At 45.4% G+C, this 72,089-nt stretch overlaps 1 protein-coding gene across 1 annotated transcript; it reads left to right on the top strand.

The window, feature by feature from the left end:
• Positions 1-28,455: 28,455 nt before the first annotated feature.
• Positions 28,456-64,255, top strand: LOC138647793 (WW domain-binding protein 2-like). Its single transcript, XM_069737053.1, has 8 exons — positions 28,456-28,591; positions 39,946-40,054; positions 44,618-44,753; positions 48,594-48,686; positions 49,169-49,372; positions 51,883-52,011; positions 57,313-57,389; positions 63,091-64,255. Exons 1-8 carry the CDS (start codon positions 28,533-28,535, stop codon positions 63,136-63,138), a joined length of 855 nt encoding a protein of 284 aa, XP_069593154.1. The 5' UTR covers positions 28,456-28,532; the 3' UTR covers positions 63,139-64,255.
• The last annotated feature ends 7,834 nt before the right edge of the window (positions 64,256-72,089 follow it).

Here is a 72,089-nt window from a genome sequence, read left to right as displayed (position 1 = left end):
ATAGACCTGACCGTTGCCCAGCGGAGAAACTGTTTGTCCCTGATAAATGGACGAGTAGAGTTATCTCTGAGGTTCATTGCTCGGTGTTGGCTGGTCATCCTGGAATCTTTGGTACCAGAGATTTGGTGGCTAGATCCTTTTGGTGGCCGTCTCTGTCACGGGATGTGCGTTCGTTTGTGCAGTCCTGTGGGATTTGTGCTCGGGCTAAGCCCTGCTGTTCTCGTGCCAGTGGGTTGCTTTTGCCCTTGCCAGTCCCGAAGAGGCCATGGACACATATCTCTATGGATTTTATTTCGGATCTCCCCGTCTCTCAAAAAATGTCGGTAATTTGGGTTGTTTGTGATCACTTCTCTAAGATGGTCCATTTGGTACCCTTGTCTAAATTGCCTTCCTCCTCTGATTTGGTGCCATTGTTCTTCCAGCATGTGGTTCGTTTACATGGCATTCCGGAGAACTTCGTTTCTGACAGAGGTTCCCAGTTTGTTTCGAGGTTTTGGCGAGCCTTTTGTGCTAGGATGGGCATTGATTTGTCTTTTTCCTCGGCTTTCCATTGTCAGACAAATGGCCAGACTGAACGAACCAATCAGACCTTGGAAACATATCTGAGATGTTTTGTTTCTGCCGATCAGGATGATTGGGTGTCCTTTTTGCCTTTGGCTGAGTTCGCCCTTAATAATCGGGCCAGCTCGGCTACTTTGGTTTCGCCGTTTTTCTGCAATTCTGGTTTCCATCCTCGTTTCTCTTCAGGGCAGGTTGAGTCTTCTGACTGTCCTGGTGTGGATACTGTGGTGGATAGGTTGCAGCAGATTTGGACTCATGTGGTGGACAATTTGACATTGTCTCAGGAGAAGGCTCAACGTTTCGCTAACCGCAGGCGCTGTGTGGGTCCCCGACTTCGTGTTGGGGATTTGGTTTGGTTGTCATCTCGTTATATTCCTATGAAAGTTTCCTCTCCTAAGTTTAAGCCTCGTTTCATTGGTCCGTATAGGATTTCTGAGGTTCTTAATCCTGTGTCTTTTCGTTTGACCCTTCCAGCTTCTTTTTCCATCCATAACGTATTCCATAGGTCATTGTTGCGGAGATACGCGGCACCTGTGGTTCCATCCGTTGATCCTCCTGCCCCGGTTTTGGTTGAGGGGGAGTTGGAGTATATAGTGGAGAAGATTTTGGATTCTCGTATTTCGAGACGGAAACTCCAGTACCTGGTTAAGTGGAAGGGTTATGGTCAGGAAGATAATTCCTGGGTCTTTGCCTCTGATGTTCATGCTTCCGATCTGGTTCGTGCCTTTCATTTGGCTCATCCTGGTCAGCCTGGGGGCTCTGGTGAGGGTTTGGTGACCCCTCCTCAAGGGGGGGGTACTGTTGTGAATTCTGTGGTCAAGCTCCCTCCTGTGGTCATGAGTGGTACTTCGGCTGGTTCTGTCTATGAGCTTCTTCTGGTGGATGTGAGTGGGGCTGCGGCTTCTGAGTTTCCTTCCTCAGGTGACGAGGTTAAGTCGTTAGGTGCTGCTCTATATAACTCCACCTAGTTCTTTGTTCCTGGCCTCCAGTCAATGTTCCAGTATTGGTCTTGCTCTCTCCTGGATCGTTCTTGTGGCCTGTCTGCCCTGCATAAGCTAAGTTTTGCTTGTGTTACTTTTGTTTGCTATATTTTCTGTCCAGCTTGCTATATTGGTTTTTCTTGCTTGCTGGAAGCTCTTAGACGCAGAGGGAGCACCTCCGTACCGTTAGTCGGTGCGGAGGCTCTTTTTGCCCCCTCTGCGTGGTTGTTTGTAGGCTTTTGTGCTGACCGCAAAGCTATCTTTCCTATCCTCGGTCTATTCAGTAAGTCGGGCCTCACTTTGCTAAAATCTATTTCATCTCTGTGTTTGTATTTTCATCTTAACTCACAGTCATTATATGTGGGGGGCTGCCTTTTCCTTTGGGAAATTTCTCTGAGGCAAGGTAGGCTTATTTTTCTATCTTCAGGTCTAGCTAGTTTCTCAGGCTGTGCCGAGTTGCATAGGGAGCGTTAGGCGCAATCCACGGCTACCTCTAATGTGGTATGATAGGATTAGGGATTGCGGTCAGCAGAGTTCCCACGTCTCAGAGCTCGTCCTATGTTAGTAACTATCAGGTCACTTTCTGTGCTCTTAACCACTAGGTCCATTGTGGTTCTGAATCACCTGTTCATAACAGTACTGGAGGCCCAAAGTACTAATGCTTCTCAATAGAGGGAAAAGAGAAGTTCTGAGACCATTTTTTTTTCTCTGTACTGTGTTTTGTCTTTCTTTTCCCCTAGACATTTGGGTGGTTCAGGACACAGGTGTAGTGATGGACATTAAAGATCTGTCTTCTTGTGTGGATCATCTCACTGCAAGAGTACAAAATATTCAAGACTTTGTGGTTCAGAATTCTATGTTAGAACCAAGAATTCCTATTCCTGATTTGTTTTCTGGAGATAGAGCTAAGTTTCTGAGCTTTAAGAATAATTGTAAACTGTTTCTGGCTTTGAAACCCCGCTCCTCTGGTGACCCAGTTCAACAAGTTAAGATTATTATTTCTTTATTACGTGGCGACCCTCAAGACTGGGCATTTTCCCTTGCGCCAGGAGATCCTGCATTATGTAATATTGATGCGTTTTTTCTGGCGCTCGGATTGCTGTATGATGAACCTAATTCAGTGGATCAGGCAGAGAAAAATTTGCTGGCTCTGTGTCAGGGTCAGGATGAGGTAGAGATATATTGTCAGAAGTTTAGGAAGTGGTCTGTGCTCACTCAATGGAATGAATGTGCGCCGGCAGCAATTTTCAGAAAAGGTCTCTCTGAAGCCCTTAAGGATGTCATGGTGGGATTTCCAATGCCTGCTGGTCTGAATGAGTCTATGTCTTTGGCCATTCAGATCGGTCGACGCTTGCGTGAGCGTAAAACTGTGCACCATTTGGCGGTATTATCTGAGCATGGACTTGAGCCTATGCAGTGCGATAGGACTTTGACCAGAGCTGAACGGCAAGAACACAGACGTCAGAATGGGCTGTGTTTTTACTGTGGTGATTCCACTCATGCTATGTCCGATTGTCCTAAGCGCACTAAGCGGTTCGCTAGGTCTGCCACCATTGGTACGGTACAGTCGAAATTTCTTTTGTCCGTTACTTTGATCTGCTCTTTGTCATCCTATTCTGTCATGGCGTTTGTGGATTCAGGCGCTGCCCTGAATTTGATGGACTTGGAGTATGCGAGGCGCTGTGGGTTTTTCTTGGAGCCCTTGCAGTATCCTATTCCATTGAGAGGAATTGATGCTACGCCTTTGGCCAGGAATAAGCCTCAGTACTGGACCCAGCTGACCATGTGCATGGCTCCTGCGCATCAGGAGGATATTCGCTTTTTGGTGTTGCATAATCTGCATGATGTGGTCGTGTTGGGGTTGCCATGGCTACAAGTCCATAACCCAGTATTGGATTGGAAATCAATGTCTGTGTCCAGCTGGGGTTGTCAGGGGGTACATGGTGATGTTCCATTTCTGTCTATTTCATCATCCACCCCTTCTGAGGTCCCAGAGTTCTTGTCGGATTACCGGGATGTATTTGATGAGCCCAAGTCCAGTGCCCTACCTCCGCATAGGGATTGTGATTGTGCTATCGATTTGATTCCTGGTAGAAAGTTTCCTAAAGGTCGACTGTTTAATTTGTCTGTGCCTGAGCACGCCGCTATGCGGAGTTACGTAAAGGAATCCTTGGAGAAGGGTCATATTCGCCCGTCGTCGTCGCCATTGGGAGCAGGGTTCTTTTTTGTGGCCAAGAAGGATGGTTCGCTGAGACCTTGTATTGATTTTTATTGATTGGAAATCAATGTCTGTGTCCAGCTGGGGTTGTCAGGGGGTACATGGTGATGTTCCATTTCTGTCTATTTCATCATCCACCCCTTCTGAGGTCCCAGAGTTCTTGTCGGATTACCGGGATGTATTTGATGAGCCCAAGTCCAGTGCCCTACCTCCGCATAGGGATTGTGATTGTGCTATCGATTTGATTCCTGGTAGAAAGTTTCCTAAAGGTCGACTGTTTAATTTGTCTGTGCCTGAGCACGCCGCTATGCGGAGTTACGTAAAGGAATCCTTGGAGAAGGGTCATATTCGCCCGTCGTCGTCGCCATTGGGAGCAGGGTTCTTTTTTGTGGCCAAGAAGGATGGTTCGCTGAGACCTTGTATTGATTACCGCCTTCTAAATAAAATCACGGTCAAATTTCAGTACCCCTTGCCGCTGCTGTCTGATTTGTTTGCTCGGATTAAGGGGGCTAGTTGGTTCACCAAGATAGATCTTCGTGGTGCGTATAATCTTGTGCGTATTAAACAGGGCGATGAATGGAAAATAGCATTTAATACGCCCGAGGGCCATTTTGAGTACCTGGTTATGCCATTCGGGCTTTCTAATGCTCCATCAGTGTTTCAGTCCTTTATGCATGACATCTTCCGAGAGTACCTGGATAAATTCCTGATTGTATACTTGGATGATATTTTGGTCTTCTCGGATGATTGGGAGTCTCACGTGAAGCAGGTCAGAATGGTGTTCCAGGTTCTGCGTGCGAATTCTTTGTTTGTGAAGGGGTCAAAGTGTCTCTTTGGTGTTCAGAAGGTTTCATTTTTGGGTTTCATTTTTTTCCCCTTCTACTATCGAGATGGACCCTGTTAAAGTTCAGGCCATTTATGATTGGACTCAGCCGACATCTCTGAAGAGTCTGCAAAAGTTCTTGGGCTTTGCTAATTTTTATCGTCGCTTCATCAATAATTTTTCTAGTATTGCTAAACCGTTGACTGATTTAACCAAGAAGGGTGCTGATGTGGTCAATTGGTCTTCTGCTGCTGTGGAAGCTTTTCAAGAGTTGAAGCGTCGTTTTTCTTCTGCCCCTGTGTTGTGCCAACCAGATGTTTCGCTCCCGTTCCAGGTCGAGGTTGATGCTTCTGAGATTGGAGCAGGGGCTGTTTTGTCGCAAAGAAGTTCTGATGGCTCGGTGATGAAACCATGCGCCTTCTTTTCCAGGAAGTTTTCGCCTGCTGAGCGTAATTATGATGTTGGCAATCGAGAGTTGCTGGCCATGAAGTGGGCATTCGAGGAGTGGCGTCATTGGCTTGAGGGAGCTAAGCATCGCGTGGTGGTCTTGACTGATCACAAGAACTTGACTTATCTTGAGTCTGCCAAACGGTTGAATCCTAGACAGGCTCGTTGGTCGCTGTTTTTCTCCCGTTTTGACTTTGTGGTTTCGTACCTTCTGGGCTCTAAAAATGTGAAGGCGGATGCTCTGTCTAGGAGTTTTGTGCCCGACTCTCCGGGTTTGTCTGAGCCGGCGGGTATTCTCAAAGAGGGGGTAATTTTGTCTGCCATCTTCCCTGATTTGCGGCGGGTGCTGCAAACATTTCAGGCTAATAGACCTGACTGTTGCCCAGCGGAGAAACTGTTTGTCCCTGATAAATGGACGAGTAGAGTTATCTCTGAGGTTCATTGCTCGGTGTTGGCTGGTCATCCTGGAATCTTTGGTACCAGAGATTTGGTTGCTAGACCCTTTTGGTGGCCGTCTCTGTCACGGGATGTGCGTTCGTTTGTGCAGTCCTGTGGGATTTGTGCTCGGGCTAAGCCCTGCTGTTCTCGTGCCAGTGGGTTGCTTTTGCCCTTGCCAGTCCCGAAGAGGCCATGGACACATATCTCTATGGATTTTATTTCGGATCTCCCCGTCTCTCAAAAAATGTCGGTAATTTGGGTTGTTTGTGATCACTTCTCTAAGATGGTCCATTTGGTACCCTTGTCTAAATTGCCTTCCTCCTCTGATTTGGTGCCATTGTTCTTCCAGCATGTGGTTCGTTTACATGGCATTCCGGAGAACTTCGTTTCTGACAGAGGTTCCCAGTTTGTTTCGAGGTTTTGGCGAGCCTTTTGTGCTAGGATGGGCATTGATTTGTCTTTTTCCTCGGCTTTCCATTGTCAGACAAATGGCCAGACTGAACGAACCAATCAGACATTGGAAACATATCTGAGATGTTTTGTTTCTGCCGATCAGGATGATTGGGTGTCCTTTTTGCCTTTGGCTGAGTTCGCCCTTAATAATCGGGCCAGCTCGGCTACTTTGGTTTCGCCGTTTTTCTGTAATTCTGGTTTCCATCCTCGTTTCTCTTCAGGGCAGGTTGAGTCTTCTGACTGTCCTGGTGTGGATACTGTGGTGGATAGGTTGCAGCAGATTTGGACTCATGTGGTGGACAATTTGACATTGTCTCAGGAGAAGGCTCAACGTTTCGCTAACCGCAGGCGCTGTGTGGGTCCCCGACTTCGTGTTGGGGATTTGGTTTGGTTGTCATCTCGTTATATTCCTATGAAAGTTTCCTCTCCTAAGTTTAAGCCTCGTTTCATTGGTCCGTATAGGATTTCTGAGGTTCTTAATCCTGTGTCTTTTCGTTTGACCCTTCCAGCTTCTTTTTCCATCCATAACGTATTCCATAGGTCATTGTTGCGGAGATACGCGGCACCTGTGGTTCCATCCGTTGATCCTCCTGCCCCGGTTTTGGTTGAGGGGGAGTTGGAGTATATAGTGGAGAAGATTTTGGATTCTCGTATTTCGAGACGGAAACTCCAGTACCTGGTTAAGTGGAAGGGTTATGGTCAGGAAGATAATTCCTGGGTCTTTGCCTCTGATGTTCATGCTTCCGATCTGGTTCGTGCCTTTCATTTGACTCATCCTGGTCAGCCTGGGGGCTCTGGTGAGGGTTTGGTGACCCCTCCTCAAGGGGGGGGGTACTGTTGTGAATTCTGTGGTCAAGCTCCCTCCTGTGGTCATGAGTGGTACTTCGGCTGGTTCTGTCTATGAGCTTCTTCTGGTGGATGTGAGTGGGGCTGCGGCTTCTGAGTTTCCTTCCTCAGGTGACGAGGTTAAGTCGTTAGGTGCTGCTCTATATAACTCCACCTAGTTCTTTGTTCCTGGCCTCCAGTCAATGTTCCAGTATTGGTCTTGCTCTCTCCTGGATCGTTCTTGTGGCCTGTCTGCCCTGCATAAGCTAAGTTTTGCTTGTGTTACTTTTGTTTGCTATATTTTCTGTCCAGCTTGCTATATTGGTTTTTCTTGCTTGCTGGAAGCTCTTAGACGCAGAGGGAGCACCTCCGTACCGTTAGTCGGTGCGGAGGCTCTTTTTGCCCCCTCTGCGTGGTTGTTTGTAGGCTTTTGTGCTGACCGCAAAGCTATCTTTCCTATCCTCGGTCTATTCAGTAAGTCGGGCCTCACTTTGCTAAAATCTATTTCATCTCTGTGTTTGTATTTTCATCTTAACTCACAGTCATTATATGTGGGGGGCTGCCTTTTCCTTTGGGAAATTTCTCTGAGGCAAGGTAGGCTTATTTTTCTATCTTCAGGTCTAGCTAGTTTCTCAGGCTGTGCCGAGTTGCATAGGGAGCGTTAGGCGCAATCCACGGCTACCTCTAATGTGGTATGATAGGATTAGGGATTGCGGTCAGCAGAGTTCCCACGTCTCAGAGCTCGTCCTATGTTAGTAACTATCAGGTCACTTTCTGTGCTCTTAACCACTAGGTCCATTGTGGTTCTGAATCACCTGTTCATAACAGTACTGGAGGCCCAAAGTACTAATGCTTCTCAATAGAGGGAAAAGAGAAGTTCTGAGACCATTTTTTTTTCTCTGTACTGTGTTTTGTCTTTCTTTTCCCCTAGACATTTGGGTGGTTCAGGACACAGGTGTAGTGATGGACATTAAAGATCTGTCTTCTTGTGTGGATCATCTCACTGCAAGAGTACAAAATATTCAAGACTTTGTGGTTCAGAATTCTATGTTAGAACCAAGAATTCCTATTCCTGATTTGTTTTCTGGAGATAGAGCTAAGTTTCTGAGCTTTAAGAATAATTGTAAACTGTTTCTGGCTTTGAAACCCCGCTCCTCTGGTGACCCAGTTCAACAAGTTAAGATTATTATTTCTTTATTACGTGGCGACCCTCAAGACTGGGCATTTTCCCTTGCGCCAGGAGATCCTGCATTATGTAATATTGATGCGTTTTTTCTGGCGCTCGGATTGCTGTATGATGAACCTAATTCAGTGGATCAGGCAGAGAAAAATTTGCTGGCTCTGTGTCAGGGTCAGGATGAGGTAGAGATATATTGTCAGAAGTTTAGGAAGTGGTCTGTGCTCACTCAATGGAATGAATGTGCGCCGGCAGCAATTTTCAGAAAAGGTCTCTCTGAAGCCCTTAAGGATGTCATGGTGGGATTTCCTATGCCTGCTGGTCTGAATGAGTCTATGTCTTTGGCCATTCAGATCGGTCGACGCTTGCGTGAGCGTAAAACTGTGCACCATTTGGCGGTATTATCTGAGCATGGACTTGAGCCTATGCAGTGCGATAGGACTTTGACCAGAGCTGAACGGCAAGAACACAGACGTCAGAATGGGCTGTGTTTTTACTGTGGTGATTCCACTCATGCTATCTCCGATTGTCCTAAGCGCACTAAGCGGTTCGCTAGGTCTGCCACCATTGGTACGGTACAGTCGAAATTTCTTTTGTCCGTTACTTTGATCTGCTCTTTGTCATCCTATTCTGTCATGGCGTTTGTGGATTCAGGCGCTGCCCTGAATTTGATGGACTTGGAGTATGCGAGGCGCTGTGGGTTTTTCTTGGAGCCCTTGCAGTATCCTATTCCATTGAGAGGAATTGATGCTACGCCTTTGGCCAGGAATAAGCCTCAGTACTGGACCCAGCTGACCATGTGCATGGCTCCTGCGCATCAGGAGGATATTCGCTTTTTGGTGTTGCATAATCTGCATGATGTGGTCGTGTTGGGGTTGCCATGGCTACAAGTCCATAACCCAGTATTGGATTGGAAATCAATGTCTGTGTCCAGCTGGGGTTGTCAGGGGGTACATGGTGATGTTCCATTTCTGTCTATTTCATCATCCACCCCTTCTGAGGTCCCAGAGTTCTTGTCGGATTACCGGGATGTATTTGATGAGCCCAAGTCCAGTGCCCTACCTCCGCATAGGGATTGTGATTGTGCTATCGATTTGATTCCTGGTAGAAAGTTTCCTAAAGGTCGACTGTTTAATTTGTCTGTGCCTGAGCACGCCGCTATGCGGAGTTACGTAAAGGAATCCTTGGAGAAGGGTCATATTCGCCCGTCGTCGTCGCCATTGGGAGCAGGGTTCTTTTTTGTGGCCAAGAAGGATGGTTCGCTGAGACCTTGTATTGATTACCGCCTTCTAAATAAAATCACGGTCAAATTTCAGTACCCCTTGCCGCTGCTGTCTGATTTGTTTGCTCGGATTAAGGGGGCTAGTTGGTTCACCAAGATAGATCTTCGTGGTGCGTATAATCTTGTGCGTATTAAACAGGGCGATGAATGGAAAATAGCATTTAATACGCCCGAGGGCCATTTTGAGTACCTGGTTATGCCATTCGGGCTTTCTAATGCTCCATCAGTGTTTCAGTCCTTTATGCATGACATCTTCCGAGAGTACCTGGATAAATTCCTGATTGTATACTTGGATGATATTTTGGTCTTCTCGGATGATTGGGAGTCTCACGTGAAGCAGGTCAGAATGGTGTTCCAGGTTCTGCGTGTGAATTCTTTGTTTGTGAAGGGGTCAAAGTGTCTCTTTGGTGTTCAGAAGGTTTCATTTTTGGGTTTCATTTTTTCCCCTTCTACTATCGAGATGGACCCTGTTAAAGTTCAGGCCATTTATGATTGGACTCAGCCGACATCTCTGAAGAGTCTGCAAAAGTTCTTGGGCTTTGCTAATTTTTATCGTCGCTTCATCAATAATTTTTCTAGTATTGCTAAACCGTTGACTGATTTAACCAAGAAGGGTGCTGATGTGGTCAATTGGTCTTCTGCTGCTGTGGAAGCTTTTCAAGAGTTGAAGCGTCGTTTTTCTTCTGCCCCTGTGTTGTGCCAACCAGATGTTTCGCTCCCGTTCCAGGTCGAGGTTGATGCTTCTGAGATTGGAGCAGGGGCTGTTTTGTCACAAAGAAGTTCTGATGGCTCGGTGATGAAACCATGCGCCTTCTTTTCCAGGAAGTTTTCGCCTGCTGAGCGTAATTATGATGTTGGCAATCGAGAGTTGCTGGCCATGAAGTGGGCATTCGAGGAGTGGCGTCATTGGCTTGAGGGAGCTAAGCATCGCGTGGTGGTCTTGACTGATCACAAGAACTTGACTTATCTCGAGTCTGCCAAACGGTTGAATCCTAGACAGGCTCGTTGGTCGCTGTTTTTCTCCCGTTTTGACTTTGTGGTTTCGTACCTTCTGGGCTCTAAAAATGTGAAGGCGGATGCTCTGTCTAGGAGTTTTGTGCCCGACTCTCCGGGTTTGTCTGAGCCGGCGGGTATTCTCAAAGAGGGGGTAATTTTGTCTGCCATCTCCCCTGATTTGCGGCGGGTGCTGCAAAAATTTCAGGCTAATAGACCTGACCGTTGCCCAGCGGAGAAACTGTTTGTCCCTGATAAATGGACGAGTAGAGTTATCTCTGAGGTTCATTGCTCGGTGTTGGCTGGTCATCCTGGAATCTTTGGTACCAGAGATTTGGTGGCTAGATCCTTTTGGTGGCCGTCTCTGTCACGGGATGTGCGTTCGTTTGTGCAGTCCTGTGGGATTTGTGCTCGGGCTAAGCCCTGCTGTTCTCGTGCCAGTGGGTTGCTTTTGCCCTTGCCAGTCCCGAAGAGGCCATGGACACATATCTCTATGGATTTTATTTCGGATCTCCCCGTCTCTCAAAAAATGTCGGTAATTTGGGTTGTTTGTGATCACTTCTCTAAGATGGTCCATTTGGTACCCTTGTCTAAATTGCCTTCCTCCTCTGATTTGGTGCCATTGTTCTTCCAGCATGTGGTTCATTTACATGGCATTCCGGAGAACTTCGTTTCTGACAGAGGTTCCCAGTTTGTTTCGAGGTTTTGGCGAGCCTTTTGTGCTAGGATGGGCATTGATTTGTCTTTTTCCTCGGCTTTCCATTGTCAGACAAATGGCCAGACTGAACGAACCAATCAGACCTTGGAAACATATCTGAGATGTTTTGTTTCTGCCGATCAGGATGATTGGGTGTCCTTTTTGCCTTTGGCTGAGTTCGCCCTTAATAATCGGGCCAGCTCGGCTACTTTGGTTTCGCCGTTTTTCTGCAATTCTGGTTTCCATCCTCGTTTCTCTTCAGGGCAGGTTGAGTCTTCTGACTGTCCTGGTGTGGATACTGTGGTGGATAGGTTGCAGCAGATTTGGACTCATGTGGTGGACAATTTGACATTGTCTCAGGAGAAGGCTCAACGTTTCGCTAACCGCAGGCGCTGTGTGGGTCCCCGACTTCGTGTTGGGGATTTGGTTTGGTTGTCATCTCGTTATATTCCTATGAAAGTTTCCTCTCCTAAGTTTAAGCCTCGTTTCATTGGTCCGTATAGGATTTCTGAGGTTCTTAATCCTGTGTCTTTTCGTTTGACCCTTCCAGCTTCTTTTTCCATCCATAACGTATTCCATAGGTCATTGTTGCGGAGATACGCGGCACCTGTGGTTCCATCCGTTGATCCTCCTGCCCCGGTTTTGGTTGAGGGGGAGTTGGAGTATATAGTGGAGAAGATTTTGGATTCTCGTATTTCGAGACGGAAACTCCAGTACCTGGTTAAGTGGAAGGGTTATGGTCAGGAAGATAATTCCTGGGTCTTTGCCTCTGATGTTCATGCTTCCGATCTGGTTCGTGCCTTTCATTTGGCTCATCCTGGTCAGCCTGGGGGCTCTGGTGAGGGTTTGGTGACCCCTCCTCAAGGGGGGGGTACTGTTGTGAATTCTGTGGTCAAGCTCCCTCCTGTGGTCATGAGTGGTACTTCGGCTGGTTCTGTCTATGAGCTTCTTCTGGTGGATGTGAGTGGGGCTGCGGCTTCTGAGTTTCCTTCCTCAGGTGACGAGGTTAAGTCGTTAGGTGCTGCTCTATATAACTCCACCTAGTTCTTTGTTCCTGGCCTCCAGTCAATGTTCCAGTATTGGTCTTGCTCTCTCCTGGATCGTTCTTGTGGCCTGTCTGCCCTGCATAAGCTAAGTTTTGCTTGTGTTACTTTTGTTTGCTATATTTTCTGTCCAGCTTGCTATATTGGTTTTTCTTGCTTGCTGGAAGCTCTTAGACGCAGAGGGAGCACCTCCGTACCGTTAGTCGGTGCGGAGGCTCTTTTTGCCCCCTCTGCGTGGTTGTTTGTAGGCTTTTGTGCTGACCGCAAAGCTATCTTTCCTATCCTCGGTCTATTCAGTAAGTCGGGCCTCACTTTGCTAAAATCTATTTCATCTCTGTGTTTGTATTTTCATCTTAACTCACAGTCATTATATGTGGGGGGCTGCCTTTTCCTTTGGGAAATTTCTCTGAGGCAAGGTAGGCTTATTTTTCTATCTTCAGGTCTAGCTAGTTTCTCAGGCTGTGCCGAGTTGCATAGGGAGCGTTAGGCGCAATCCACGGCTACCTCTAATGTGGTATGATAGGATTAGGGATTGCGGTCAGCAGAGTTCCCACGTCTCAGAGCTCGTCCTATGTTAGTAACTATCAGGTCACTTTCTGTGCTCTTAACCACTAGGTCCATTGTGGTTCTGAATCACCTGTTCATAACAGTACTGGAGGCCCAAAGTACTAATGCTTCTAAATAGAGGGAAAAGAGAAGTTCTGAGACCATTTTTTTTCTCTGTACTGTGTTTTGTCTTTCTTTTCCCCTAGACATTTGGGTGGTTCAGGACACAGGTGTAGTGATGGACATTAAAGATCTGTCTTCTTGTGTGGATCATCTCACTGCAAGAGTACAAAATATTCAAGACTTTGTGGTTCAGAATTCTATGTTAGAACCAAGAATTCCTATTCCTGATTTGTTTTCTGGAGATAGAGCTAAGTTTCTGAGCTTTAAGAATAATTGTAAACTGTTTCTGGCTTTGAAACCCCGCTCCTCTGGTGACCCAGTTCAACAAGTTAAGATTATTATTTCTTTATTACGTGGCGACCCTCAAGACTGGGCATTTTCCCTTGCGCCAGGAGATCCTGCATTATGTAATATTGATGCGTTTTTTCTGGCGCTCGGATTGCTGTATGATGAACCTAATTCAGTGGATCAGGCAGAGAAAAATTTGCTGGCTCTGTGTCAGGGTCAGGATGAGGTAGAGATATATTGTCAGAAGTTTAGGAAGTGGTCTGTGCTCACTCAATGGAATGAATGTGCGCCGGCAGCAATTTTCAGAAAAGGTCTCTCTGAAGCCCTTAAGGATGTCATGGTGGGATTTCCTATGCCTGCTGGTCTGAATGAGTCTATGTCTTTGGCCATTCAGATCGGTCGACGCTTGCGTGAGCGTAAAACTGTGCACCATTTGGCGGTATTATCTGAGCATGGACTTGAGCCTATGCAGTGCGATAGGACTTTGACCAGAGCTGAACGGCAAGAACACAGACGTCAGAATGGGCTGTGTTTTTACTGTGGTGATTCCACTCATGCTATCTCCGATTGTCCTAAGCGCACTAAGCGGTTCGCTAGGTCTGCCACCATTGGTACGGTACAGTCGAAATTTCTTTTGTCCGTTACTTTGATCTGCTCTTTGTCATCCTATTCTGTCATGGCGTTTGTGGATTCAGGCGCTGCCCTGAATTTGATGGACTTGGAGTATGCGAGGCGCTGTGGGTTTTTCTTGGAGCCCTTGCAGTATCCTATTCCATTGAGAGGAATTGATGCTACGCCTTTGGCCAGGAATAAGCCTCAGTACTGGACCCAGCTGACCATGTGCATGGCTCCTGCGCATCAGGAGGATATTAGCTTTTTGGTGTTGCATAATCTGCATGATGTGGTCGTGTTGGGGTTGCCATGGCTACAAGTCCATAACCCAGTATTGGATTGGAAATCAATGTCTGTGTCCAGCTGGGGTTGTCAGGGGGTACATGGTGATGTTCCATTTCTGTCTATTTCATCATCCACCCCTTCTGAGGTCCCAGAGTTCTTGTCGGATTACCAGGATGTATTTGATGAGCCCAAGTCCAGTGCCCTACCTCCGCATAGGGATTGTGATTGTGCTATCGATTTGATTCCTGGTAGAAAGTTTCCTAAAGGTCGACTGTTTAATTTGTCTGTGCCTGAGCACGCCGCTATGCGGAGTTACGTAAAGGAATCCTTGGAGAAGGGTCATATTCGCCCGTCGTCGTCGCCATTGGGAGCAGGGTTCTTTTTTGTGGCCAAGAAGGATGGTTCGCTGAGACCTTGTATTGATTACCGCCTTCTAAATAAAATCACGGTCAAATTTCAGTACCCCTTGCCGCTGCTGTCTGATTTGTTTGCTCGGATTAAGGGGGCTAGTTGGTTCACCAAGCTAGATCTTCGTGGTGCGTATAATCTTGTGCGTATTAAACAGGGAGATGAATGGAAAATAGCATTTAATACGCCCGAGGGCCATTTTGAGTACCTGGTTATGCCATTCGGGCTTTCTAATGCTCCATCAGTGTTTCAGTCCTTTATGCATGACATCTTCCGAGAGTACCTGGATAAATTCCTGATTGTATACTTGGATGATATTTTGGTCTTCTCGGATGATTGGGAGTCTCACGTGAAGCAGGTCAGAATGGTGTTCCAGGTTCTGCGTGCGAATTCTTTGTTTGTGAAGGGGTCAAAGTGTCTCTTTGGTGTTCAGAAGGTTTCATTTTTGGGTTTCATTTTTTCCCCTTCTACTATCGAGATGGACCCTGTTAAAGTTCAGGCCATTTATGATTGGACTCAGCCGACATCTCTGAAGAGTCTGCAAAAGTTCTTGGGCTTTGCTAATTTTTATCGTCGCTTCATCAATAATTTTTCTAGTATTGCTAAACCGTTGACTGATTTAACCAAGAAGGGTGCTGATGTGGTCAATTGGTCTTCTGCTGCTGTGGAAGCTTTTCAAGAGTTGAAGCATCGTTTTTCTTCTGCCCCTGTGTTGTGCCAACCAGATGTTTCGCTCCCGTTCCAGGTCGAGGTTGATGCTTCTGAGATTGGAGCAGGGGCTGTTTTGTCGCAAAGAAGTTCTGATGGCTCGGTGATGAAACCATGCGCCTTCTTTTCCAGGAAGTTTTCGCCTGCTGAGCGTAATTATGATGTTGGCAATCGAGAGTTGCTGGCCATGAAGTGGGCATTCGAGGAGTGGCGTCATTGGCTTGAGGGAGCTAAGCATCGCGTGGTGGTCTTGACTGATCACAAGAACTTGACTTATCTCGAGTCTGCCAAACGGTTGAATCCTAGACAGGCTCGTTGGTCGCTGTTTTTCTCCCGTTTTGACTTTGTGGTTTCGTACCTTCTGGGCTCTAAAAATGTGAAGGCGGATGCTCTGTCTAGGAGTTTTGTGCCCGACTCTCCGGGTTTGTCTGAGCCGGCGGGTATTCTCAAAGAGGGGGTAATTTTGTCTGCCATCTCCCCTGATTTGCGGCGGGTGCTGCAAAAATTTCAGGCTAATAGACCTGACCGTTGCCCAGCGGAGAAACTGTTTGTCCCTGATAAATGGACGAGTAGAGTTATCTCTGAGGTTCATTGCTCGGTGTTGGCTGGTCATCCTGGAATCTTTGGTACCAGAGATTTGGTGGCTAGATCCTTTTGGTGGCCGTCTCTGTCACGGGATGTGCGTTCGTTTGTGCAGTCCTGTGGGATTTGTGCTCGGGCTAAGCCCTGCTGTTCTCGTGCCAGTGGGTTGCTTTTGCCCTTGCCAGTCCCGAAGAGGCCATGGACACATATCTCTATGGATTTTATTTCGGATCTCCCCGTCTCTCAAAAAATGTCGGTAATTTGGGTTGTTTGTGATCACTTCTCTAAGATGGTCCATTTGGTACCCTTGTCTAAATTGCCTTCCTCCTCTGATTTGGTGCCATTGTTCTTCCAGCATGTGGTTCGTTTACATGGCATTCCGGAGAACTTCGTTTCTGACAGAGGTTCCCAGTTTGTTTCGAGGTTTTGGCGAGCCTTTTGTGCTAGGATGGGCATTGATTTGTCTTTTTCCTCGGCTTTCCATTGTCAGACAAATGGCCAGACTGAACGAACCAATCAGACCTTGGAAACATATCTGAGATGTTTTGTTTCTGCCGATCAGGATGATTGGGTGTCCTTTTTGCCTTTGGCTGAGTTCGCCCTTAATAATCGGGCCAGCTCGGCTACTTTGGTTTCGCCGTTTTTCTGCAATTCTGGTTTCCATCCTCGTTTCTCTTCAGGGCAGGTTGAGTCTTCTGACTGTCCTGGTGTGGATACTGTGGTGGATAGGTTGCAGCAGATTTGGACTCATGTGGTGGACAATTTGACATTGTCTCAGGAGAAGGCTCAACGTTTCGCTAACCGCAGGCGCTGTGTGGGTCCCCGACTTCGTGTTGGGGATTTGGTTTGGTTGTCATCTCGTTATATTCCTATGAAAGTTTCCTCTCCTAAGTTTAAGCCTCGTTTCATTGGTCCGTATAGGATTTCTGAGGTTCTTAATCCTGTGTCTTTTCGTTTGACCCTTCCAGCTTCTTTTTCCATCCATAACGTATTCCATAGGTCATTGTTGCGGAGATACGCGGCACCTGTGGTTCCATCCGTTGATCCTCCTGCCCCGGTTTTGGTTGAGGGGGAGTTGGAGTATATAGTGGAGAAGATTTTGGATTCTCGTATTTCGAGACGGAAACTCCAGTACCTGGTTAAGTGGAAGGGTTATGGTCAGGAAGATAATTCCTGGGTCTTTGCCTCTGATGTTCATGCTTCCGATCTGGTTCGTGCCTTTCATTTGGCTCATCCTAGTCGGCCTGGGGGCTCTGGTGAGGGTTTGGTGACCCCTCCTCAAGGGGGGGGTACTGTTGTGAATTCTGTGGTCAAGCTCCCTCCTGTGGTCATGAGTGGTACTTCGGCTGGTTCTGTCTATGAGCTTCTTCTGGTGGATGTGAGTGGGGCTGCGGCTTCTGAGTTTCCTTCCTCAGGTGACGAGGTTAAGTCGTTAGGTGCTGCTCTATATAACTCCACCTAGTTCTTTGTTCCTGGCCTCCAGTCAATGTTCCAGTATTGGTCTTGCTCTCTCCTGGATCGTTCTTGTGGCCTGTCTGCCCTGCATAAGCTAAGTTTTGCTTGTGTTACTTTTGTTTGCTATATTTTCTGTCCAGCTTGCTATATTGGTTTTTCTTGCTTGCTGGAAGCTCTTAGACGCAGAGGGAGCACTTCCGTACCGTTAGTCGGTGCGGAGGGTCTTTTTGCCCCCTCTGCGTGGTTGTTTGTAGGCTTTTGTGCTGACCACAAAGCTATCTTTCCTATCCTCGGTCTATTCAGTAAGTCGGGCCTCACTTTGCTAAAATCTATTTCATCTCTGTGTTTGTATTTTCATCTTAACTCACAGTCATTATATGTGGGGGGCTGCCTTTTCCTTTGGGAAATTTCTCTGAGGCAAGGTAGGCTTATTTTTCTATCTTCAGGTCTAGCTAGTTTCTCAGGCTGTGCCGAGTTGCATAGGGAGCGTTAGGCGCAATCCACGGCTACCTCTAATGTGGTATGATAGGATTAGGGATTCCGGTCAGCAGAGTTCCCACGTCTCAGAGCTCGTCCTATGTTAGTAACTATCAGGTCACTTTCTGTGCTCTTAACCACTAGGTCCATTGTGGTTCTGAATCACCTGTTCATAACAGTACTGGAGGCCCAAAGTACTAATGCTTCTCAATAGAGGGAATAGAGAAGTTCTGAGACCATTTTTTTTTCTCTGTACTGTGTTTTGTCTTTCTTTTCCCCTAGACATTTGGGTGGTTCAGGACACAGGTGTAGTGATGGACATTAAAGATCTGTCTTCTTGTGTGGATCATCTCACTGCAAGAGTACAAAATATTCAAGACTTTGTGGTTCAGAATTCTATGTTAGAACCAAGAATTCCTATTCCTGATTTGTTTTCTGGAGATAGAGCTAAGTTTCTGAGCTTTAAGAATAATTGTAAACTGTTTCTGGCTTTGAAACCCCGCTCCTCTGGTGACCCAGTTCAACAAGTTAAGATTATTATTTCTTTATTACGTGGCGACCCTCAAGACTGGGCATTTTCCCTTGCGCCAGGAGATCCTGCATTATGTAATATTGATGCGTTTTTTCTGGCGCTCGGATTGCTGTATGATGAACCTAATTCAGTGAATCAGGCAGAGAAAAATTTGCTGGCTCTGTGTCAGGATGAGGTAGAGATATATTGTCAGAAGTTTAGGAAGTGGTCTGTGCTCACTCAATGGAATGAATGTGCGCCGGCAGCAATTTTCAGAAAAGGTCTCTCTGAAGCCCTTAAGGATGTCATGGTGGGATTTCCTATGCCTGCTGGTCTGAATGAGTCTATGTCTTTGGCCATTCAGATCGGTCGACGCTTGCGTGAGCGTAAAACTGTGCACCATTTGGCGGTATTATCTGAGCATGGACTTGAGCCTATGCAGTGCGATAGGACTTTGACCAGAGCTGAACGGCAAGAACACAGACGTCAGAATGGGCTGTGTTTTTACTGTGGTGATTCCACTCATGCTATCTCCAATTGTCCTAAGCGCACTAAGCGGTTCGCTAGGTCTGCCACCATTGGTACGGTACAGTCGAAATTTCTTTTGTCCGTTACTTTGATCTGCTCTTTGTCATCCTATTCTGTCATGGCGTTTGTGGATTCAGGCGCTGCCCTGAATTTGATGGACTTGGAGTATGCGAGGCGCTGTGGGTTTTTCTTGGAGCCCTTGCAGTATCCTATTCCATTGAGAGGAATTGATGCTACGCCTTTGGCCAGGAATAAGCCTCAGTACTGGACCCAGCTGACCATGTGCATGGCTCCTGCGCATCAGGAGGATATTCGCTTTTTGGTGTTGCATAATCTGCATGATGTGGTCGTGTTGGGGTTGCCATGGCTACAAGTCCATAACCCAGTATTGGATTGGAAATCAATGTCTGTGTCCAGCTGGGGTTGTCAGGGGGTACATGGTGATGTTCCATTTCTGTCTATTTCATCATCCACCCCTTCTGAGGTCCCAGAGTTCTTGTCGGATTACCGGGATGTATTTGATGAGCCCAAGTCCAGTGCCCTACCTCCGCATAGGGATTGTGATTGTGCTATCAATTTGATTCCTGGTAGAAAGTTTCCTAAAGGTCGACTGTTTAATTTGTCTGTGCCTGAGCACGCCGCTATGCGGAGTTACGTAAAGGAATCCTTGGAGAAGGGTCATATTCGCCCGTCGTCGTCGCCATTGGGAGCAGGGTTCTTTTTTGTGGCCAAGAAGGATGGTTCGCTGAGACCTTGTATTGATTACCGCCTTCTAAATAAAATCACGGTCAAATTTCAGTACCCCTTGCCGCTGCTGTCTGATTTGTTTGCTCGGATTAAGGGGGCTAGTTGGTTCACCAAGATAGATCTTCGTGGTGCGTATAATCTTGTGCGTATTAAACAGGGCGATGAATGGAAAATAGCATTTAATATGCCCGAGGGCCATTTTGAGTACCTGGTTATGCCATTCGGGCTTTCTAATGCTCCATCAGTGTTTCAGTCCTTTATGCATGACATCTTCCGAGAGTACCTGGATAAATTCCTGATTGTATACTTGGATGATATTTTGGTCTTCTCGGATGATTGGGAGTCTCACGTGAAGCAGGTCAGAATGGTGTTCCAGGTTCTGCGTGCGAATTCTTTGTTTGTGAAGGGGTCAAAGTGTCTCTTTGGTGTTCAGAAGGTTTCATTTTTGGGTTTCATTTTTTCCCCTTCTACTATCGAGATGGACCCTGTTAAAGTTCAGGCCATTTATGATTGGACTCAGCCGACATCTCTGAAGAGTCTGCAAAAGTTCTTGGGCTTTGCTAATTTTTATCGTCGCTTCATCAATAATTTTTCTAGTATTGCTAAACCGTTGACTAATTTAACCAAGAAGGGTGCTGATGTGGTCAATTGGTCTTCTGCTGCTGTGGAAGCTTTTCAAGAGTTGAAGCGTCGTTTTTCTTCTGCCCCTGTGTTGTGCCAACCAGATGTTTCGCTCCCGTTCCAGGTCGAGGTTGATGCTTCTGAGATTGGAGCAGGGGCTGTTTTGTCGCAAAGAAGTTCTGATGGCTCGGTGATGAAACCATGCGCCTTCTTTTCCAGGAAGTTTTCGCCTGCTGAGCGTAATTATGATGTTGGCAATCGAGAGTTGCTGGCCATGAAGTGGGCATTCGAGGAGTGGCGTCATTGGCTTGAGGGAGCTAAGCATCGCGTGGTGGTCTTGACTGATCACAAGAACTTGACTTATCTCGAGTCTGCCAAACGGTTGAATCCTAGACAGGCTCGTTGGTCGCTGTTTTTCTCCCGTTTTGACTTTGTGGTTTCGTACCTTCTGGGCTCTAAAAATGTGAAGGCGGATGCTCTGTCTAGGAGTTTTGTGCCCGACTCTCCGGGTTTGTCTGAGCCGGCGGGTATTCTCAAAGAGGGGGTAATTTTGTCTGCCATCTCCCCTGATTTGCGGCGGGTGCTGCAAAAATTTCAGGCTAATAGACCTGACCGTTGCCCAGCGGAGAAACTGTTTGTCCCTGATAAATGGACGAGTAGAGTTATCTCTGAGGTTCATTGCTCGGTGTTGGCTGGTCATCCTGGAATCTTTGGTACCAGAGATTTGGTGGCTAGATCCTTTTGGTGGCCGTCTCTGTCACGGGATGTGCGTTCGTTTGTGCAGTCCTGTGGGATTTGTGCTCGGGCTAAGCCCTGCTGTTCTCGTGCCAGTGGGTTGCTTTTGCCCTTGCCAGTCCCGAAGAGGCCATGGACACATATCTCTATGGATTTTATTTCGGATCTCCCCGTCTCTCAAAAAATGTCGGTAATTTGGGTTGTTTGTGATCACTTCTCTAAGATGGTCCATTTGGTACCCTTGTCTAAATTGCCTTCCTCCTCTGATTTGGTGCCATTGTTCTTCCAGCATGTGGTTCGTTTACATGGCATTCCGGAGAACTTCATTTCTGACAGAGGTTCCCAGTTTGTTTCGAGGTTTTGGCGAGCCTTTTGTGCTAGGATGGGCATTGATTTGTCTTTTTCCTCGGCTTTCCATTGTCAGACAAATGGCCAGACTGAACGAACCAATCAGACCTTGGAAACATATGAGATGTTTTGTTTCTGCCGATCAGGATGATTGGGTGTCCTTTTTGCCTTTGGCTGAGTTCGCCCTTAATAATCGGGCCAGCTCGGCTACTTTGGTTTCGCCGTTTTTCTGCAATTCTGGTTTCCATCCTCGTTTCTCTTCAGGGCAGGTTGAGTCTTCGGACTGTCCTGGTGTGGATACTGTGGTGGATAGGTTGCAGCATATTTGGACTCATGTGGTGGACAATTTGACATTGTCTCAGGAGAAGGCTCAACGTTTCGCTAACCGCAGGCGCTGTGTGGGTCCCCGACTTCGTGTTGGGGATTTGGTTTGGTTGTCATCTCGTTATATTCCTATGAAAGTTTCCTCTCCTAAGTTTAAGCCTCGTTTCATTGGTCCGTATAGGATTTCTGAGGTTCTTAATCCTGTGTCTTTTCGTTTGACCCTTCCAGCTTCTTTTTCCATCCATAACGTATTCCATAGGTCATTGTTGCGGAGATACGCGGCACCTGTGGTTCCATCCGTTGATCCTCCTGCCCCGGTTTTGGTTGAGGGGGAGTTGGAGTATATAGTGGAGAAGATTTTGGATTCTCGTATTTCGAGACGGAAACTCCAGTACCTGGTTAAGTGGAAGGGTTATGGTCAGGAAGATAATTCCTGGGTCTTTGCCTCTGATGTTCATGCTTCCGATCTGGTTCGTGCCTTTCATTTGGCTCATCCTGGTCGGCCTGGGGGCTCTGGTGAGGGTTTGGTGACCCCTCCTCAAGGGGGGGGTACTGTTGTGAATTCTGTGGTCAAGCTCCCTCCTGTGGTCATGAGTGGTACTTCGGCTGGTTCTGTCTATGAGCTTCTTCTGGTGGATGTGAGTGGGGCTGCGGCTTCTGAGTTTCCTTCCTCAGGTGACGAGGTTAAGTCGTTAGGTGCTGCTCTATATAACTCCACCTAGTTCTTTGTTCCTGGCCTCCAGTCAATGTTCCAGTATTGGTCTTGCTCTCTCCTGGATCGTTCTTGTGGCCTGTCTGCCCTGCATAAGCTAAGTTTTGCTTGTGTTACTTTTGTTTGCTATATTTTCTGTCCAGCTTGCTATATTGGTTTTTCTTGCTTGCTGGAAGCTCTTAGACGCAGAGGGAGCACCTCCGTACCGTTAGTCGGTGCGGAGGGTCTTTTTGCCCCCTCTGCGTGGTTGTTTGTAGGCTTTTGTGCTGACCGCAAAGCTATCTTTCCTATCCTCGGTCTATTCAGTAAGTCGGGCCTCACTTTGCTAAAATCTATTTCATCTCTGTGTTTGTATTTTCATCTTAACTCACAGTCATTATATGTGGGGGGCTGCCTTTTCCTTTGGGAAATTTCTCTGAGGCAAGGTAGGCTTATTTTTCTATCTTCAGGTCTAGCTAGTTTCTCAGGCTGTGCCGAGTTGCATAGGGAGCGTTAGGCGCAATCCACGGCTACCTCTAATGTGGTATGATAGGATTAGGGATTGCGGTCAGCAGAGTTCCCACGTCTCAGAGCTCGTCCTATGTTAGTAACTATCAGGTCACTTTCTGTGCTCTTAACCACTAGGTCCATTGTGGTTCTGAATCACCTGTTCATAACAGTACTGGAGGCCCAAAGTACTAATGCTTCTCAATAGAGGGAAGAGAAGTTCTGAGACCATTTTTTTTTCTCTGTACTGTGTTTTGTCTTTCTTTTCCCCTAGACATTTGGGTGGTTCAGGACACAGGTGTAGTGATGGACATTAAAGATCTGTCTTCTTGTATGGATCATCTCACTGCAAGAGTACAAAATATTCAAGACTTTGTGGTTCAGAATTCTATGTTAGAACCAAGAATTCCTATTCCTGATTTGTTTTCTGGAGATAGAGCTAAGTTTCTGAGCTTTAAGAATAATTGTAAACTGTTTCTGGCTTTGAAACCCCGCTCCTCTGGTGACCCAGTTCAACAATTTAAGATTATTATTTCTTTATTACGTGGCGACCCTCAAGACTGGGCATTTTCCCTTGCGCCAGGAGATCCTGCATTATGTAATATTGATGCGTTTTTTCTGGCGCTCGGATTGCTGTATGATGAACCTAATTCAGTGGATCAGGCAGAGAAAAATTTGCTGGCTCTGTGTCAGGATGAGGTAGAGATATATTGTCAGAAGTTTAGGAAGTGGTCTGTGCTCACTCAATGGAATGAATGTGCGCCGGCAGCAATTTTCAGAAAAGGTCTCTCTGAAGCCCTTAAGGATGTCATGGTGGGATTTCCTATGCCTGCTGGTCTGAATGAGTCTATGTCTTTGGCCATTCAGATCGGTCGACGCTTGCGTGAGCGTAAAACTGTGCACCATTTGGCGGTATTATCTGAGCATGGACTTGAGCCTATGCAGTGCGATAGGACTTTGACCAGAGCTGAACGGCAAGAACACAGACGTCAGAATGGGCTGTGTTTTTACTGTGGTGATTCCACTCATGCTATCTCCAATTGTCCTAAGCGCACTAAGCGGTTCGCTAGGTCTGCCACCATTGGTACGGTACAGTCGAAATTTCTTTTGTCCGTTACTTTGATCTGTTCTTTGTCATCCTATTCTGTCATGGCGTTTGTGGATTCAGGCGCTGCCCTGAATTTGATGGACTTGGAGTATGCGAGGCGCTGTGGATTTTTCTTGGAGCCCTTGCAGTATCCTATTCCATTGAGAGGAATTGATGCTACGCCTTTGGCCAGGAATAAGCCTCAGTACTGGACCCAGCTGACCATGTGCATGGCTCCTGCGCATCAGGAGGATATTCGCTTTTTGGTGTTGCATAATCTGCATGATGTGGTCGTGTTGGGGTTGCCATGGCTACAAGTCCATAACCCAGTATTGGATTGGAAATCAATGTCTGTGTCCAGCTGGGGTTGTCAGGGGGTACATGGTGATGTTCCATTTCTGTCTATTTCATCATCCACCCCTTCTGAGGTCCCAGAGTTCTTGTCGGATTACCGGGATGTATTTGATGAGCCCAAGTCCAGTGCCCTACCTCCGCATAGGGATTGTGATTGTGCTATCGATTTGATTCCTGGTAGAAAGTTTCCTAAAGGTCGACTGTTTAATTTGTCTGTGCCTGAGCACGCCGCTATGCGGAGTTACGTAAAGGAATCCTTGGAGAAGGGTCATATTCGCCCGTCGTCGTCGCCATTGGGAGCAGGGTTCTTTTTTGTGGCCAAGAAGGATGGTTCGCTGAGACCTTGTATTGATTACCGCCTTCTAAATAAAATCACGGTCAAATTTCAGTACCCCTTGCCGCTGCTGTCTGATTTGTTTGCTCGGATTAAGGGGGCTAGTTGGTTCACCAAGATAGATCTTCGTGGTGCGTATAATCTTGTGCGTATTAAACAGGGCGATGAATGGAAAATAGCATTTAATACGCCCGAGGGCCATTTTGAGTACCTGGTTATGCCATTCGGGCTTTCTAATGCTCCATCAGTGTTTCAGTCCTTTATGCATGACATCTTCCGAGAGTACCTGGATAAATTCCTGATTGTATACTTGGATGATATTTTGGTCTTCTCGGATGATTGGGAGTCTCACGTGAAGCAGGTCAGAATGGTGTTCCAGGTTCTGCATGCGAATTCTTTGTTTGTGAAGGGGTCAAAGTGTCTCTTTGGTGTTCAGAAGGTTTCATTTTTGGGTTTCATTTTTTCCCCTTCTACTATCGAGATGGACCCTGTTAAAGTTCAGGCCATTTATGATTGGACTCAGCCGACATCTCTGAAGAGTCTGCAAAAGTTCTTGGGCTTTGCTAATTTTTATCGTCGCTTCATCAATAATTTTTCTAGTATTGCTAAACCGTTGACTGATTTAACCAAGAAGGGTGCTGATGTGGTCAATTGGTCTTCTGCTGCTGTGGAAGCTTTTCAAGAGTTGAAGCGTCGTTTTTCTTCTGCCCCTGTGTTGTGCCAACCAGATGTTTCGCTCCCGTTCCAGGTCGAGGTTGATGCTTCTGAGATTGGAGCAGGGGCTGTTTTGTCGCAAAGAAGTTCTGATGGCTCGGTGATGAAACCATGCGCCTTCTTTTCCAGGAAGTTTTCGCCTGCTGAGCGTAATTATGATGTTGGCAATCGAGAGTTGCTGGCCATGAAGTGGGCATTCGAGGAGTGGCGTCATTGGCTTGAGGGAGCTAAGCATCGCGTGGTGGTCTTGACTGATCACAAGAACTTGACTTATCTCGAGTCTGCCAAACGGTTGAATCCTAGACAGGCTCGTTGGTCGCTGTTTTTCTCCCGTTTTGACTTTGTGGTTTCGTACCTTCTGGGCTCTAAAAATGTGAAGGCGGATGCTCTGTCTAGGAGTTTTGTGCCCGACTCTCCGGGTTTGTCTGAGCCGGCGGGTATTCTCAAAGAGGGGGTAATTTTGTCTGCCATCTCCCCTGATTTGCGGCGGGTGCTGCAAAAATTTCAGGCTAATAGACCTGACCGTTGCCCAGCGGAGAAACTGTTTGTCCCTGATAAATGGACGAGTAGAGTTATCTCTGAGGTTCATTGCTCGGTGTTGGCTGGTCATCCTGGAATCTTTGGTACCAGAGATTTGGTGGCTAGATCCTTTTGGTGGCCGTCTCTGTCACGGGATGTGCGTTCGTTTGTGCAGTCCTGTGGGATTTGTGCTCGGGCTAAGCCCTGCTGTTCTCGTGCCAGTGGGTTGCTTTTGCCCTTGCCAGTCCCGAAGAGGCCATGGACACATATCTCTATGGATTTTATTTCGGATCTCCCCGTCTCTCAAAAAATGTCGGTAATTTGGGTTGTTTGTGATCACTTCTCTAAGATGGTCCATTTGGTACCCTTGTCTAAATTGCCTTCCTCCTCTGATTTGGTGCCATTGTTCTTCCAGCATGTGGTTCGTTTACATGGCATTCCGGAGAACTTCGTTTCTGACAGAGGTTCCCAGTTTGTTTCGAGGTTTTGGCGAGCCTTTTGTGCTAGGATGGGCATTGATTTGTCTTTTTCCTCGGCTTTCCATTGTCAGACAAATGGCCAGACTGAACGAACCAATCAGACCTTGGAAACATATCTGAGATGTTTTGTTTCTGCCGATCAGGATGATTGAGTGTCCTTTTTGCCTTTGGCTGAATTCGCCCTTAATAATCGGGCCAGCTCGGCTACTTTGGTTTCGCCGTTTTTCTGCAATTCTGGTTTCCATCCTCGTTTCTCTTCAGGGCAGGTTGAGTCTTCTGACTGTCCTGGTGTGGATACTGTGGTGGATAGGTTGCAGCAGATTTGGACTCATGTGGTGGACAATTTGACATTGTCTCAGGAGAAGGCTCAACGTTTCGCTAACCGCAGGCGCTGTGTGGGTCCCCGACTTCGTGTTGGGGATTTGGTTTGGTTGTCATCTCGTTATATTCCTATGAAAGTTTCCTCTCCTAAGTTTAAGCCTCGTTTCATTGGTCCGTATAGGATTTCTGAGGTTCTTAATCCTGTGTCTTTTCGTTTGACCCTTCCAGCTTCTTTTTCCATCCATAACGTATTCCATAGGTCATTGTTGCGGAGATACGCGGCACCTGTGGTTCCATCCGTTGATCCTCCTGCCCCGGTTTTGGTTGAGGGGGAGTTGGAGTATATAGTGGAGAAGATTTTGGATTCTCGTATTTCGAGACGGAAACTCCAGTACCTGGTTAAGTGGAAGGGTTATGGTCAGGAAGATAATTCCTGGGTCTTTGCCTCTGATGTTCATGCTTCCGATCTGGTTCGTGCCTTTCATTTGGCTCATCCTGGTCGGCCTGGGGGCTCTGGTGAGGGTTCGGTGACCCCTCCTCAAGGGGGGGGGTACTGTTGTGAATTCTGTGGTCAAGCTCCCTCCTGTGGTCATGAGTGGTACTTCGGCTGGTTCTGTCTATGAGCTTCTTCTGGTGGATGTGAGTGGGGCTGCGGCTTCTGAGTTTCCTTCCTCAGGTGACGAGGTTAAGTCGTTAGGTGCTGCTCTATTTAACTCCACTTAGTTCTTTGTTCCTGGCCTCCAGTCAATGTTCCAGTATTGGTCTTGCTCTCTCCTGGATCGTTCTTGTGGCCTGTCTGCCCTGCATAAGCTAAGTTTTGCTTGTGTTACTTTTGTTTGCTATATTTTCTGTCCAGCTTGCTATATTGGTTTTTCTTGCTTGCTGGAAGCTCTGAGACGCAGAGGGAGCACCTCCATACCGTTAGTCGGTGCGGAGGGTCTTTTTGCCCCCTCTGCGTGGTTGTTTGTAGGTTTTTGTGCTGACCGCAAAGCTATCTTTCCTATCCTCGGTATATTCAGTAAGTCGGGCCTCACTTTGCTAAAATCTATTTCATCTCTGTGTTTGTATTTTCATCTTAACTCACAGTCATTATATGTGGGGGGCTGCCTTTTCCTTTGGGAAATTTCTCTGAGGCAAGGTAGGCTTATTTTTCTATCTTCAGGGCTAGCTAGTTTCTCAGGCTGTGCCGAGTTGCATAGGGAGCACTAGGCGCAATCCACGGCTACCTCTAGTGTGGTATGATAGGATTAGGGATTGCGGTCAGCAGAGTTCCCACGTCTCAGAGCTCGTCCTATGTTAGTAACTATCAGGTCACTTTGTGTGCTCTTAACCACTAGGTCCATTGTGGTTCTGGATCACCTGTTCATAACACCTCTCTCCTCAGTGTGAGCCCTTTCTCCTCAGTGTGAACCCTTTCTCCTCGGTGTGAGCCCCTCTCCTCGGTGTGAGCCCCTCTCCTCGGTGTGTGCCCTTTCTCCTCAGTGTGAGCCCTTTCTCCTCAGTGTGAGCCCCTCTCCTCAGTGTGAGCCCTTTCTCCTCAGTGTGAGCCATTTCTCCTCAGTTTGAGCCCTCTCAATGTGAGCCCTTCTCCTCAGTGTGAGCCCCTCTCCTCAGTGTGAGCCCTTTCTCCTCGGTGTGAGCCCCTCTCCTCGGTGTGAGCCCCTCTCCTCGGTGTGAGCCCCTCTCCTCGGTGTGAGCCCCTCTCCTCAGTGTAAGCCCAGCTCCTCAGTGTGAGCCCCTCTCGTCCGTGTGAGCCCCTCTCCTCAGTGTGAGCCCCTCTCCTCAGTGTGAGTCCCTCTCTTAAGTGTGAGCCCCTCTCCTCAGTGTGGCCCCTCTCCTCAGTGTGGCCCCTCTCCTCGGTGTGAGCCCCTCTCCTCGGTGTGAGCCCCTCTCCTCAGTGTGAGCCCCTCTCCTCGGTGTGGCCCCTGTCCTCAGTGTCAGCCCCTCTCCTCAGTGTAAGCCCAGCTCCTCAGTGTGGCCCCTCTCCTCCGTATGAGCCCCTCTCCTCAGTGTGGCCCCTCTCCTCGGTGTGAGCCCCTCTCCTCAGTGTGGCCCCTCTCCTCAGTGTGGCCCGTCAGTGTAAGTGCAGGTCTCCCCGCCTGTCACCAGATCTGACAGGCGCTATTCGGCCTCACATCCGCGCAGATGGCGCAGTCAGCTGAGCTCTCGCGGCGCCGCCGTCAGCTGACACATGACTCACGCGTTTCACAACGTGCAGTGACGTGTCCGGCCCCGCCCCTTAACGACTTCCTCAGTCTGTTGTGTCGGTGGAGTCGGAGCGGCCCGGAGACATGGCGCTGAATAAGAACCATTCTCAGAACGGCGGCGTCATCGTCAACAATGGCGAGAGGTGAGTGTGTCAGTGGCTGTGGAACTACAAGCCCCGGAAGGTCATCAGTTCTCCTAGAGAATAAGAAGGCAGCGGTGCTGATGTACACGGGAGCTGTCAGGATAGAGGCACAACAACTCCCAGCGTCCTCCCCTCTGTGCAGGTGGGAGCCGTAGTCTCAGTGTCCCGCGGGAGGCGCTGAGATGTTCTGTCCTCCACTCCACCATGGTAGTCCGGCGGCCCCTCCGTCACCAGTGGCCGGCAGTCCTTGTAAAAGGGACCAGTCACCTGAGAAAGTGCTATTCATCTGCAGATACAGGGTTAATGTGCAGCGTTAAACTGCATGCCTTCCTATGGGGCTGCCGGGAGAAAATGAACTTCTTTCCTCCTTGGAGCCACCAGCTTTCAGTCATGGGGGGCAGAGAGTGGCGGCTAACCCTCTCCCCTCCCCCAGCACTTTGACAGCTGGCTGTGCACATGAATGCTGCAGAGCATGTAGCCTGTGTGTGCTGGGACCTGCTTACCTCCATCGCTCACAGTGAGTGGTGACTGGAGCCGCCCTGTGCAGGTCCCCATGACTGAAAGCTGGTGGCGCCTGGGAAGAAGTATGTTTATTTTCTCCCTGTAGCTGCGATTCCAGTAAGGCTGCCGGCAGTAGTGTAACTAGGTAGCTGCAGATTAGCGTCTTCAAGCACAAAGTCAGCATGAGTTTCCATGTGACCACAAACACTTTGCTTGACCTACTTTTGGGCCACCCCTTTTATAACATTGGTTTTAATCCTAAATGCCTATTTAATGTCATAATCTAATCATTCCTGTTTTACTATAATTAAAAAGTGCCCACAGTTCTTCACTACTCCTAATTTATTTATAATTTTTTTGCCTATTTCAGTTTTGATGACGTTTTGTTTAAAAATCCTCACTGCATGCTGGGATAGTCAAACGACTCGTCATCAGGGGGCAGAGGTTGTGTTCATTGCCACAGCCTCCGCCCCCACCCTGAAACAAATGTCATCAGCCAATCCCTGCTCTACTGAGTGATATTCTTTTCAGTGCATAGTGACAGTGCGCTCCCTCGCCAGTTATGATTGGAAAAGGAGTGCACTGTCAGTGCGCATTGTATGGAGGGAACACAGCAATGAGGTATCAGCCCTGCCCCCGAAAGTGACATGATTTTTTTTTTTTTTAATTATTGGGAAACTAGGAACTTCACTTTCATGTTGCATTTTAAATTCCACTGATCGATAGTTAGAGAACCTGTCAGCAGGATTTAGTCCTATAAATTAAAGGTATGGCTGTAATGGCGCTGTGATTCCGATTAATATGATACCTGATGAGGAGGGATCTGCTCAGTGGCTGCTGAATACTCTCCTTGGGAAGTTTTCATAAAATGATGTCTCGTGTGCTTTGGGGTGGGACGTGGGTCTTCTAATTTTTCATCCTCCTTCTTGTACAGGTCCCTGAATGAGTGACATGCCCCCTTTTTAACCCCTTAGTGACAGAGCCAATTTGGTACTTAATGACCAAGCCGATTTTTGCAATTCTGACCACTGTCACTTTATGAGGTTATAACTCTGGAACGCTTCAACGGATCCCGCTGATTCTGAGATTGTTTTTTTGTGACATATTGTACTTCATGTTAGTGGTAACATTTCTTCGATATTACTTGCGATTATTTATTAAAAAAAACGGAAATATGGCAAAAATTTTGAAAATTTAGCAATTTTCAAAATTTGAATTTTTATTCCCTTACATCAAAGAGATATGTCACACAAAATGGTCAATAAATAACATTTCCCACATGTCTACTTTACATCAGCACAATTTTGGAATAAAATTTTTTTTTTATTAGGGAGTTATAAGGGTTAAAATTTGACCAGCAATTTTTTATTTTTACAGCAAAATTTACAAAACCATTTTTTTTAGGGACCACCTCACATTTGAAGTCCGTTTGAGGGGTCTATGTGGCAGAAAATGCCCAAAATTGACACCATTCTAAAAACTGCACCCCTCAAGGTGCGCAAAACCACATTCAAGAAGTTTATTAACCCTTCAGTTGCTGCACAGGAACTGAAGCAATGTGGAAGGAAAAAATGAACATTATACTTTTTTTCACAAACATTTTACTTCAGAACCAATTTTTTTTATTTTCACAAGTGTAAAAAAAGAAAATGAACCACATACCGTATATACTCGAGTATAAGCCGAGATTTTCAGCCCATTTTTTTGGGCTGAAAGTCCCCCTCTCGGCTTATACTCGAGTCATATACCCGGGTGTCAGCAGGGGAGGGGGAGCGGGGGCTGTGTAATCATACTTACCTGCTCCCAGCGCGGTCCCTGCAGTCCCTGGCTTCTCCGGCGCTGCAGATTCTTCCTGCACTGAGCGGTCACATGGCACCGCTCATTACAGAAATGAATAGGCAGCTCCACCCCCATAGGGGAGGAGCCGCATATTCATTGCTGTAAATGATCGGTGCCATGTGACCGCTCAATTACAGGAAGAAGCTGCAGCGCCGGAGAAGCCAGGGACTGCAGGGACCGCGCCGCAGCAGGTAAGGGGAGCGCAGCGCTATTATTACCTGCCTCCTCGCTCCGGCTCCGTCTGCAGCGTCCTCTAGCAGTGACGCTCAGGTTAGAGGGCGCTGTGACGTAGTCAGTGCGCGCCCTCTGCTGAGCGTCAGTGCTGGAGACGGAGCCGCAGAGGAGCAGGTAATTATTGAAAGCGCCGGCTTCCTGAGAAGAGAGGTGAATATGTGATTTTTTTTTTTTTTATGGCAGCACCAGCAGCATTCTAAGGAGCACCTATGGGGCCATAAAGGTGCAGAGCATATATGGGGCACAGCATTATAAGGAGCACCTATGGGGCCATAAAGGTGCAGAGCATATATGGGGCACAGCATTATAAGGAGCACCTATGGGGCCATAAAGGTGCAGAGCATATAAGGGGCACAGCATTATAAGGAGCACCTATGGGGCCATAAAGGTGCAGAGCATATAAGGGGCACAGCATTATAAGGAGCATCTATGGGGCCATAAAGGTGCAGAGCATATAAGGGGCACAGCATTATAAGGAGCACCTATGGGGCCATAAAGGTGCAGAGCCTATAAGGGGCACAGCATTATAAGGAGCACCTATGGGGCCATAAAGGTGCAGAGCATATATGGGGCACAGCATTATAAGGAGCACCTATGGGGCCATAAAGGTGCAGAGCATATAAGGGGCACAGCATTATAAGGAGCACCTATGGGGCCATAAAGGTGCAGAGCATATAAGGGGCACAGCATTATAAGGAGCATCTATGGGGCCATAAAGGTGCAGAGCATATATGGGGCACAGCATTATAAGGAGCATCTATGGGGCCATAAAGGTGCAGAGCATATATGGGGCACAGCATTATAAGGAGCACCTATGGGGCCATAAAGGTGCAGAGCATATATGGGGCACAGCATTATAAGGAGCACCTATGGGGCCATAAAGGTGCAGAGCATATATGGGGCACAGCATTATAAGGAGCACCTATGGGGCCATAAAGGTGCAGAGCATATATGGGGCACAGCATTATAAGGAGCACCTATGGGGCCATAAAGGTGCAGAGCATATATGGGGCACAGCATTATAAGGAGCACCTATGGGGCCATAAAGGTGCAGAGCATATATGGGGCACAGCATTATAAGGAGCACCTATGGGGCCATAAAGGTGCAGAGCATATATGGGGCACAGCATTATAAGGAGCACCTATGGGGCCATAATCAAAGGTGCAGAGCATATATGGCACAGCATTATAAGGAGCATCTATGGGGCCATAATCAAAGGTGCAGAGCATTCTATATAGCACAGTTGTATATGGAGCATCTATGGGGCAATAATGAACGGTATGGAGCATCTATTTTTATTTTTAAAATTCACCGGTAAATGCTGCATTTTCTACCCTAGGCTTATACTCGAGTCAATAAGTTTTCCCAGTTTTTTGTGGCAAAATTAGGGGGGTCGGCTTATACTCGGGTCGGCTTATACTCGAGTATATACGGTAATTTGTTGTGCAATTTGTCCGGAGAATGCCGATACCCCATATGTGGGGAAGGACCACTGTTTGGGTGCACAGTAGAGCTCAGAAGGGAAGGAGCGCCATTTGGCTTTTTCAACATAGAATTCCCTGGAATTGAGATCGGACACCATGTCGCGTTTGGAGAGCCGCTGATGTGCCTAAACAGTGGAAACCCTCCACAAGTGACACCATTTTGGAAACTAGACCCCCTAAGGAACTTATCTAGGTGTGTGGTCAACACTTTGAACACCCAAGTGCTTCACACAAGTTTATAACGTAGAGCCGAAAAAATTAAAAATCATTTTTTTTTCACAAAAATGATCTTTTCACCCCCAATTTTTTATTTTCCCAAGGGTAGCAAGACAAATTGGACCCCAAAAGTTGTTGTGCAATTTGTCCTGAGTATGTCGATACCCCGTATGTGGGGGTAAACCTCTGTTTGGGTGCACAGTAGAGCTCAGAAGGGAAGGAGCGCCATTTGACTTTTTCAATATAGAATTCTCTGGACTTGAGATCGGACACCATGTCGCGTTTGGAGAGCCGCTGATGTGCCTAAACAGTGGAAACCCCCCACAAGTGACACCATTTTGGAAACTAGACCCCCTAAGGAACTTATCTAGGTGTGTGGTCAACACTTTGAACACCCAAGTGCTTCACACAAGTTTATAACGTAGAGCCGAAAAAATTAAAAATCATTTTTTTTTCACAAAAATGATCTTTTCACCCCCAATTTTTTATTTTCCCAAGGGTAGCAAGACAAATTGGACCCCAAAAGTTGTTGTGCAATTTGTCCTGAGTATGTCGATACCCCGTATGTGGGGGTAAACCTCTGTTTGGGAGCACTGCGGAGCTTGGAAGGGAAGGAGCGCCGTTTGAATTTTTAATCTCTTAATTGTGAGAGCTGACGCCATTTTGGGTTTGTAGATGTGCCTAACAGCAGAAACCCCCCACAACTGACCCCGTTTTGGAAACTACACCCCTCAAAGATTTTAATCAGGGGTATATTGAGCAATTTGAACCCACATGTATGACACAGAGTTTGATAACATTAGGTCGTCATATTGAAAAAATTCATTTTTTTCCATGAGAATCTTGTTTTAGACCTGAATGTCTCACTTTTTCAGAAATAACATCAAAAAGTGGACCCCACAATTTGTTACCCACTTTATTATGAGCGCAGCGATATCCCATATGTAGTCAAAAAGTTCTGTTTGGACAAATGGCAGGGCTTGGACAGAAAGGGGCACAATGTGACAAATTTGGCTTTATTTGAAATTGAAGATCCAGGACCCATTCAAAGCTTCTAGAGACATTGAGCAAAAAAGAAAATCCTTCCAGGAATTATTACTCACAGAGGGAGGCATGCTCCTAAAACACAATGGCTGACTATAAAATTGGTCTTACTAACAAAACAGTTGTCCCGCATTTGCGTATATTGTAGCAGGAAGAATAAACTGTACTGGAATGAAGGGCAAAATGTGTAGGAAAATGCAGCCAACTATGTAGCAAAGCGGAGTTTGTTCCAAAGATGAAAGAACACCATCAGGGCTAGAATGGCAGACACTTTCAGAGACTGGTCGTACAACGTCCTTTTAGCTCCATCAATCCCTATATGAGAGACGAATGTGCCAATAGACGTGGTACACCATAGCAAGCTCCCACCCGCCAAGGTCAGAACCGCTATATGCACAAAACAACCAGTTCTCTATAGAAAGTATTGTCTGGTACCAGAGGTTCGGCAAGAACCATAAAGTAAAGCCCATAGTGTATAAGTACGGAACTTCCTAATTTTTTTAGAAATCCTACAATAAAATGATCATGCCGGTATCATCAACATAAATATAAGTAATATAAATGGAAACCAAAGTTTTGTGTAGCAAGAGTCATAAAGCAGTCAAAGTTAGATAAATGGTCAAAAATGTTTGTGAGTAATCAAGTCCTAGAATTCATTTTCAGATGATTTCACTTTTCAAGATCATTTCTGGGGTCCACATTCTAACGCTTATTGACATAGGTACGTGGACGAGAATTTGTTGGAATAGTAGTTTGGTATGGGATTGATCGAGTCGTAAAATTTTCAGATGACCTGACTTTGCAAGAACATTTGTGGGGTCCACACTCTAGAGCGTACAGACGTGGGTACGTGGATGAGAATTTGTTGGGATAGTAGTTTGGTATGGGATTGATCGAGTCGTAAAATTTTCAGATGACCTGACTTTGCAAGAACATTTGTGGGGCACACACTCTAGAGCGTACAGACGTGGGTACGTGGATGAGAATTTGTTGGGATAGTAGTTTGGTATGGGATTGATCGAGTCGTAAAATTTTCAGATGACCTGACTTTGCAAGAACATTTGTGGGGCACACACTCTAGAGCGTACAGACGTGGGTACGTGGATGAGAATTTGTTGGGATAGTAGTTTGGTATGGGATTGATCGAGTCGTAGAATTTTCAGATGACCTGACTTTGCAAGAACATTTGTGGGGTCCACACTCTAGAGCGTACAGACGTGGGTACGTGGACGAGAATTTGTTGGGATAGTAGTTTGGTATGGGATTGATCAAGTTCTGGAATTAATTGTGAAATGGGGTAAAATGGGATCTACTAATTTAAAATATTATTTATCAATTGTTCCAAATTGTACTTCTGGGGCCACTAAGCAGAAAATAAAAATTATTGAAAAAAAGCAAACTAATAATTGTAGGTGGTGTGGTAGGTCTCAAAACAGGGGGAGATACAAAGGCCTGGTTGGGATGGGCATGTGGGGCAATAAAATCGGGAATCACTCCGCCTGCCATGCTTTCTGCAAACTCGGCACCTTTTTTGAGGATACCTTTGGGTGGGAGTGACAGGGACAGGGTGAGGAAAATGGCGTTCTGACAGTCTCCGGGAATCCTCAGAGTCGAAGGCTTCCCCCGGTGCCATGGACTCAAATATGAGGCTCTCTACTACTTTTTCCTGAAAGTGCAGGAAAGTTAGCGGTCCTTGAGATTTTTTATATAGGACAAAGCTGTTGTAGGTGGCAGTCTGAATTAGATAGATTCCCACCTTTTTATACCACGCCCTGGTCTTCCTCTTGACCAGGTATGGTTGCAGAACCTGGTCTCACAGGTCTACGCCACCCATATGTCTGTTATAGTCTGTGACGCAGACAGGTTTTTCTTTGTCCCTGGTGGCACCCCTCTCTCTGACCGTCACAGTGGTGTCCGTATGCAGTGTGGAAAGCATATAGACGTCCTTCCTGTCTTTCCACTTCACTGCAAGAAGTTGGTCGCTTGCAAGTGAAAATGACGCCCCCCTCTTCAAACGTCTGGACACTAACTGTGACGGAAACCCCACTCTGTTTTTCCTCACTGTCCCACAGGCCCCTGTATTTGCAGCATGGAGGGATTTGTATAGGGGGATGCTAGTGTAATAGTTATCTGTGTACACGTGGTACCCTTGATTGAGAAAGGGCGTCATTAGCTCCCAGACAATTTTGCCTGGGATACCAATTGTCTGGGGGCAGTTTGGGGGGTTTATTTGGCGGTCCCTACCTTCATAAATTAGGAAGGTGGACGTGTACCCTGATGAGCTCTCGCAAGCTTTATATAATTTTACGCCGTATTTGGCTCTCTTGGAGGGAATAAATTGGCGGAATAACAGACGGCCCTTGTAGCTCATCAAGGACTCGTCGACTGGCATATTTTGCTCTGGGGTATAGGAATTTAGAAAGGAAGTTTTTAGGAGGGAAATTAGGGGTCTTAATTTATTTAGCCGATCGTAGTTGGGGTCAGTTCTTGGGAGAGCTTGGGAATTGTCACTGAAGTGGAGGAATCTCATCAGGGCTTCGTAACGGGCTCGGGACATGATGGCTGCAAATACAGGGGTGCAGTGGACAGCTTTTGTTGCCCAGTAAGAGCGGAGAGTGGTTTTTTTTACTATACCCATATTCAGGGTGAGGCCTAAGAATTTTTTTATTTCCGGGACATTTGTGGGGATCCAGGAACGGGAATGAAAGGCAGTGGGTTTTTGGGAAATATATTGCCGGGCATATAGGTTTGTTTGGTGGACGATTAATTGCAGGACTTCGGGGCTAATGAAAATTTCAAAAAAATCAATGGGGGTAAAATTGGCGACATCTACTTTTATTCCAGGGACTGCAGAAAAAGGGGGAATTTGAGGGGAAAATGAGGTGTCATTATACCACAGCGGTGGGGGGACTGCGGTACTTGGTCCTGCCTCTGAAGCTTCAGCAGTGACGACCGACTCCGCTACCACCGGGCTGGGGGATCCCGTGGAGGAAGAGTCGTCATCACTGTCTGAAAACTGCTCAACTTCAGGGGCAGAATCTGTTTCGCTGCCGGAGCTGCCGGAGCAAAGCAGGCTGTAAGCTTGCTCCGCGCTAAAAGTTCTGCGGGCCATTTTATCTAATTCCTCCCCTAACCCTAACCCTAAAAAAATTTTAAAAAAAAAAATTATAACTTTTTTTTTTTTAATAATCCTCTGCTGATGATGCAGGGATTACGGAGAACGGGGGTGGGTAAATTGGATGCTGGCGGAGGCAGATGATATGTTATTTGTAACTGACAGGGCAGCACTTGAACTGTAGTCTCTCTCTCTTCTCTCCTAGAACAACTACAAGGAGAGAAGAGAAAGGTACAGCCCAAGTGCTGCCATGTTTATCAAACATTTGGGGTTTTGATCACTGTAATTGGACATATTACAGTAATCAAAACCCAGCAGCCAATGAGAAAATTCTCATAGGTTGCTGGGTCTCTGCTGGCAGATCATGGCAGGCGCACTGCGCATGCGCCCGCCATTTTCTTCCAGCAGAGAAGAAGAAGGGGGGCCAGGAGCCGTGGGCTGAGGACCGGGGACCACGGACTGAGGACCGGGGACAGGAGCAGGCGGTATGGTGGGGGGCTCGGGGGCTCTATTTCTCTCCCTTCTGATGTGCGATCACATCAGAGGGGAGAGAAATGCAAAGCATTTTTTTTTTTCACAAACTATTTGCAGCGATCGCAACCCCGGGGGTCTGTAAAGACCCCCTGGATTGCGATCGCTCCAGGAGTCGGTAAAAACCGACCCCAATACACCGGGGGAAGCTAGGTTTTGGCGGGCGCATCTGCACTTGCGCCCGCCATTTTGGAGCCCGCACAGGAAGGAGGAGGGTCGGGGACCGGGGGGGCACCTTCACCGGTACATTAGGTACCGTGGGGGGCTCGGGGGACCCTATTTCTCTCCCCTCTAATGTCCGATCACATTAGAGGGGAGAGAAACACAACTTAAATCACGTTTTTTTTTTTTTTTTTTTGCGATCGCCGGTAAACGGTTAATTACCGGCGATCGCAAATGCGGGGTGGGTAAAAAAAAACCCGAATCATGTTCTCTGGGGTCTCGGCTACCCCCGGCAGCCGAGACCCCGGAGAAATTCGGCCTCTGGGGGGCGCTATACACTTTTTCCGCGGCCGCCGTTAAAAGGCGTATCGGCGGTCGCTAACGGGTTAAAATGGCGCTCAACCGTCGCCATAATTTGTGGACGGCACCTGCGCAGTGTCAGTCTGCATCATGTGTGCATGGCTTCAATAAAATGGCGCCAGAGGTGTTGAAGTCATGCACACAGGATGCAGCCTCGCACTGCGCAGGTGCTGTCCACAAATAATGGATTTTAGAAAGTAGGCATATCACTGAATCGGTGACCTGTACAAGAAGCAGAGGAGGCTGGTGGGGGGGATGGAGAACCAGAAGAAGACCCTACCCCCATGTCTTCCCCAAAGCAGTCATTTTCTGAAAACTTCACAAGGTGAGTATTCAGCAGCCACTGAGCGGATCCCTTCACATCAGTATCATATTAATCACAGCGCCGTTATATCCATGTCTTTATAGGGTTAAATCCTGCTGACAGGTTCTCTACAGTATTTGTGATTTATGTTCAGCGTGGCTTGTCATAATTCAGTGGCCGTGATGTGACTTATTGTACTTTCAGAAAACGTGTTCTCATTAAAAAATGTACAATCTGCAGATCGTTTTATTAAATTGTCTCTCCCCTGAAAAAAGTGCAGCCACCAGCTATCTCCCTTCTTGCTCTCCATTGTCTAATCTCTCTGACAGCAGAGACCCTGAGATGCTTTACAGGAGGTGGTCCGGGCTTTCATCTGGAGGCAGTGACGCCATTGGCCAGTGAGAGGCTCAGTGTGTGTATTAAGGAAGTTCCGGTTGTTATAGTGCTGGGAGAATGCTGATGGTGACAGTTCCTGGAACAGTTGTACAACTGTGTATCAAAAGCAGTTTCAGCTTATTGTAGGGGATGAAGGCAACAAGGCCGTGCGTTACTACAGGTCTGTGCACTTCTGTGATGGCAGAACTTCAGCAGCCTCTCTAAAAAGAAAGTTTCATCTGTGCTACCAAAGCGAGGAACATCTTCCCCCTGCTCTCCGGTTTGAGTGCACCACTCCAGCGTATTTAGTGTTTTTCCTAATCCTGAGTGGTGCTGGTAATGTAAGTTCCCTACTCCTAGTCTTCTACTCGCCAGCTGCCGTCGTCCGTTCTTCCTGGTGCTGCTCTGGTCCCACGACACTATTTTGTGACTGCAGCCTCTGACTGACCAGAAATCAGAGATAACGGTCACCACCTCTCGGTGTAAGGCTGCCGTCACACTAGCAGTATTTGGTCAGTATTTTACATCAGTATTTGTAAGCCAAAACCAGGAGTGGAATAATTAGAGGAAAAGTATAATAGAAACATATGCACCACTTCTACATTTATCACCCACTCCTGGTTTTGGCTGAGAAATACTGATGTAAAATGTAAAATACTGACCAAATACTGCTAGTGTGATGGCAGCCTAAGACTGAGACCCTTGTTCTGGCTCTCATAGACTTACATTGAGTAGTGACCTCTGGCTCTTACAGCAAACACCGGAGCCATCCGACAGGCCACAACCTGCAGAAGACCAGCGGGAGCAGAAGTGAAGATGGCGGCTGGTGACTATATTACATGGGGCAGGGGACTTAGATTAGTGATAAATCCAAAATGTTCGATAGTTTTTGTTCTACCAAAACTCAGAAATGTGTCTGCCACATCAGATCCAGTGTAATCGGTGTGACCTGCTGACTAATCTGTGGGCACCCATCTCCGGGTGCCGTACAATAGCCGTCAGCAGTGACACCCGGTCATAGTGGTCATAGTCTCTCGTGCTGAAGTGAGAAATCAGCAGATCACTGTCACATGACTCCACGGGAGCGGAGGGAGGGCAAACAAGCAGGGCGATTAGGGAATGGCTGATAGGAGAGATTAGCAGAAAACGCTCCACTGCCTCTTACTAATGTTACTCTTTTGTTTCTAGCGTCCTGAAAATGTGTAAAGATGTGGAGCTTTCCTTCAGTGACATGGCCCACAAGACCGAAGCCTTCAAGGGCACGAAAAAGGGCTTGCTGTACCTCACACCATACAGGGTAGGTGAGGCTGAAGTGTCAAATGTTTTCTTTAATTAGATGGGAAAAATATATCTATGCACAGTATTCTGCTCCAGTGTAGCATTAAATCCTGGGAAAGAGAATACTGTAGGGCAGCTCCTGACCATGGATGTCACATCAGGTATCAATTGCTCGAGGTTTATGTACTGGAAGCAAGGAAAATGCCCGAGCATTAGAGAGCTGGAGGCCCAACACCTCTTTTCGTCCAGCAGCAATCTCGTCCATCTCCCCTGTAAATAGCAGTACATAGCTCAGCTGAACAAAATGATTGGTCAATTCCATGTATACCCTGATCCTCTTAATTTCTAATAGATTATGTCCCCCCACAGTCATGAGACCCCCTTACATTAGATGGTTGGTGGATCTCCCTAAAATTAGCAGGTTCAGACAATTTTATCTAATGGACCTTGAGAACCAGACTTCAGGACCTTGGGAAACAGACTTTGTAAAATAACAAGCTGATCAGGTACCTCCGCCTCCCCCCCTCCATAGATCCAGCTCCGGCTACCCGCCGCTCCTCCGGTCTCAGTGTTTTGGCAGCAGCAGTGACGTCATGTCAGCAATGTGTGTTACCAATAAGCCAATCACTAAGTGCAGCAGTGTTTGATGTCAACTGCGGCCTAGCTTCCGAGTGCAGTGATTGGAAAGAACGCTAACGTGATGGCACTGCTGCTGCCAAGACAGTGGCATTGAGCGGGCACTGAACCCTGGGAGGGTGAGAACCTGTTGAGTTTACCTTCCTGATCTGGGAGGCTCCATAGTTTTCTAGATTAGCATTCCATGACAACACTGGGTCAGCCTTTAGAGTAAACATTCAGGAGTACTGAACCCGCCACACAGCCTGAATATTTACTAACTAGATGGTGGCCCGATTCTAACGCATCGGGTATTCTAGAATATGTATGTATGTATGTATATAGCAGCCACATAGTATATAGCACAGCCCATGTAACACACAGCCCACGCAGTATATAGCACAGCCCACGCAGTATATAGCACAGCGGGCACCATATCCCTGCTAAAAATAAAAAATAGTTATATACTCACCCTCCGGCGTCCAGCGAAGCTGTGCCGATGCGCGTGATGTTGCCGCCAGCTTCCGTTCCCAGTTATGCATTGCGAAATTACCCAGATGACTTAGCGGTCTCGCGAGACCGCCAAGTCATCTGGGTAATTTCGCAATGCATCTCTAGGAACGGAAGCTGGCGGAAGGTGAGAATAGCACATTTTTTTATTTTTTTTAAATTATTTTTAACATTATATCTTTTTACTATTGATGCTGCATAGGCAGAATCAATAGTAAAAAGTTGGTCACACAGGGTTAATAGCAGCGTTAACGGAGTGCGCTACACCGCAGCATAATGCTACCATTAACCCTGTGTGAGCGCTGACTGGAGGGGAGTATGGAGCGGGCACTGACTGGACGGAAGTAAGGAGGGGCGAATTCACGGCCGGACTGCGCCCGTCGCTGATTGGTCGCGGCCTGTGATTTCCGTTACAGACAGACGCAGACACACAGAAGTACCCCTTAGACAATTATATAGATAGATGGGAAGCACTAACCCTGTGAGAACTTTACACCTCATGACTGTGGCTGCGCTGCCCTGTAACTGGCCAACCTGTGCTTTTGAATTTTAAACAAAACAATTCAGATGCAGTTGAAGATCAGACTTTCAGCTTTCATTTGAGGATATCCACATTAAAATTGGATGAAGGGTTTAGGAGTTTCAGCTCCTTAACATGTGCCACCCTGTTTTTAAAGGAAGCAAAAGTAATTGGACAGTTGACTCCAAGGCTATTTCATGGATAGGGGTGGGCGATCCCTTCGTTATGTCATTCTCAATTAAGCAGATAAAAGGCCTGGAGTTGATTTGAGGTGTGGTGCTTGCATTTGGAAGGTTTTGCTCTCCATGCAGGTGAATAGTAAAAAGATCTAATGTTAAAAATAATAATAAAAAAAATTAAAAATCGTTATATACTCGCCGTCCGTCGGCCCCTCGGATCCACAACAGGCCTTTCCTGCTTGTGATGCTCCGGTAAGCGGTCCATGCTGCAATCTCGCGAGACCACAATGCACTCTTGGGACCGGAGTGTGCGAGGACCATCGGTAACTGGCCGCTTCAATCGGGAGGCTCCGGAAGGTGAGTAGGTAACTATTTTTTATGTTAATTCTTTTTTTTAACAGGGATATGGTGCATACTACGTGACTGGGCAGTATACTACATATAGTACGTGGCTGGGCAATGTACTACGTGGCTGGCCAATATACTACGTGGACATGCATATTCTAGAATACCCGATGCGCTAGAATCGGGCCACCATCTAGTATATGTGTATGTATGTGTATATATGTGTATGTGTGTATATATATATATATTATATATCTCAAAATTGGAACAGCATCACGTATTACCGCAGTTGTCGTGCAGCGCTTTCCCAACCAATGTTCAAATGGCTTCCAATAATAGAGATTAAAAAAAGGAAAACAGCACAAAAATTAAAGAAAAACGGGCTTTAATGCCTTGAGAAAGGATACCATATCTGAAACGTTGCCACGCCGTTCAGGCATTATAGCCCGTTTTTCTTTAATTTTTGTGCTGTTATATTATAGATTAGAGAGAGCGAAATAAAAAAAAAAGACAGCCAGGGATCCCATCAAAAGGAATCTGTCACCCCTGGGGATGCTATTACTATGGGCATACAGGTAATAGAATGGTTGAAATAGTCTTACCTGTGTGCCTCATAGCTGCGGTCTAGTCGAGAAATTGCATTTTATTCTTTTTACGTTAATGATTTCTTCCATGCTCTGGGGCGCACGGTTCCTGAAAGAAATGTCTCCTGGCTTCATTATCATACCACCCTGTGAGGTGCAGCTGTGGTGCCGTAATGCCGCACCTGCGCCCTGCACTCCAAACCTTATCCGCCCTGCTATGGGCAGCGTCTTCATCCTTCTGCTCAGTAGTGGTGACTCGCCGGAGCCTGCGCAGAAGAAGGATGAAGACCCTGCCCATAGCAGGGCGGATGAGTTTCGGGTAATAGCGCGAGTGCAGGGCGCTGGATTACTGCACGTCACAGTATGATAATAAAGCCAGGAGGCAGAGCTTTCCTCTAAACAGTAGTGATGAGTGCTCCCTCTGCTCACAGCTGATACCTACAGATGCCTGCTGTATACTACAGCCAGCATATACCACATGTGGATCCGGCACGGATGTGGAGGGATGTCCAATTGCACTGCAGGTTTTTCCCTTAAGTTATTATGAGATTGATCTATCATGTGCAAAATTACTGAGGAGGTTCACTTTCACCTTTTCTATTGCATCATGCAGCTCGTGACAATTTACTCAGCATGTACACAAGACTTCTTAAAAGCTCGAACACTGCTGTCCCTGTATAATACTTATTTTTGTTATAGGGGATTTGTCATGCTGAACATGGTATAACTTATATATTTTCTTCATTTAAATCCCTGTTCTTTTAGTCCTCAGGTGTCCAGTGGGTGGTCCTGCATAGCAATTGGCAGTCTTCCTAGAATCTGTGTGAAACGAATATGGAAATGGTGGTCAATGATTGCTAGGACCACCTACTGGACTCCGATACAATGAGAGAAAGGGGATTTATATAAATAAAATTCAATTTACTTAGAAAGGAGGATCTGAGTCATTTTACATAACAATATAAAGGTTTTATTAATACAAAAAAATAACTTGTCAAGGATACACACATACACAAGGTTTTGATCCAAGGTGAAGGGAAAGCAGTGGCCAGAGGCTATGGTTAAGATTACATAGTTATGAAGCAAATCACCAGTATGTTGTATAAAAAAAAAAACTGCTCCTGAAGAAGCGACATCCACGCGAAACGAGCATCGGGGTATGTGGCTGCAGTCTTGGTAGGATCCCTCATTCAATGGGTAATTAACCTTATATTTTCCCTAATCCAACTTATATGTATAGCGCACACCAGAAAACCTATGTCACTCCACAGTAGGAATTGCATAGCAGCATGTTGGTCTAGACTGTTTGCTTGCCATGTTTGGGTATAGAGTACTATATTAAAACAACTAGATATTGGAACCTCTGTGGTGTTATCTTCTAAGGAAATTTTTTGATACAACATATTGGTGATTCGCTTCATAACTATGTAATCCTGACCATAGCCTCCGACCACTGCTTTTCCTTCACCTTGGATCAAAACCTTGTGTACCCACATCAGATTTTATAGTGTTAATCTGTAACACAGAATCCAGAGATGGAACGCTCGCTTATCGCTTGTCAAAGGCAAGCAAGTAGTGAGTAGTACTGTCAGTCACTAAGTAGGACCGCCTAATGGACTCCTAGCCACAGAGGGATTTAAATGAATGAGAACGAAGTTATACTGAATCTTTCCACCAATCTATAAATCAATCTGTTCCGCTCCTCCAGCTCTGTACCATTGCGCTGCCCGCAGACAGGACTGCATGTGACATGTACTCCTTAAATATACCCACAGTAGGCAGTGGTGACAACGAAAGGTGACCGTGGTATTGATTTCATGCTCTTCCAGGTGATTTTTCTTAGTAAGGGGAAGGATCCGATGATGTCCTTTATGATGCCGTTCTACCTTGTGAAGGGATGCTCCATAGAACAACCAGTGTTCTCTGCAAACTACATCAAAGGAAATGTCAGCTCTGAAGCAAATGGTAAGTTCAAGACTGAATAAAGCGAATTGTATTTTCAACAGTTTCAAAACTGAGGCACGGAGTAAATGAACCAAGAAGTGGTATGCAGTTAGACTGGACATTTCTTACCTCTTGCATGTCACTGTTCTCCACTGCCTTTATCTAATCTTATACTTGGTTAACCTCATGCTGCCCCAACCCCCCTACCTACAATGTATGAAACTGGAAGTGAAAATGTGTTGCAAATTCTAAGTAGTAAAGCTCCTCCTCTAGACTAGATGTTTGGTGTGCATCTTCCAAGCATCTCACAGCTGCTACTCAGAAGAGGAAGACTGTAAGGCTGCCGTCACACTATCAGTATTTGGTCAGTATTTTACATCAGTATTTGTAAGCCAAAACCAGGAGTGGGTGATAAATGCAGAAGTTGTGCATATGTTTCTATTATACTTTTCCTCTAATTGTTCCACTCCTGGTTTTGGCTTACAAATACTGATGTAAAATACTGACCAAATACTGACAGTGTGACGGCAGCCTAAGAAGTATTACATACCTCCCAACTTTTGAAGACAGGAAATAGGGACAAATTTTGGGCCATGCCTCTGACCACACCCATTCATAATTAGTCACACCCATATCCACGTCCCAACCACACCCATTTAGCACTGCTGATCACACTGTTTCATATACAATAATTATAAACAAAAAAATATGGCCACACAGTGCTCCATACTGTATAATGAACACACATGATGCTCCATACTGTATAATGGCCACACATGACGCTCCATACTGTATAACGAACACACATGACGCTCCATACTGTATAACAACCGCACATGACGCTCCATACTGTATAACGACCGCACATGACGCTCCATACTGTATAACGAACACACATGACGCTCCATACTGTATAACGAACACACATGACGCTCCATACTGTATAACGACTGCACATGATGCTCCATACTGTATAACAGCTGCACATGATGCTCCATACTGTATAACGGCCGCACATGATGCTCCATACTGTATAATGGCCGCACATGATGCTCCATACTGTATAATGGCCGCACATGATGCTCCATACTGTATAATGGCCGCACATGATGCTCCATACTGTATAATGGCCGCACATGATGCTCCATACTGTATAATGACCCCACATGATGATCCATACTGAATAATGGCCACACATGATGCTCCATACTGTATAATGACCCCACATGATGCTCCATACTGTATAATGGCCGCACATGATGCTCCATACTGTATAATGGCCGCACATGATGCTCCATACTGTATAATGGCCGCACATGATGCTCCATACTGTATAATGACTGCACATGATGCTCCATACTGTATAATGACCCCACATGATGCTCCATACTGAATAATGGCCGCACATGATGCTCCATACTGTATAACAGCCGCACATGATGCTCCATACTGTAAATGGCTGCACATGATGCTCCATACTGTATAATAGCCGCACATGATGCTCCATACTGTAAATGGCTGCACATGATGCTCCATACTGTATAATGACCCCACATGATGCTCCATACTGTATAACAGCCGCACATGATGCTCCATACTGTAAATGGCTGCACATGATGCTCCATACTGTATAATAGCCACACATGATGCTCCATACTGTATAATGGCGGCACATGATGCTCCATACTGTATATTGGCCGCACATGATGCTCCATACTGTATAATAGCCACACATGATGCTCCATACTGTATAATGGCCGCACATGATGCTCCATACTGTATATTGGCCGCACGATACTTCGTACCATATAATGGCCACACATAGCTACTCCTACACACGCGGCTGCGCTCCGTACACTTTGCACACGGCTCCGCTCCGTACACACGCGCTCTGCTCCATACACCTCGCGCACACACGTGGCTCCGCTCCATACACCTCGTACACACAGGGCTCCGCTCCATACACCTCGTACACACAGGGCTCCGCTCCATACACCTTATACACACACGGCTCCGCTCCATACATCTCGTACACACACGGCTCTGCTACATGCACACTGTAAACACCTCCTGACCCCACACAAGGCATTACACGCCTTGTCAGCTCTACAGCACTGTATAGGGACCCCGCACATGTCACTGGCTGCAGTAATGTCGCAGAGATTGTTTCTCTCTAGTTGTGAATATCACCATTGATTTCGGTCTCTCTGTCCATTCCTGAGAGTTCAGGGCACACAGCTTGTCCGTCCATCCACCACCTGCTCTGCTGCTCTCTGTTACCAACACATAGGAATTACAGCAATGCAAAATGTCTCTGAACTTCACCTATTTGTTGCTGTGTACGGACAGTGCTTTCTAGATTATTCAGCAATAATAAAGTGATTGTATTGATCGGCAGCACATTACCTCCTGCAGGACCATGTGGAAAGGTGGCAGCAACCAGCACAGCGAGCTGAGCCTACCTTCTGCGAGTGTGCACAGGACCTGTGATGAGGTCACAGGAGGGGAGGAGTTTAGGGGTCCCATGATCGGCAGATCGGGACCTCCGTGGATTGCAGGACTGAGGCAGCCATACGGAAGGGTAAGGGCCTGGGGCATGGCTTAACTACACAAGGGGGCGTGTCGGTCCTGCTGTCTGCGGGATCAGAGCGTCCCGTGCGGGAGTGCGGGGCAAAGGCTGAAAACCGGGACAATCCCGCACAATGAGGAACGGTTGGGAGCTATGGTATTATCCTTTCAACAAACTTTGCATCAGTTAACTGTGGGTACATGAGGAATAACAGAATTTAATTTCGAAAAATATTTGGATCACAAGGACCGTGCAAAGCGTTCCCGCATAGAAGAGTCATCCCCATCAAAGAACACAGCCAGTACATTTCAGCAGAATTTTTCATGTGCACTAAAATTGAGAAATTTGACCGTTTATCAGAAATAACAGTGCAACAAGCGATTCCTCTGTATCCTGACATTGTCAGATGTTGCCCGAGTGGTTACTGCTTTGCCACCAACCCAAGTTAGTGTAGAGAGGTTGTTCTCTGCTCTCAAAATAATTAGATCAGATTTGAGGGCATCCATGAAGGAGGATCTGACAGAGGCAATACTTTTTCTGAGGACAAATTTATAGATTTCTTCTTAACTGCATAACAGTGTTTATTGCATATTTACTTACAAGAGTTTATAAAAGTTTATAAAAGTTATTTGCTATATTCTAATTGTATTCTAATAAATATAGTTTTTGCTCTAAGTGGTCTGATTACTTATATGATGGTGAGAAACTGAATAAGCACAATGTTAATATTTGACAACAGTAAATTTATTCTTACGAATTGGCCATTTATGAAGGAGTCGGAACCTGATAAAATCCAGGAGTCGGAGTCGCAACTGTGGCTTACCGACTCCACAGCCCTGATCTCAACAGCAATATTTAAAATGAACCTGTCAGCAGGATTGTGCTGAGTAACCCACAGACACTGTCAGATTGACACCGTTATACTGATTACAATGATACTTTGGTTGATGAGATTCGTCTTATGGTTGTTGTGTAATCTTTATTTTCAGTTTTGACTCAATGAGATGCTCGTGCTCGGGGGGGGGGGGGGGGGGGGCCTTCATGGATTTTTTGTGTTTTGCTACTTCACAGCCTGAAATTTCACTACTAATTTGTCTGTATCCAGTGGTGCTGGCATGAGACAGAACTGCCATGGCATACTGGAGAGTTCATACATTACTTAAATTGATGAATGACATTACTAAACCTCATCCATCCAAGTGCTATACATGTATGCCCCCATCTCTGTCTGTGACAAGTTAATTATACTAATGCCACATTGTAATTGCTCTAAATGTTTCCTTCGTTTCCAGGTGGTTGGGAAGGACAGGCGTCATTTAAGTTTACCTTTAACAGTGGTGGAGCTATTGAATTTGGGCAGCAAATGTTTAAGTTGGCAACCAATGGTATGTCTTTTTTTTTTTAATTATTTTATTTATTTTTTTCTTGTTTTAATGTTTGTTTTGTGCAGACAATCAGACAGTAGTTTAATTCTTGATGTTATAGAACAAATTGAGGCTCTGTGGTACACACGTATACATTAGGAGGATTTTCTGACAGGCACGGGCATAGGTTTTTCCTATGGTTGCAGAAGGATTATGTATCAAATGGCATAACTGGGAGAATGAAAGGGTATACTCCTGTAAGGTGGTCTAAAAGACGATTATTTTGCCTTCCATTGGGTGAATGCGTACGTTTGGCGCATGTGATGGGAGCTTTTTTAGCACTTAAGCTCACTGGATACTGCAGACACATAGTTAATTCTGCCTCACATTTAATAACCCAGATTATTTTTTACTGTGGATTGAGTCACTATGGCCCTGATTTATCAAGATCTGCAAACTGAATGTTTTAGTCTTCATTAATATTGGTTAACTCTTTTGTTTAGCTTCTAGACCACCACATGTTCCTAATCCTGGCTATGGGTACACTCCTGCTCCTGTTCCTGGAGTTTATGGTCCTGGAGGATACCCCCCTGCTCCTGGAGGATATGCTCCAGCCCCTCCTGCGGGACCCTACCCCTATGTGCCAGCTATGAATGGATATGGTCCAGCACCTCAGCCCATGGGTTATCCATACGCCGCACCAACAGGTATTAAAATGATAGAGAAGTTAATGATGCTCTTCCAGTAACCTTTTTTATTTGTTAAATGTGTGTATTCGCATGTAATGAAGTGTGGATGTATTATTATTATTATTATTATTATGAAATATCAAAAATAAACTTGGCACTCAATTTTTTGAAGAAGGATAAAGTTGTTTATTTCACATCCTGACAAACAGATCAATTGCTGAACGTTTTCAGTCCAACATGGACCTTCCTCAGAGCAATATAGTTTATCTTGGATGTATATAGTTAGCCAATTTGTCCTTCAAATAGCATAAGCGGTAGTTGATAAATTGCTGTAGTGCAATAAAGTGGCTGTATACTGTGATGATGATTTTTGCCGCTACTGGATGCGGTCTAGATGTACTGTGCACGGTATAGCTGCTGGCGTCCTATGTCGCTGTGGGGAGCGCACTTTGTGTGCAAGATACACTGTGCACATTACTGTTGCGGCGCTGCTGGCGTCCTATGTCCCTGGGGGGAGCGAGCTTATTATTATTATGGTCATCCACCGTTCTGTCTCCGGTGTCCAGCGCCGTTCTTCTCAGTGACATCACCATTATGTAGACTGGCTGTGTTCTGCGTCACCCTGATGTCTGTTTTGCAATGAAAGTCTGTAGAGCTTCAGAACGCGGCTCCATAGACTTTCATTATAAATGCGACTTCCGGCTCAGGCGTTATGCTTAGGGGGGCGGATAGTCAGAATTGCTGTGATTCCTTAATATGAAAGGACTTATGCCTTTTGAGAAATATTTGTGGAATTCTGCACCATTATTTAGTCGTCTGTGGCACCTTAAAAGCTTAGGCAAAAAAATAGTTATAACTGATCTCCACTAGGATATGTTGGACTTTGTTTAACACGTGGCCGAGCATTATTCTTGTATTGATGCGCTATTGCAGTCACGAGATGTATGGGCAGACCTGCCATGATTATAGGTATATCATGAAAGCTGTCCATCACGAGCTGTGATTGGAGGATCCCAGGTAGGACTTGTCAGGGTACAGAGACGCCCTGCTGAGCATCTGAGTAAAACAGCAAAATTGTGAAAATACCATGTGAGAATATAGAATGTATGATGTATACCACCATAGGAGCAGTTGGGAACCTTTTACCATTGTGCTGTGGAGTTGGTAATACAAACCTCCAACTCCTCAATTTCCATGACATGAACTCCAACTCCATGACTCCGACTCCCTCATACCAGGGCTGTGGGGTCGGTAATACAAACCTCCAACTCCTCAATTTCCATGACACCGACTCTGACTCCACCAAAATGGGCCCAGACTCCGACTCCACAGCCCTGCCTTTTACATATGTACCTTGTAAACTCAATACCTGAACGCCATGGTCAATGTTAACGGTGACTCCAATATCTCCTCTCCATCTGGTCCTCAGCTAGCTACGCCTGTCCAGTTCCTTTACACTTTGTTTTGGCTCAGATTCTGGCTGATTGCTTTGTGGAGCCTTATTTACATAGGCCAGGATAAAAATTAACACCTTCATTATTAACTATATAACTATTGTGAAAAGGATGTAAAATGAAGGTGCCTGGAGGTGTTGTATTTGATTCTTTCTATTTCGAGTCACCTATATATTTGGGGTGGGAAAAAATCAGTAAATCGCAACATCCTAGTGAGATGTTTATCTTTAGTGATTTGGGTAAGCGATGGTCTTTATAGCTGTAGGTCACTGGATGTCAGACTCACTTGTTAGGGCACATTTTCGTGTGCCGATCGGGGCTTTTAAACTACCTATAATCAGTGCTAGTCGGTCTGCGGTTGTATAATGGCTTGCTTAGACAGTCCGAGAAACCTTCTGTGCACAGGACGGTCGTTAGCACAGTCGCAGAGATCATCTCTCCATCAGCAGCACATTGCCAGTTTACATCGGTAATGTGCTCCCGAGAGCAGTAATTGCTTAAATATTATCGTTATCGACAAATGAGCCTCTTGCTCGTTTGTTACATTATGGCCGGCCTATTTAGATGAGAAGAGATTTGGAAACAAGCTGTCCTAGGAACACTTGTTCCTAGTTATCGGGACGTCTAAACGAGCCTTTAGTTATCTTCTTGATACAGGAGAATAACTAACTGCAGCGCTGGGATTCTGGCGCCAGAACTGATTGTATTATAATGAAGACGGGAGGCAGCGATTTCTTACAGCACCGCACTCCCGCATCCTGGAAAAAATCATGAAAATAAGGAAAGAATATAGGATTTCTCAACAAGACTATTAATATGAGGCAGACAGGTAGGACTAGTGTAACATTTCTATGCCCATATTAATAGGTCGTATATGTCCCAAGGGTGACACTCCCTTTAATAGTGTCTTTAGTAGGTTGCAGTGATATTCATACCAGTTATATTTGGCCTTTAATCTTCAGTATGAAAAAAATGTTTTTCTTTGTTTAAAATGTAGTTTTTACTTTATCCTTTTATTACACTTCCATAATTTTACAAAGGATTGGATTCATATCTATTTACTCTGTAATCTAGGTCCTGGGATGTTTCCACCTGAATTAAATCCTATGTACATGGCACCTCCACCACCTTACCCAGGGCCGCCATATTCTGGAGCCCCTGCCCCCACTGTTCCCTCAGCTTGGGCAGAACCAGGAATGCCAGGTAAGAATGGGACCAATATGTAGGAAAGCAAAAGCAGTATTACAGCTTATGAGCACTAGCCGTGGGACGTTGATCCAAGTAATTAGTCTGGTTTCGGTATGTGGAGTCAGGAAGGAATTTTTCCCCTAACGTGGAGCCATTAGTGTCTGCCTCATTAGGTGTTTGCCTTCCTTTGTTTAACCCCTTTCTGCCATTAGACGTACTATTGCGTCCATGTGGGGTGGGCTTTACTTCCCAAGGACGCAATAGTACGTCATATGCGATCGGCAGCGCTCACGGGGGGAGCGCCGCCGATCGCGGCCGGGTGTCAGCTGTTTATCGCAGCTGACATCCGGCACTATGTGCCAGGAGCGGTCACGGACCGCCCCCGGCACACCGCGATCAAAGATGATCGCGATGTGCCGGCGGTACAGGGAAGCACCGCGCAGGGAGGGGGCTCCCTGCGGGCTTCCCTGAGCCCCCCGCAGCAACGCGATGTGATCGCGTTGCTGCGAGGGTCTCACCTCCCTCCCTGCTCCCTCCAGCCCCGGATCCAAGATGGCCGCGGATCCGGGTCCTGCAGGGAGGGAGGTGGCTTCACAGAGCCTGCTCAGAGCAGGCACTGTGAAGGCTGCAGCGCTGCATGTCAGATCAGTGATCTGACAGAGTGCTGTGCAAACTGTCAGATCACTGATCTGTGATGTCCCCCCCTGGGACAAAGTAAAAAAGTAAAAAAAAAAAATTTCAAATGTGTAAATAAAAAATAAAAAAAAATATTCCAAAATAATGAAAAAAAAAATAAAAATATTATTCCCATAAATACATTTCTTTATCTAAATAAAAAAAAAAAAAACAATAAAAGTACACATATTTAGTATCGCCGCGTCCGTAACGGCCCGACCTATAAAACTGGCCCACTAGTTAACCCCTTCAGTAAACACCGTAAGAAAAAAAAAAAAAAAAAACGAGGCAAAAAACAACGCTTTATTATCATACCGCCGAACAAAAAGTGGAATAACACGCGATCAAAAAGACAGATATAACTAACCATGGTACCGCTGAAAACGTCATCTTGTCCCGCAAAAAACGAGCCGCCATACAGCATCATCAGCAAAAAAATAAAAAAGTTATAGTCCTGAGAATAAAGCGATGCAAAAATAATTATTTTTTCTATAAAATAGTTTTTATCGTATAAAAGCGCCAAAACATAAAAAAATGATATAAATGAGGTGTCGCTGTAATCGTACTGACCCGAAGAATAAAACTGCTTCATCAATTTTACCAAACGCGGAACGGTATAAACGCCTCCCCCAAAAGAAATTCATGAATAGCTGGTTTTTGGTCATTCTGCCTCACAAAAATCGGAATAAAAAGCGATCAAAAAATGTCACGTGCCCGAAAATGTTACCAATAAAAACATCAACTCGTCCCGCAAAAAACAAGACCTCACATGACTCTGTGGACCAAAATATAGAAAAATTATAGCTCTCAAAATGTGGTAACGCAAAAAATATTTTTTGCAATAAAAAGCGTCTTTCAGTGTGTGACGGCTGCCAATCATAAAAATCCGCTAAAAAACCCGCTATAAAAGTAAATCAAACCCCCCTTCATCACCCCCTTAGTTAGGGAAAAATTAAAAAAATGTATTTATTTCCATTTTCCCATTAGGGCTAGGGTTAAAGTTAGGGCTAGGGTTAGGGCTAGGGTTAGGGTTAGGGCTAGGGCTAGGGTTAGGGCTAGGGTTATGGTTAGGGTTAGGGCTAGGGTTAGGGTTAGGGCTAGGGTTAGGGCTAGGGTTAGGGCTAGGGTTAGGGCTAGGGCTAGGGTTAGGGTTAGGGCTAGGGTTAGGACTAGGGTTAGGATTAGGGTTAGGGCTAGGGTTAGGGCTAGGGCTACAGTTTGGGTTGGGGCTAAAGTTACAGTTAGGGTTTAGATTACATTTACGGTTGGGAATAGGGTTGGGATTAGGGTTAGGGGTGTGTCAGGGTTAGAGGTGTGGTTAGGGTTACTGTTGGGATTAGGGTTAGGGATGTGTTTGGATTAGGGTTTCAGTTATAATTGGGGGGTTTCCACTGTTTAGGCACATCAGGGGCTCTCCAAACGCGACATGGCGTCCGATCTCAATTCCAGCCAATTCTGCGTTGAAAAAGTAAAACAGTGCTTCTTCCCTTCCGAGCTCTCCCGTGTGCCCAAACAGGGGTTTACCCCAACATATGGGGTATCAGCGTACTCAGGACAAATAGGACAACAACTTTTGGGGTCCAATTTCTCCTGCTACCCTTGGGAAAATACAAAACTCGGGGCTAAAACATATTTTTTGTGGGAAAAAAAAAGATTTTTTATTTTCACGGCTCTGCGTTATAAACTGTAGTGAAACACTTGGGGGTTCAAAGTTCTCACAACACATCTAGATTAGTTCCCTGGGGGGTCTAGTTTCCAATATGGGGTCACTTGTGGGGGGTTTCTACTGTTTAGGTACATTAGGGGTTCTGCAAACGCAATGTGACGTCTGCAGACCATTCCATCTAAGTCTGCATTCCAAATGGCGCTCCTTCCCTTCCGAGCTCTGCCATGCGCTCAAACGTTGGTTTCCCCCAATATACGGGGTATCAGCGTACTCAGGACAAATTGGACAACAACTTTTGGGGTCGAATTTCTCCTCTTACCCTCGGGAAAATACAAAACTGGGGGCTAAAAAATAATTTTGGGGGGAAAGATTTTTTTTTTTTAATTTTCACGGCTCTGCGTTACAAACTGTAGTGAAACACTTGGGGGTTCAAAGCTATCACAACACATCTAGATGAGTTCCTTAGGGGGTCTAGTTTCCAAAATGGTGTCACTTGTGGGAGGTTTCTACTGTTTAGGTACATTAGGGGCTCTGCAAATGCAATGTGACACCTGCAGACCATTCCATCTAAGTCCTCATTCCAAATGGAGCTCCTTCCCTTCCGAGCCCTCCCATGCGCCCAAACAGTGGTTCCCTCCCACATATGGGGTATCAGCGCACTCAGGACAAATTGGACAACAAATTGTGGGGTCGAATTTCTCCTGTTACCCTCGGGAAAATGCAAAACTGGGGGCTAAAAAATAATTTTTGTGGGAAAAAATTTTTGTTTTATTTTTACGGCTCTCCATTATAAACTTCTGTGAAGCCCTTGGTGGGTCAAAGCGCTCAGCACACATCTAGATAAGTTCCTAAGGGGGTCTACTTTCCAAAATGGTGTCACTTGTGGGGGGTTTCTACTGTTTAGGTACATTAGGGGCTCTGCAAACGCAATGTGACACCTGCAGACCATTCCATCTAAGTCTGCATTCAAATGGCACTCCTTCCCTTCTGAGCCCTCCCATGTGCCCAAACAGTGGTTCCCCCCACATATGGTGTATCATCGCACTCAGGACAAATTGGGCAACAAATTTTGGGGTCCAATTTCTCCTGTTACCCTCAGGAAAATACAAAACTGGGGGCTAAAAAAATAATTTTTGTGGGAAAAAAATTTTGTTTTATTTTTACGGCTCTGCATTATAAACTTCTGTGAAGCACTTGGTGGGTCAAAGTGCTCACCACACCTCTAGATAAGTTCCTTAGGGGGTCTACTTTCCAAAATGGTGTCATTTGTGGGGGGTTTCAATGTTTAGGCACATCAGTGGCTCTTCAAACGCAACATGGCGTCCCATCTCAATTCCTGTCAATTTTGCTTTGAAAAGTCAAACGGCGCTCCTTCCCTTCCGAGCTCTCCCATCCACCCAAACAGTGGTTTACCCCCACATATGGGGTATCAGCGTACTCAGGACAAATTGTACAACAACTTTTGGGGTCCAATTTCTTCTCTTACCCTTGGGAAAATAAAAAATTGGGGGCAAAAAGATAATTTTTGTGAAAAAATATGATTTTTTATTTTTACGGTTCTACATTATAAACTTCTGTGAAGCACTTGGTGGGTCAAAGTGCTCACCACACCTCTAGATAAGTTCCTTAGGGGGTCTACTTTCCAAAATGGTGTCACTTGTGGGGGGTTTCAATGTTTAGGCACATCAGTGGCTCTTCAAACGCAACATGACGTCCCATCTCAATTCCTGTCAATTTTGCATTGAAAAGTCAAACGGCGCTCCTTCCCTTCCGAGCTCTCCCATCCGCCCAAACAGTGGTTTACCCCCACATATGGGCTATCAGCGTACTCAGGACAAATTGTACAACAACTTTTGGGGTCCAATTTCTTCTCTTACCCTTGGGAAAATAAAAAATTGGGGGCGAAAAGATAATTTTTGTGAAAAAATATGATTTTTTATTTTTACGGTTCTACATTATAAACTTCTGTGAAGCACTTGTTGGGTCAAAGTGCTCACCACACCTCTAGATAAGTTCCTTAGCGGGTCTACTTTCCAAAATGGTGTCACTTGTGGGGGGTTTCAATGTTTAGCCACATCAGGGGCTCTCCAAACGAAACATGGCGTCCCATCTCAATTCCAGTCAATTTTGCATTGAAAAGTCAAATGGCACTCCTTCGCTTCCGAGCTGTGCCATGCGCCCAAACAGTGGTTTACCCCCACATGTGGGGTATTGGCATACTCAGGACAAATTGTACAACAATGTTTGGGGTCCATTTTCTCCTGTTACCCTTGGTAAAATAAAACAAATTGGAGCTGAATTAAATTTTTTGTGAAAAAAAGTTAAATGTTCATTTTTATTTAAACATTCAAAAAATTCCTGTGAAGCACCAGAAGGGTTAATAAACTTCTTGAATATGGTTTTGAGCACCTTGAGGGGTGCAGTTTTTAGAATGGTGTCACACTTGGGTATTTTCTATCATATAGACCCCTCAAAATGACTTCAAATGAGATGTGGTCCCTAAAATAAAATGGTGTTGTAGAAATGAGAAATTGCTGGTCAACTTTTAACCCTTATAACTCCCTAACAAAAAAAATTTTGGTTCCAAAATTGTGCTGATGTAAAGTAGACATGTGGGAAATGTTACTTATTAAGTATTTTGTGTGACATATCTCTGTGATTTAATTGCATAAAAATTCAAAGTTGGAAAATTGCGAAATTTTCATAATTTTCGCCAAATTTCCGTTTTTTTCACAAATAAACGCAGGTACTATCAAATAATTTTTACCATTGTCATGAAATACAATATGTCACGAGAAAACAATGTCAGAATCACCAGGATCCATTGAAGCGTTCCAGAGTTATAACCTCATAAAGGGACAGTGGTCAGAATTGTAAAAATTGGCCCGGTCATTAATGTGCAAACCACCCTTGGGGGTAAAGGGGTTAATTGGTGAAGTTCCATTGACCAGTCTTTTTTTTTTAAATCTTTTTAGGAGGTGGCAAAGCTGCAGAAGCTGCTTCAAGTGCATATTACAACCCTGCAGATCCTCACAATGTCTACATGCCCATGGTAAGTATTTGACATATTTCTTAATTACATGTACAATATTTGCATGGGAATACACAAATTATTTTGAATGGCAAATCTTCCTGTGTAAGGCTACTTTTCACACTGGCGTCGTTTGGCCTCCGTCGCAATGCGTTGTTTTGAAGAAAAAACGCATCCTGCAAAGTTGCCTGCAGGATGCTTTTTCCGAACGTGCATGCGCGGCCGGAACTCCGCCCCCCTCCTCCCCGGACCTTACACCGGGGCAGCGGATGCGTTGTAAAACTGCATCCGCTGCCCCCATTGTGATTTTCCTTCAGAGCATGCGTTGGTATGTCGGCCCGACGCACTGCGAAGGGCCCGTACCAACGCTAGTGTGAAAGTAGCCTAATGTGGATAAATGCATCTGTTACTTGTTTAAGCACACTTCATATTAAAGCTTGTTTGTTGTGTTCCTGAAATCTACAATAGACTAGATAAATTACTGTTTCCAAATGTAGATCTGATTCACCTTCTGCCTCACATAAATGTAATAGAAATATATATCCTGCATTTAATAACTAATTAAGTGCAGTATCTGAGCTTGGCACAGGCATGAACAGCAAGCTGATCCTGGCTCCATGCTGCCTTCAGTGTTCATCTCTGTGACCTGTACACTGATCCATATTCACTAGAAATGGGAGAATCGATTTGCAGGACTCGGGTCCATCAATCAGGTCAGTAATCTGTGACCATTGGATCCAATCCATGGAGCCATGTGAATCTCTTTGGCATCCCTGGCTTCGGGTAAATTGCTGGGCTGCTGTGACGTTATCATTTCGGCGAGACACACACACAACGTCGCACCAGCCCAGGTAATCAAGAAGCTGGTGATACCTGGAGGTAAGGAGATTTATAATGCCTCTCGTCCAGAGGTCACAGGTTACAGACGTGCAGTTGGCCCGAGTCCTGAAAATCGTTTCTTCCATCTCTAGTGTTAATGTTAAAGCTACTGACAGGTGACGTGATTGCCATTGATCATCTTGTGACACCGATCAAGGAGTTATATATGGCAGCGACTGAATGAAGTTCATGAATTAATGGGAAGGGAAAGGATCTGAGTGACTTGAACATGTCCCAGATTGTGATGACCAGAAGATGACTAGTCATGGACTAAGGCTTATTGAAGCATATGGAGAGTGAAGACTAGCCAATCTTGTTGGATCTTACAGAAATGCTACTGGAGCACATTTTGCTATTAAAGTTAATGCTGATGGCCAGACAGAAAGGACCTGCTGTTAAGGTCTTCTATACACATACCACAGGCACCTTCATAGGTCTTCTATACACATACCACAGGCACCTTCATAGGTCTTCTATACACATACCACAGGCACCTTCATAGGTCTTCTATACACATACCACAGGCACCTTCATAGGTCTTCTATACACATACCACAGGCACCTTCATAGGTCTTCTATACACATACCACATGCACCTTCATAGGTCTTCTATACACATACCACAGGCACCTTCATAGGTCTTCTATACACATACCACAGGCACCTTCATAGGTCTTCTATACACATACCACAGGCACCTTCATAGGTCTTCTATACACATACCACAGGCACCTTCATAGGTCTTCTATACACATACCACATGCACCTTCATAGGTCTTCTATACACATACCACAGGCACCTTCATAGGTCTTCTATACACATACCACAGGCACCTTCATAGGTCTTCTGTACACATACCACAGGCACCTTCATAGGTCTTCTATACACATACCACATGCACCTTCATAGGTCTTCTATACACATACCACAGGCACCTTCATAGGTCTTCTATACACATACCACATGCACCTTCATAGGTCTTCTATACACATACCACAGGCACCTTCATAGGTCTTCTATACACATACCACAGGCACCTTCATAGGTCTTCTATACACATACCACAGGCACCTTCATAGGTCTTCTATACACATACCACAGGCACCTTCATAGGTCTTCTATACACATACCACAGGCACCTTCATAGGTCTTCTATACACATACCACATGCACCTTCATAGGTCTTCTATACACATACCACAGGCACCTTCATAGGTCTTCTATACACATACCACAGGCACCTTCATAGGTCTTCTATACACATACCACAGGCACCTTCATAGGTCTTCTATACACATACCACATGCACCTTCATAGGTCTTCTATACACATACCACATGCACCTTCATAGGTCTTCTATACACATACCACATGCACCTTCATAGGTCTTCTATACACATACCACAGGCACCTTCATAGGTCTTCTATACACATACCACATGCACCTTCATAGGTCTTCTATACACATACCACATGCACCTTCATAGGTCTTCTATACACATACCACATGCACCTTCATAGGTCTTCTATACACATACCACAGTCACCTTCATAGGTCTTCTATACACATACCACAGTCACCTTCATAGGTCTTCTATACACATACCACAGGCACCTTCATAGGTCTTCTATACACATACCACAGGCACCTTCATAGGTCTTCTATACACATACCACAGGCACCTTCATAGGTCTTCTATACACATACCACATGCACCTTCATAGGTCTTCTATACACATACCACAGGCACCTTCATAGGTCTTCTATACACATACCACATGCACCTTCATAGGTCTTCTATACACATACCACAGGCACCTTCATAGGTCTTCTATACACATACCACAGGCACCTTCATAGGTCTTCTATACACATACCACAGGCACCTTCATAGGTCTTCTATACACATACCACATGCACCTTCATAGGTCTTCTATACACATACCACAGGCACCTTCATAGGTCTTCTATACACATACCACAGGCACCTTCATAGGTCTTCTATACACATACCACATGCACCTTCATAGGTCTTCTATACACATACCACATGCACCTTCATAGGTCTTCTATACACATACCACAGGCACCTTCATAGGTCTTCTATACACATACCACATGCACCTTCATAGGTCTTCTATACACATACCACAGGCACCTTCATAGGTCTTCTATACACATACCACAGGCACCTTCATAGCTCTTCTATACACATACCACATGCACCTTCATAGGTCTTCTATACACATACCACAGGCACCTTCATAGGTCTTCTATACACATACCACATGCACCTTCATAGGTCTTCTATACACATACCACATGCACCTTCATAGGTCTTCTATACACATACCACATGCACCTTCATAGGTCTTCTATACACATACCACATGCACCTTCATAGGTCTTCTATACACATACCACAGGCACCTTCATAGGTCTTCTATACACATACCACATGCACCTTCATAGGTCTTCTATACACATACCACAGGCACCTTCATAGGTCTTCTATACACATACCACATGCACCTTCATAGGTCTTCTATACACATACCACAGGCACCTTCATAGGTCTTCTATACACATACCACATGCACCTTCATAGGTCTTCTATACACATACCACATGCACCTTCATAGGTCTTCTATACACATACCACATGCACCTTCATAGGTCTTCTATACACATACCACAGGCACCTTCATAGGTCTTCTATACACATACCACATGCACCTTCATAGGTCTTCTATACACATACCACATGCACCTTCATAGGTCTTCTATACACATACCACATGCACCTTCATAGGTCTTCTATACACATACCACAGGCACCTTCATAGGTCTTCTATACACATACCACAGGCACCTTCATAGGTCTTCTATACACATACCACAGGCACCTTCATAGGTCTTCTATACACATACCACAGGCACCTTCATAGGTCTTCTATACACATACCACAGGCACCTTCATAGGTCTTCTATACACATACCACAGGCACCTTCATAGGTCTTCTATACACATACCACATGCACCTTCATAGGTCTTCTATACACATACCACAGGCACCTTCATAGGTCTTCTATACACATACCACAGGCACCTTCATAGGTCTTCTATACACATACCACATGCACCTTCATAGGTCTTCTATACACATACCACAGGCACCTTCATAGGTCTTCTATACACATACCACAGGCACCTTCATAGGTCTTCTATACACATACCACATGCACCTTCATAGGTCTTCTATACACATACCACAGGCACCTTCATAGGTCTTCTATACACATACCACAGGCACCTTCATAGGTCTTCTATACACATACCACAGGCACCTTCATAGGTCTTCTATACACATACCACAGGCACCTTCATAGGTCTTCTATACACATACCACAGGCACCTTCATAGGTCATCTGGAGCACTACACGCCTTGACAGATCAGAACTATTTAATGGGACTCCAAAGGGGCCTACACAAGGTTTCAGGCAGGTGGTTTTAATGTTTTAGGCCTGTTTCACACTTGTGTTCGAGTAGAGTGCGTAGGAGTTCGTTCTTCCTCCCTTAAGCTCCACCTACTTCCGCATGCGTCCTGCGTACCTATCTTTAACATTGGGTACGCAGGGACATGCATTGTATGCGTTGTTTTGACATGCCCACCGACCGCACGGGAGCGCAATTTGTCACGGCTGCCTCCCTGGACATGTACCGGTCACTGATGACCCTGGGGTGCATACACCCAGCTTAATGCACATAGTCAGGGAGGAAAAGAGTCGGTATTGACTCCGCTCTTGAAAATGTGTCGTGAGCACAAGGGTGTGATAACATGATTAGTGGGAGGATTAGTCTGACCGGTCACCTACTAATTAGCTTATTGCCTCAGCAGTTATGAAGTTGATTTTTTGTCTTATGCAAAAATTAAAGGGAATCTGCCACCATGTTTTTGTCACCTAATCTGAGAGCAGCATAATGTAGATCCAGAGATCACCTCTACTAATAAAACTGTACTTTTATCATTAGAGGACTAGTAAACCTGCTGCCACATAGTCCAGCACATTTGTGACTCCTGTGTAACCTACTCCCCACCACTGAGTGCCAGCTTTCCATGTGCACAGGCAGCTTTCAGCCCATGAACCATCACTGGTGGGGAGCGGGGTTATACAGAGCTCAGCAGAGAACTGCTAGATATGCAGCAGATACAATTAGTTTTATCAAAATGACAGAAAGCAGCCCAGTAAGTGACTGAAATCACGGTCTTACCCCTACATCATGTTACTCCCAGATGGGGGATCAAAAACCTGGTGACAAATTCCTTTTAATAAGACACTAAAAGGAGCATATTTGGGTATACACGGATCAATAAATACCTGGTGGGGGTCCTGGGGAAGCTTACAGGCTCTCTTTAACCCTACATATTTCCCACTATATGGCATATTGACTGGACATATCAGTTAGATTTCATCAGGAACATCCAACTTTCCCAGAAAACGAGGGCGCGGGCCCTTCTTGTTATTGCTAGTTACTCTGAATGAGCACCCCTGTCAGCTGAATCCACTCTCAGAGCAGTTTCCATATCTGCCATATAGTACAATGGATGTACATAATCCCCTCTCGCTGCAGACCTGAGACCAGAACACTGCCCATTGTATGGGGGCCTTTGGATTCAGTTATGGACCACATCTGAGGCCTCCACTATATGACAGATAGACCCTCACTGACTTTGTATATACAATTTTCTCTTAATTTATCAACCATGTTGTAGATGATCCCTTATATTGTAATTTTGTGAATATGTATACTGATTGTATTTTTTTTTTTCCCTTTTTAGGATCGGCCTCCTCCCTATGCACCTACAGATGACAAGAAGACCAATTAAGATGGCATGTTATTGCTTTTATACCTCCAGGAACACTGTCTCATCAAGTCTGCTCCCTAATTCTCAGTACCCTGTTACAGGCCAGCCCTCCCTGCCTAGAGGTCCCCAGGGCCGGTATCAATAAATGACTCCAGTATTAGAGGATATTGACATATATTTATTATTGTAGGGATAGTAACCTAACTTGGATACTGCTGGAAGTTTTCTAACTTCACTTGCAGTCATTGATGTTCCCATAGAAAGCTGGTGAAAGAGCAGCTGAGACTCCAAAGACTTGAGACCTTGACACCTTTCCTTTTACATCTCACTTTCATAGTTCTCTTTCCTCACTTTATACCTTTTATAGTAGTGATGTAAGATGTAAATCTCGAGGCCACATCTTAGATGATGTGCACATAAGACTATGAATTTGGATTTTCGACACTGAAATATATTCTCTACCCAGAACATGTAATAAAGATAGATCTGTACATATATAGAATAAGTTCATAGGTTAAGAAATATCTTATTCATTTTCCTTTTCAATAAAAATCTATATTTGTTGGTTGTCCCTATCAGAACCATAGAATACGTTTCCCCGTCATTGGGGAATATAATGACTTTACATTTTGTATTGCACATTAGAATCTTTTCCTGTATATACGTAGACTGTTAACCTGCTGTATATGATGGATCGTGCTATGCAGTGACGGAGCTCTCACGGGACGGTCAGTGTGCGACATGTCTGTCGGTGGTGCTCAATAAATGGGATCCGGCCTCAGCTGTATGTTACATTTGCATCAGTGGGACAATAGAAATGGTTTGTCACACAGTGTGGGGGTGTTTGGTACAGAGCGTAGTTTGGATCCCCAACCTTGATTCTTGTTAAAGGATTCCTCTGGGAAAGAAAATTAATCATTGAAAAAAATTGCATCGTAAATTGATAAGGCCTAAAAGGCTTTCTTTCTTGCCCCCTGACAAGATGAGGGTAAATAACTGAAAGTATTTAGCAATTTGCTTATAATAAAGTATTTTTTCATTTATTAAATCTTTGACCCATTATGATTAGTTTTTAATGTGACCAAATATGTTCATTACTGCTTACACTTTGTATTAAAATCCTGCAATAATAACTTTATTACATTCTTCAATAATCCTGATTTCTAGGAATAGTAACTGTTGTAATTTACTGAATTTTCCTCCCCCTCGGTCATCATTGGAGTCTTGGGTCTCTTGCGGCGCTGTGTAAGAGCCCTGTTTGCAATCCCTTTGATGACGTGATATCCGCAGGAGCATCACATCACAGGACTATGGTGGTTATTGTCGCAAGCCACAATGAGAATGGCATGATCGAGATCGGCATCGGTGGGATGGAAAAGAAGGTATATGTGAAATATTGGGAAATCCCTTTTTAAACCTTTGTGGATGTCTGTGAACGGCTGTGTGAGCTGCCTGCCCTGGCAAACATCCTTCAGATCAAAGCTGTGATCAGGTATTCTTTGATGAGAGCGGTAGATGGTAATACTGCTTTAATGGATGAGAGTTGTTAGCCTTTTAGAAAGTTTCTAAACAAACGTTACAACCACTTGATAACATTTTACATTTGTGAGATCGACATCCTGAGCTCCCCAGCAGTCACTTACCATGAACCTGTCACTTCCAGAAACACCAGTTACCTACAGTTTTAGTGGTAATCTGCAGGTAAATCGCATGTAATGCATGTCTGCCTGGCTTACAGGAGCAGCAGCTACAGGGAGAAAATAAGTTATATTTCTGCAGCCGCTTGCTTCTACCGACTGCTATCTATACAGTACTGAGCGCTCAACAATTATCACTCCCTGGCACATTGATTGTGCATGTATACGTATCACAAATGTGAGTCCATGACCTTAGTCACCTGCTAGGCCATTTCTATACAAATTATGCTTTATACACCCTATTTACTTCATAGGTTTGACCATTCTGTATTTAAAATTAAACGCATGCCCCTACCCAGAAAGGCCATACGTTTAACTCTTGCTGCCCTGTAGCTATATAGAAAATTTGTGATAACATCTGAATTGGGGTAGGGGAAATCTTGAGCCTTTTGTCATTTTTAATAAAATTATATTGTAAGTAGAGATGAGCCAACTTTTCAAGGTTTGGCGAACATCCACGAACCCTATTGAATTCAATGTGAGGTAAAACCAAACGCATAGGCCTAAAAGCTTCCCAAACAGCTCAAATTAGGGACAGACACCAGGAAAAGTGACATCAATTGACCCAGAGTACAAATAGTGTAATTGCGCAGCATGGGGCAGTGCTTGGACCAGCATTTCTAGCTGAAACATTGATCAGTAACCGGTGGATGAGTGATATGTTTAGACCTGGTGTTCTGAGGGCCCTGCCAAAATCAGACAAAACATATGAAGGAGACCCAACTTGGTGCCCAAACATTTCCAAAAATTAGGGGTAGACAACAGGAAAAGTGTCATCAATTGACACACAGTAGAAACTATAATTGCACAGCAGCAGTCATCCATGGTCTATGCATGAGGTATCAGGGTCTGGGCTAGCACTTAGAGCTTTAAATTTAAAGCTAACCTGTGACCAGGTTTGGCCAATATAAGATACGGCCGCTGCCTTTCAGGGCTTATCTACAGCATTCTATTATGCTGTAGATAAGCCTCCGATCCAACCTGAAAGATAAGAAAAATAAGTCTTATTATACTTGCATTAGAGTAGAAATAGTATAGTTGCGCAGTATTTTGGCAACTTCTGTTACTGGATGGGCTACTGTACTCCCGCACTTTGGCAACCGCACAGCGGTATTATTATTTACTAGATTGTGGCCCGATTCTAACGCATCGGGTATTCTAGAATATGCATGTCCCCGTAGTATATGGACAATGATGATTCCAGAATTCGCGGCACACTGTGCCCGTCGCTGATTGGTCGAGGCAACCTTTATGACATCATCGTCGCCATGGCAACCATTATGACATCTACGTCGATACTGTGCCCGTCGCTGAATCAGAAACGTGAGATGTCTACGTCCTTTATGACATCATCGTCGCTGTGCCCGTTGCTGATTGGTCGAGGCCTGGCGGCCTCGACCAATCAGAGAGCCGGGATTTCCAGGACAGACAGACAGACAGAAAGACAGACAGACAGACGGAAAAACCCTTAGACAATTATATATATAGATTGTTATAGAGCCATTCCATGGCACTTTACACGTGAAAAGGGGTATACATAATAAAAACAAGTACAATAATCTTAAACAATACAAGTCACCGACTGGTACTGGAGGAGAAAGGACCATGCCCGTAATGGTTCACAGTCTAGAAGGGATTGGTTAGGATACAATAAGTTAGAGCTGCTTGTGCAGCAGTATGGTGATGGTTACTGTTGGCTTACCAGAAGAGGTGGTTAGTCAGGTTCCTTTTGAAGGTTCCCATGGTAGGCAACAGTATGATAGGTTGGGACAGAGAGTTCCAGAGTAGAGTTGATGCTCGGGAGAAATTTACTACGCGATTGTGGGGAAACGGGGAGTAGAGAACAAGATCTTGTGAGGATCAGAGATTGCAGTTAAGTATCGGGAGACTAGGTCATAGATGTATGAAGGAGACAGGCTGTGGATGGCTTTGTATACCATGGTTAGGGTTTTGAACTGGAGTCTCTGAGTAATGGGTAGCCAGTGAAGTAATTAACAGAGAGGAGAGGCCGGGGAATAGTCGTGGGGGGATAGGTGGATTAGTCGTGCAGCAGAGTTTAGGATAGATCAGAGTGTTGCAAGACTGTTAGAAGGGAGGCCACAAAGCAAGAGCTTGCAGTAGTCGAAGCGGGAGATGAGTGCATGGACTAGGGTTTTTGCAGATTCTTGATTAAGGAATGTACGGGTTCGGGAAATATTTTTCAGTTGTAGTTGTCAGGAAGTGGAAAGGGCATGGATAATGGTTTTGAAAGAGAGAAAAGAGTCCAGGCTTGTAGATGAGGGCCAGAAAGAGCATGTGCTCTAGTGGATGAAAGCTCTGAATCAAGTGGCCTCTCCTCATCTTTCTCCACCTTGACATTACACAGTACAGTTCTCAGAGGTGGCACCCCAATTAACTTTGTTTCCCCAACTCTCCAACCGCCCAACTGACTGCAGTGGTGTTCACTACTGATGAGCGAATATACTCGTTACTTGAGATTTCCTGAGCATGCTATGGTGTCCTCGGAGTATTTTTTAGTGCTGAATGATTTACATCTCTTAGCCAGCTTGATTACATATGGGGCTTCCCTAGCAACCAGGCAACCCCCTACATATGCTGGCTAACAGATGTAAATCATTCAGCTGCGGCGATGAAAACTAAATCTCCGAGTATATTCACTCATCACTAGTGTTCACACATTCTATTCTTTGGGCATCAGGTCTGCTCCAAAGATTGACAGACTCAAGAGGAGGAAATCATCTGCACCGATAACAAAAATTTTAACCTTGGGGTGGAGGTGATCCTCATGAGAGTCAGATACCTGAGGCACACGAGGACTGTTCTGTGAAGTCAGAGGAGGAGGAGGGTGACGAAGTTGTAGAACCCACTTGTGAACCCAGAGTCACGTAGCTCAGCAGAAGAGGAGGTTACGTTGTGGCAGCACAAACACGGAGTGATGCAAGCACTGCATCCTCAGCCAAAAACTCTGGCTGGTGCAGTATGTCCTTGTGCATAGCCTGGGCTAACGCAGTACAGACATCGGTGCAAATCACGCTTGCTGAGTGGGCACAGATGAAGGACCTCTGCACCATTATGCACAGTTTTGAAATGAAATACCAGACTTTATAGGAAAAAGAGTCCTAACTTAAACTGGTGGGACTTGATATGTGAATTGCCTGCCAATGCAGGAATTCTTAAACTCCCACATCTATAATTTTTCCCTCCCCTGATGAATCTTCCGAATGGGGGAGGAAATGCACAGGGAAAATATACATGACTTGGTGGGTACAATTTAGTAGCCTTACTTGGGGACTATCCTTGTAAGGGCAGGAGCACGACAGGATATTAGAAACTCCCATTTTCCCCTCCGGGATATATAGCCATCTTATGGGCTCCTGCAACCTGCAGAAAAGGACTACAGTTCTGGTAAGATCAAAACCATTTATTATTGAGCACTGTACCATTTAGCACTTTGCACTTCATCACTTTTGGTTTGTTTGTCTTGATTTATCCATTGTTTTCTAAAAAACACATTAAAAGTTATGTTTTAGTTTTCTTTGTCTCTCCAGTCTAGTTTGAATATTAATCTAAAGAGGACATGTAAGTGTGTCAGACAGACTGCGCTTTTTGCTGATTTCTACATAGCTATTATCAGCATCACTATTCCAATCATTTACGTGTTGGAGCACACTTTGAATAGTCTGCATGAGTAGGTGGTGGTGTAAGAATCGCAGAAACGTGGGATGCAGTGACAGGAGGCAGAGCAAGGGGTGACAAGTTTAATAACGGGAATACTCCACGCAGGGAAGTAAAGGGTTGAACAGCATAATGGGAAAAGGATGTTGGGAGGCAGGGCCGGACTGGGACCAAAAAGCAGCCCTGGCACAAAAAAAATTAACCAGCCCACATACAATGAATTACATACACTTCACATATGATGTACACCGCACACATGCTGGACAACACAAGCTCATTACATACACATCAAATAGTCACACAGACACACACATCATACATGTACACAGCACACATGCTGGACAACACAGGCTCGTTAAATACACCTGATATAGTCACACAGACACACACAAGTATTAGGCTGGGTTCACATTGCGTTAGTGGCAGTCCGCTAACGGAATCCGTTACATAGCGCCACTAACGCAATGTAGCGGATCCGTTAGCGCACCCATTGACCGCAATGTATGTAACGCATCGCTAACGTATGCCATTTTTGGCATGCGTTAGCGATGTCCCGTTATTTTCTGACGGACCTCGAATGCTGCTTGCAGCGTTTTTGGGTCCGTTCTCGCTAGCGCAGATCGGGCATCTGCGCTAGCGGGATCGCTAAACGCAATCCCTTTTTGTACATTGCGTTACCACATTCCGTTAGCGTATGCGCTAAACGGATTGCACTAACGCAATGTGAACCTAGCCTTAACACACACACATGTATTACACACAAACACACAAGTATTACACGCAAACACTACAGATACTACACACATTACACACACACTACAGATACTGCACACACATTAAACACTCACACTACAAATAACTCGCACACATTACACACTACAGATACCGCACACATATTAAACACACTACAGATACCGCACACACAAGTATTACACTACAGATACCGCACACACATTACACACACACTACAGATACCGCACACACAAGTATTACACTACAGATAGCGCACATATATTACACACACACTACAGATGCCGCACACACAAGCATTACACTACAGATAACTCACACACATTACACACTCACACTACAGATAACTCACACATTACACACACTACAGATACCGCACACATATTACACACACTACAGATACTGCACACATGCTGGACAACACAAGCTCATTACATACACATCAAATAGTCACACAGACACACACATCATACATGTACACTGCACACATGCTGGACAACACAGGCTCGTTACATACACCTGATATAGTCACACAGACACACACAAGTATTAGGCTGGGTTCACATTGCGTTAGTGGCAGTCCGCTAACGGAATCCGTTACATAGCGCCACTAACGCAATGTAACGGATCCGTTAGCGCACCCATTGACCGCAATGTATGTAACGCATCGCTAACGTATGCCATTTTTGGCATGCGATAACGATGTCCCGTTATTTTCTGACGGACCTCGAATGCTGCTTGCAGCATTTTTGGGTCCGTTCTCGCTAGCGCAGATCGGGCATCTGCGCTAGCGGGATCGCTAAACGCAATCCCTTTTTGTACATTGCGTTACCACATTCCGTTAGCGTATGCGCAATGTGAACCTAGCCTTAACACACACACATGTATTACACACAAACACACAAGTATTACACACACGCAAACACTACAGATACTACACACATTACACACACACTATAGATACTGCACACACATTACACACTCACACTACAAATAACTCACACACATTACACACTACAGATACCGCACACATATTAAACACACACTACAGATACCGCACACACAAGCATTACACTACAGATACCGCACACACATTACACACTCACACTACAGATAACTCACAGACATTGCACACACTACAGATACCGCACACACAAGCATTACACTACAGATACCGCACACACATTACACACACTACAGATACCGCACACACATTACACACACTACAGATACCGCACACATATTAAACACACTACAGATACCGCACACACAAGCATTACACTACAGATACCGCACACACATTACACACTCACACCACAGATAACTCACACACATTACACACACTACAGACACCGCACACATATTACACACACACTACAGATACCGCACACACATTACACACTCACACCACAGATAACTCACACACATTACACACACTACAGACACCGCACACATATTACACACACACTACAGATACCGCACACACAAGTATTACACTACAGATACTGCAAACACATTACACACACACTACAGATACCGCTCACACATTACACACTCACACTACAGATGACTCACACACATTACACACACTACAGATACCGCACACATATTACACACACACTACAGATACCGCACACACAAGCATTACACTACAGATACCGCACACACATTACACACACTACAGATACCGCACACACAAATATTATACTACAGATACCGCACATATATTACACACACACTACAGATACCGCACACACAAGCATTACACTACAGATACCGCACACACATTACACACACACTACAGATACCGCACACACATTACACACACACTACAGATACCGCACACACAAGCATTACACTACAGATACCGCACACACATTACACACACACTACAGATACCGCACACACATTACACACACACTAGATACCGCACACATAAGCATTACACTACAGATACTGCACACACATTACACACACACTACAGATACCGCACACACAAGTATTACACTACAGATACCGCACATATATTACACACACACACTACAGATGCCGCACACACAAGCATTACACTACAGATACCGCACACAACTTACACACACACTACAGATACCGCACACACAAGTATTACACTACAGATACCGCACAAATATTACACACACACTACAGATACCGCACACAGAAGCATTACACTACAGATACCGCACACATTACACACACACTACAGATACCGCACACACATTACACACTCACACTACAGATAACTCACACACATTACACACACTACAGATACCGCACACATATTACACACACACTACAGATACTGCACACACAAGTATTACACTACAGATACCGCGCACACATTACACACACACTACAGATACCGCACACACAAGCATTACACTACAGATACCGCACACACATTACACACACACACTACAGAAACCGCACACACAAGCATTACACTACAGATACCGCACACACATTACACACACACTTCAGATACCGCACACACAAATATTACACTACAGATAACGCACATATATTACACACACACTACAGATACCGCACACACAAGCATTACACTACAGATACCGCACACACATTACACACACACTACAGATAACTGACACACATTACACACACTACAGATACCGCACACATATTAAACACACACTACAGATACCGCACACACAAGCATTACACTACAGATACCGCACACGCATTACACACACACTACAGATACCGCACACACATTACACACACACTACAGATAACTCACACACATTACACACACTACAGATACCGCACACACAAGTATTACACTACAGATACCGCACACACATTACACAC

The sequence above is a fragment of the Ranitomeya imitator genome, chromosome 8 (assembly GCF_032444005.1).
Source record: "Ranitomeya imitator isolate aRanImi1 chromosome 8, aRanImi1.pri, whole genome shotgun sequence".
Taxonomy (NCBI): Eukaryota; Metazoa; Chordata; class Amphibia; order Anura; family Dendrobatidae; genus Ranitomeya; species Ranitomeya imitator.
Note: the sequence above shows the minus strand (reverse complement) of the source record. Positions and strands in the feature narration are given on the sequence as shown.

Bases quoted from the DNA above. Each gene is read 5' to 3' on its own strand.
- LOC138647793 (XM_069737053.1), top strand. From the start codon at position 28,533: ATGGCGCTGAATAAGAACCATTCTCAGAACGGCGGCGTCATCGTCAAC. The intron at 28,592-39,945 runs GTGAGTGTGTCA...TTTTGTTTCTAG, and splicing joins ATCGTCAACAATGGCGAGAG to CGTCCTGAAAATGTGTAAAG. The intron at 40,055-44,617 runs GTAGGTGAGGCT...ATGCTCTTCCAG, and splicing joins TGTACCTCACACCATACAGG to GTGATTTTTCTTAGTAAGGG.